We start from the raw sequence: 72,089 nt of genomic DNA on the forward strand, positions 1-72,089 counted from the left end.
CAGTTTACAGAGTCACAGAATATTTGAGATTGGAAGGGACCTCTGAAGATCATCTAGCTCAACAACCTCTGCTCAAGCACAGTCAGCTAGAACAGGCTGCATGGGGCAAAGCTGCTTTCCAGCTAGTTGGCCTCCAGTGTATTCTGGTGCATGAGGTTATTCCTCCCCAAGGGCAGGACTTTGCATTTCCCTTTATTAAATATAATGAGTTTCCTGTCTGCCCATTTATCCAGCATGTTGAGGTGCCTCTGAATAACAGCACATCCACCCAGTGTATCTAGCAACCCTGCAAGTTTTGTATCATCTGCAAAGTTGTTGACAGTGCACTCATCATCCAGATCATTAATTAAAAGGTTAAACAGTGTATGATCCAGTATTGACTCCTGAGGCACACCAATAGTGACTTTGTGCTCCTGATCACAAGGCCTGGCAGTTCAGTCAGTTTTCAATTCACCTTAGTATCTAACTGTACTTCATTGGCTTGTCTATGAGAATGTCACGGGACACAGTGTCAAAAGTGATGGTAAAGTTGAGAAACAATATTCACTGTTCTCCCCTCAACCACCAAGCCAGTCATCTTAAGGTAGAAGGCTGTCAGATTGCTTAAGTGCAATTTCCCCTTTGTAAATCCATGCTGACTGCTCCCAAACACCTTGTCCTTTATCTGTTTCAAAACGGTTTCCAGGATAAGTTGCTCCATTCCTTAGTTTGCCACTCATTGAGATGAGGCTGGCTGGCTTGTAGTTCCCTAGACCTCCTTCTTGCCCTTCTTAAAGGTAGGAGTGACATTTGTTTTCTTCCAGTCCTCAGGTGCCTCCCCTGATCGCTATGGGCCTTCAAAGATAATTGAGAGTGGCCTCACAATGACATCAGCCAGCTGTCAGCACTCGTGGGTGCATCCCATCAGGCCCCAGGTAGTTGTTTATGTTCAGTTTGTTTAGGTGTTCTCTGACCTGATCCTTCTCCAGCTAGGGTAAGTACTCCTTGCTGCAGACTTTTCCTCTGGTCGTAGGGGCCTTGGATTTCTGAAGGCTACCAGCCTTCAGAGGAATGAGGAGAAGGCGGCATTAAGTAACTTGGCCTTGTCCATGTCTTTTGTTATGAAGGCCTCAGTCCCATTCAGCAGTAGGTACATATTTCCCCTGGCCTTCCCTTTGCTGCTGATGGACATTTAAAAGCCTTTCATGTTGCCATGTTGCCCTTCACATCCCACATCAGATTCAACTCTAGATGGGCTTTGAGTTTCCTAACCACATTTACAAGTCCCTGAGAAATTTTCCTAATTAAGGAATTAGAGATTACTGTTATGAAGATGCTTAAAAAAAAAAAATGAAAAAAAACCCATCAAACAAGTTTTTGAGAAATAGGAACTGAAGCAGGACTGTCTTCTTCCTTTTCTCATTTTCCTTGCTTATGCCTGATGGCTTGATGCTATTGCATACCTCACAAAAAGGGAGTCTCTTCTGTTCCTGTTACTTGTTTTTGCTTTTGCTAGTCATCCCTCCTGTACATTCAGCATTATGTCCTGCTTTTTTGCAGTCTCTTATACTTTTCTTGTCCTTTCCCTGTCAATTTGTTGTTACTTGGATGACTTCTATGTGCACCTACACCCATCTATGTTTGCAACTTTGGCGGTCAAGTTACTCACATACTTATGTGAAATACATATATGGTGTGTTTGGCTCTGTCATTAGAGAGTTACAAAATACATATATACTGTTGCTGGTTACAGTGCTTTAATATGCTTATAATTGGGTGTAGTGGGTTGACCCTGGCTGGATGCCAGGTGCCCGCCAAAGCCGCTCTATTACTCCCCCTTCTTAACTGGACAGGGGGAAGAAAATATAACCAAAGGCTCGTGGGTCAAGATAAGGACAGTTTAATAAACTGAAAGCCAAGGTCGCGCGCGAAAGCAAAGAAAAACAAATGATATTATTCTCTACTTCCCATCAGCAGGCGATGTCTAGCCACTTCCTGGGAAGCAGGGCTTCAGTACGCGTAGTGGTTGCTCCTGAAGACAAAAAATGCCCCCCTTCCATCTCCCTTTACTTAGCTTTTATATCTGAGCTGACGTCATATGGTATGGAATATCTGTTTGGTTAGTTTAGGTCAGCTGTCCTGGTTATGTCCCCTCCCAAGATCTCGCCCTGCCCCAGCCTGCCGTTGAGGGGGGGGGCAAAAATGTTGGAGAGACAGCCTTGATGCTGTGCCAGCACTGCTCAGCAGTAGCCAAAACACTGGTGTGTTATCAACACCTTTCTAGCTACTGATGCAGAGCACAGTGCTATGAGGGCTGCTATGGGGAGTATTAACTCCATCTCAGCCAGACCCAATACATTGGGTTTAAGGCAAAATAGTTTTAATCATAACCTAACTAAAACCTATGTAAACTACAGGTGTCACAGGCCTCATAGGCTGCAGAATTCACTCAGTGGTGAGGCAAGGAGAAAAACCCCCGTGAGACACTTCCACTGATAAACTAAGGGGAGGAAGAGAGGCCAGTTTCTGTCCTGTTTGTGAATATTCTGCATGACAACAAATATTTGCAAAATCAGCCTAAGACTCAAAGAAAATTTCTATTTGAAAATGAGGACATTTCATGGAAATGCTTAATAGTTCAGCAGAATCATGTATCATGGTCTGATTAATGTTTATTTGAATGTGATATTAGCTATTTTTCTACTGTAGTTTGACTCTTTTTTTTTTTGAAGTGACCTTGAGTCTTTCTGTCTGAAAACAAATCTTGAACATTTTGCAAACAGAACAGTGGGCATAAGTGTGAGCAGATGGCAAACTCTGCTGGAAAGTTTGAGTGCTGCTTTCTGAAAAGTGACAGATGAAAATGTGGCTTCTATTACAAACTCAAAAGCAAGACAGTCCTCTGAAAGTTCCTCCCTTTTTCCTCAACAGACTGATAACATTTCAGGTGCAAATATATTCAGCATTTCTCTGTCGTGCTGTAGAACTGGATGCTGTCCCGATCCAATGTCGGGGAAGGTTTCGATATGATCCCAAGAGCGAGATTAAGACACATGCGAGGTCAAATGCCGTGTACCCAAAAGAGTTTTTATTATCAAAAGTACCAAAAGTAGAAAATAGTAGCGATAGGATAGAATGGTAGAAAAAGGCAGAAATCAAGCCAGCAGTCAGAATAGAGTTGCAAGAATAGTCACCACCATGGATCCAGTGGCATCCCGTTGGTCCTCAGTCTTCATTTCTTTGATGGTGGGTGAACACCACAGCTTGTCTCCATGGTTTTTTATAGGGCATAGTCCGATGCATGCACATTCACACTGTTCATGCACTGTTCATGCCCTACAGGTTTCATCTATCACATGACCTTCGCGTGTTCAACACCAGAAACCAGTACCTTATCTCAAAGACTACAGTTTCCATGACAATGGTAGTCTCCACATTCCTGCATGCTTTGCCAACTCCCGCCTGTCTCCTCCCCTGGATGCCTCAGTGGCCTGGCAATCGTCCTTATTGGACAGGGGAGTGTCCTGCTTAAACAAGCCAACCCAGAGACAAATGGCTCGAGATAAACAGTTCACATTTCAGTCTCTCACAGCAAACAATACTTCAGACAAATGGCTTGAGATAACAATTCAGTTTCTCACAGATGCTGATGCAATGGTTTTATCTTATTGAGACGCCAAGATATTTTTTTAAAACCTCATTAACCCATACTATAAGGCTCAGATATTAGAACTCAGAGAAATACAATCAGTCACGGTAATAGAATGAAGACCAACCTAAGAATTGTCTGTTGTGAATCAATGGTGTGTGTTGCACTCCGTGAATGATCAAACTAGTTAATATATTTTAAGAATTCATAAAGCAACCTGTTCTGTCAGATTCAATTCTTAACTAAAAATTATCTCTTTAAAAAATGGGAAAATTGTTACACTAACAGGATGTGGCGGGTCATGCAATTATTTTCTTAGCATCTTTGGGAGCTGCAAATTTATCACAACTGGAATCTCAAGTTCTGTCATGTTCTTGCTTGATATAGACTTTCCCATAACACTTGAAAAAATGTGTATTTTGTTGTAAAGCCAAGCCATAGGGAAAAATTCAATATAATACAAATAAATGCCACTACTGCTACTAAGAATAAAGATACTATTAGTACGAAACCAGCCATGTGACAAGCTAGATCTTACCTCTCTAGTGTGTCTTAAAGTTTTGGGTCAGCAGAATGATTGTGGAAAATAACTCTGTATTTAGTTGGGGAGAATTAGATGCTCTCTCTATTTTTTTTTTTTTCAGTGAGAAGTATATAATGTTTCAGCCCTGTTTTGAACTTATTTATGTACTGATTTACTCTTCAGCTGAAATATTTCAAGGACATGAAATATGGCTTGACTCTCAATGTGGCATCAAAAGCAATAATGTCATAGTAAACCCACTATTTTTAGATTTTCATCCTACAAATGTTACTGGACAGGCAGGCAGTTGTAGGGATATAGCAGATCCTTTGCCACATATTGCCTGAACTCTTAAAAGGACTTTTCTTCATAAATTGTTAATTTCATAATTTGTACTTTTAATAGTTTTTGTAAAATATCTCTTATGATTGTACTTTGGTATTGAAAAGAATGCTTGGACGTCACTGTATCAATATATTCAAAACACAAATATAAATAGGACCACATGCAGTTATGCACTGATGTTTAGGTAGATTAATTATCTGTATCTCTTAGGATGTTTGTTGGAACTTGTTCATTATTAAAGGTAAGATGCTGAATTTCTAGCAAAGGGCAGAGGATGGCAGTGAAAGAAAGAAGAAATTTATAGAGTTTTATACAGTCTTTCTTGGAGATTTCATTCGAAAACACTGCTTCACTCTTTTTCATTACTTTTAAACAATTTTAAGAGTTGAAAATATCCAGTGGAAATTCAAGATTATATGTGAAAAGGGTGCCAACTCCCTCCTTTTTTTGGGAATAAAGAAAGGAGAAGTGTTTGGTTTAGGAACACTTCTGTTGCTCAGTAATGAGAAAAGATCAGACCCATCAGTAAATTGTAGAAATGAACTGTATTTATACTGCAGGTCTGAAAGATGTTGAGAGGGAGAACACTGAAAAGAGAAATAAAAAGTTAAGAATACTTTGCATGTCCCAGTGTGAAGTTTTGTCATCAAGAAATGACTAGGAGATGGTCGGGTAAAGGCAAACAAGAGTAACATTAGTGTTGAAAGTGCCAGACTTACCATACATTTGAACCAGTTGACCCTCTTATGGCTTTAGCGAAGTAAATTCCACTGAGTGTCATTTATTTTATTAGAGGCTGCTGAATCCAGAAAGTTAATGGAGGCGAGGCTACTGCAGCTCCATTTATTCCTAATAGGCACATGCAGAAACACAGAAGCACAACACGTATACACATGGCCCACCACACAGAGCAATACACATAGAAAACGCATCATTCTCTCAAACACAAACAGTGCCAACTGCCCCATTATTTCTCTTGTTTGGCTGAGATGTGTGAAGGTCCACTAGTGTATATATATACATATGTACAAGGTGGGTCCCTCCAGCAGCTGGGCTCAGACACTCAGCCTGCCTAGTAGCTGACCCTGGGATCCAGTCTCCCCAGTTGCTGGCCCCTGGACATAGGAGCCCCTGAGGCCTCATTTCTACTCCAGGTGCTGGTACAGACCCCCCTTACACACACATACACTGTGAATCCCTCCAGTAGCTGGCCTTAGACACACAGTCTGTCCAGTTGCTTGTCCTAGATCCTTGCTCTTCTCATTTACTTCCCGCACAAAAGCATAAGTACATGTGCAAATGGATGCAAACTGGGGCACACGGTCCCTCAGACCCTGCAGTCTCTCCAGCAGCTGGTCAGGATCCCATCATCCCTCTGATAACCAATTCCTCCTGTGGTCACACTCACAGAGACATAACCACACACACTTGCCGCTTGTCTAGCTTGATCCTTGATAGTGACCACACGCTCACCCCCCCCCCCATACTGGCTCCAGTCATTGGCACCACAGATGCACGGTCCCCTTTGAACCATGGTCCCACTGCAATTGCTGGACTCAGCCTCCCCACCAAAACACACATGTGCATACTGCACAGGGAGCCTTCACCAGAGAGCCCTTCCCCACGATAGCCAGGAAAGAATTTAATAGGGAGACGGGACAGACAGCAGTGGTGAGGCGCAGGGCACAGCCAAGCAAGCATATCAATGTGCCATGTGCTTACACAAGACCCACCACTTTTACCCCCTTTTCTCTGTTTTCACATGCTCGTTCCTCCCTGAATCACCTTAATTCCCCCCCTTTCTCTACCTTCCACTCCTCCTCTAAATAGCCCATAAAAAGTTCTTGTGCAATCCCAAAATTCTCTTCCCCTACATTCCCTAATGTGTCCCATACTCCTGGGCAGTGATCCCTCTCAGTTTGTGAGGTGATGCAGGGAGCTGCTCCACTGCCTTCCATTCTTATTTCTAGATGATCTATTTTACAACATTGTGTTAGTATCTCAGTACTATCTCTAAAGTCTCCTTAACTCACTGTGACCTAGTTAATTTAAGCTTGCAGTTGGCATAGAAAACCCTGCAGTAAACTAAACAAGGACGTAGTTGAGATACAAACAGGAAAGGTCTGATTTCTGAGCGCTAAGTACAGATATTTCATGGTCTCCTTGGCCTCTAGTCACAAGCAAATATTTCAAGTGTTGCATTAGGCAAATATGACAAGGCAACTACTACTAGAGTAAAAGAAACTCTCTCAATGGAAAAGCAAATGATATACGCACACAATGTGACACTGCTAAATTCAGTTTATTAGGCCACCAGGGTCACCAGCCCACTTGATATCGTGTTACACCTTTCCAGGAGCTTCAGGTATTGCTTTCCCACCAGGTGCTGGTCCACGGCCCATCCCAAGGCTCTCAGTTCCTGGGCACATTGTCCTTTTGGCCATGGATCTGTTTGCATGGAACATTGCTCCTGGACAAAGCTCCCAAATCAGAAAGTTTTTCAGTGCAAAAAAGTATCTAAACCAACACAAAGGAAAAGCCCATTAGAATTACACCATAGCCCTTTTTTAAAAGCAAAGTGGGAATTTTGCAGTCTTCAGAGTTTTCTTGGGGTTTCTGGGTTTTTTTGTGGTTTTTGCTGGAAAGCATTATGAGTGATAAAAATGATAAACACACCAATAATGAAATGAAGGGCCAATAATAGCCAGAGCATCTGCTGCTATATTTTAAATTTAAACAAAACCTTATAGGTTTTTTTTCATATGCCTACAATTAACACAAGTAAGTTTTCCCCTCCTTGGTTACCCTTATCATTTCTTTAAATATAAATTAAAAAAATATATAACATAAAATAATTTTTTGCTTTTTCTGTGAGATGGCAGTTTATTGTTTGTGTCTACATCTCTGTATTCTGAGTCAAAGATGCAACATTAATTTTAGCTTCCATGCAGAGCAATGAATCTTTCCATAAAGGAAAGTACAATCGTTAAAACTGAAACTACTGCTCACAAAAAAAAGAAGATTGGTGGGACTAGAGTTAGACTAATATCATACAAGGTTTCTAACTCAGTATAGTTAAGGACTATTGCAGGAACAGTGTGCTGGCTGAACCTCTGTATCTATAGCTCTGATAGTATGAGGACACTGTATAATGGTATATCACTACATTTACCTTTCATGCTAATCCTCATACATTTTTGTAGCTTTCTACACAAAACACAGCATCCAGTTCCTATAGTAATTTAATAATTTCTGTCAGTGGTGGGATTTTTACATAAATAGCTTAATCAGCACAACTCCTAAACATACAAGTGGTTATTTTGATGAAAGCTATTCATATTTGCTATAGTTCATTTCTGGTACAGAAAGATGTTTAGAACATTGACCACAGGAGTATGCTGTGCAAGTCTAATGACATCATGCCATCTATCTAAGGCAAAAAACCTGATCTTTAGTGAAACTGGACAAAACCAGTTTTTGAGGAAACTTTTAATTTTCTCAAAATAGGGTCATCCCTATTTTATTAGAGTCAATTTTGCTAAGTAATTTTTGCCTTTTGGTTTATAATGGTAATGATAATGTCCTTCATTTTACCACTGAGCACTCACCTGTTATGTGAGATCTTCTAGCTCACTTCTCTCCTTTGCCTGAGAGGACTCAAATTCATTATAACTTCACAGTCATTGCAGTTCCTCTGGGAGACGTGGACCTTGGGTAATGATGTCTATGATAATGAGGGATACAGTTAACACAAAATAGGAGAAAGTCTGGAGGAGAAATCAATATCAACACAAATACAGATACCTCATAGAGTCCAGGGCATTTTCCTAAGACAGATACCGAAACTGAAATCTACTTTCCATTTGATTTGAGAGCAAGGATTTTGACAAAGGCAACCTGCATAACTGACAAACCCCAGATTTCTAGGCTAGTGTATCATTCTTCTTTTCTGTCTCAGGAAAGGATACCACCTTTAGACTCTGAATCTGTGCCTTTGTTTCCAAACAATGTTTGTGTTAATTCTAAAGTAACTTTACCAGTTCTTAATTTTGCTGAAAGAAGTTAAAAAAAAATGTAGTCAAGTCTCATTCTTAATTACACTTAATTAGCCAGACCAGACCAAATAATCATGAATTGATACTTCTCCAGCATAGGCAGCTCCCTAGAATTCATTCCAGTCCAAGAATTCCTGCCTTTCTGACTTTGCCTTGGGACAACTGATGTGAAGAGAGACATCCATGTCTAGACTGAACTGTGTGAATTTTTCTTTTTGATTTTAAGTGTCCATCATGGTAGCAGACTGGACTATCTGGAGTGCATTGATGATAATTTCTGCCTCCAAGTGTTGGAGGACCCAACAAGGAGAGGTGCTCTGTGGGACCTTGTCCTCGCCAACAATGAGGGCCTTGTTGGGCATGTGAAAGTCAAAGGCAGGCTTGGCTGCAGTGCCCACACAATGGTGGAGTTCAGGATCCTGAGGAAGGGGAGGGGGGTAAAAAGCAAGATCACAGGTCTGGACTTCAGGAGAGAAGACTCTGGCCTCTTCAGAGATCTGTTTGGAAGAGTCCTGTGAGCTAAGGCCCTGGAAGGAAGAGGGGCCCAGGAAAGCTGGTTGATATTCAAGAATCACCTCCAAGCTCAAGAGCAGTCCATACCACTGAGCGGGAAATCAGGCAAAAATGTCAGGAGGCCTGCATGGATGAACAAGGAGCTCCTGGCCAGACTCAAACACAAAAATGAAGCATACAGAGGGTGGAAGCAAGGACAGGTAACCTGGGAGGAATACAGAGACATTTTCTCATTGTCTGAGCATGCAGGGATGAGGTTAGGAAGGCCAAAGCCCAAATGGAATTGAATCTGGTCAGGGATTTCAGACAACAGGAAGGCTTCCCTAAGTACATAGGTAAAACAAGGAAGACTAGGGAAAATGTGGGCCCATTGCTGAATGAGTTGGGGGACCTGGTTATACAACACAAGGAAAAGGCTGATGTACTGAGTACCTTCTTTGCCTCAGACTTTAGTAGTGAGACTGGCCTTCAGGAATCCCAGAACCCAGAGACCAGGGGGAAAGTCTGGAGCAAAGATGACATAACCTTCATAGAAGAGGATTGGTCAGGGACTACTTAAGCAAACTGGACATACCCAAGTCCATGCAGTCTGATCCGAGTCACCAAGTGTTGAGGTAGCTGGCTGATGTCATTGTGAGTCCACTCTCGATAATCTTTGATCAATCGTGATGATTGGAAGAAGTGCCCAAAGACTGGAGGAAAGCAAATGTCACTTCTATCTTCAAGAAGGGGAAGAAGGAGGATCCATGGGACTACAGACCAGTCTGCCTCACCTCAGTCCCTAGGAAGGCAATGGAGCAGCTAACCCTGGAAACCATTTCCAGGCACATTTAAGACAAGAAAATCATCAGGATTAGTCAGAATGAATTCACCAAGGAGAAGTCATGCTTGATCAAAACGATAAACTTCTATGTTGTAGTTACTGGCCTTGTAGATGAGAGGAGACCAGTGGACATTGTCTACCTGGACTTCAGCAAGGCTGTTGACGCTGTCTCCCATAAGATCCTTCTAGAGAAGGAAGTCTGAACTGTATGAGCAGACAGTGAGGGGGATTGAATACTGGCTGAATGCCTAGGCCCACAAGTTGGTGATCAGTGGCACAGTCTATTTGGAGGCCAGTAACTAATAGTGCACCCCAGGGGTCAATACTGGGTCCAGTCTCATTTAATATCTTCACTAATGATCTTAATGATGGGGTAGAGTGACAGGAGTAGCTGATATGCCAGAGGGTCATGCTGCCACCCAGAGGGACCTCAACAGGCTGGAGAAATAGGCTGACAGGAACCTCATGAAGTTTAATAAAGGGAAGCCCGAAGTCCTGCACCTGGGGAAGAACAACCCCTGGGACCAATATATGCTGGGTGCTGACCAGCTGGAAAGCAGCTTGGCAGAAAAGGCCCTAGGGGTCCTGGTACACATGAAGTTGAAAATGAGCTAGCAATATGCCCTCACGGCAAAGGTGGCTAACAGTATCTTGGGCTGCATTTGACAAAGTATTGCCAGCAGGTCAAGGGAGGTGATCCTTCTGCTCTACTCAGCACTGGTGAGGCCACACCTGGAGAGCGGTGTCCCATTCTGGGCTCCCCAGTGTTGTCCCAAAAGCTGGGTTCTTTCACCCGCTGTGCAATAAGCCAATCAACACATCAATTTGAGATACTTGTCTTTATTGCTATACTGCAGTATAGGGTGCCAGGTCTCCAAATATCTGCACACCTTTAGAAAGAAAGGTTGAAGTTTGTATACAATTTTGTTACACATACAACAAAAACTGTGATAGGCTTCACAAACTTGTACAATGAAAATATCTTCTAAGCATGTCATGCTCTTGTCCAGTCCATTATACTAAGGTGGTCTCACATTTACATACTCATTATGCACAAGTGGGTGTTGATTTTAGTATTAAAATTAAGCAAAGTAAGGCAAGGACAGGGTCTTTATTTGATTCTCATCCAGCATTGACTAATCTACCGTTATCTATTCCTAATGAATAATATGTTCTCGGTTATACATACTGCACATACTCTAACTCTGCTTATCTTAAGTTTACATGATCACCTATCAGCATCTCCTAGCAGCGTCTCCACGGTATTGTATTTCTTCATACCAACTATTTCAAAATTTGTTAAGTTTTGCCAACCTTGTGAGGTAATTCTGTGAGTTACTGTAACACACCAGTACACGAGAGACATGGACATAGTGGAGAGAATCCAGCAAAGGTCCATGAAGATGATGAAGGGACTGCAACATCTCTCCTATGAGGGAAGGCTGAGAACACTGGGACTGTTCAGCCTTGAGAAGAGAAGGCTCAAGGGAGATCTTGCCAATGTATATAAATACCTGAAGGGAGCGTGCAAAGAGGACAGAGCTAGATCTTTTCAGTGGTGTACAGTGACAGGACAAGAAGCAATGGGCACAAATTGAAACACCTGAGGTTCTCTCTTAACATCAGGAAGCACTTTTTTACTGTGAGGTTGAGTGAGCACAGGTTGCTCGGAGAGCTTGTGGAGTGTTCCACATTGGAGGTATTCAAAAGCCATCTGGACATAGTCCTGGGCAGCCAGCTCTAGGTGGCCCTGCTTGAGCCGGGGAGTTGGACGAGATGACCTCCAGAGGCTACTTCCAACCCTAACCATTCTGTCGTTCTGTGATTCTGTGATCTGTAACTAAAAAATCCCCATACAGCTATTGCCACTGAAAAACAAGCTGCAAAACTTCATAGTGTTTTCAGGAAGATATTGCATCTAGTCATCCAGATAAGCCAATTCTTAAAATGATTATTGTTCATCCTACTTTCCAGATCCTGAAATCAAGGCATACCATGCTACTTCTTAAACATTACCAAATTAAAGAAAAAATAAAAAATTGACTAGCCTAAGAAAAAAAATGGAAAAAAATGAAGCTCGGGAACTTGGAGACAGACAAAGACTACTCAGTTTATATTTATACTTGCTGCATTTTAGTAAATCACAGACCCGAGGAATCTCACTCAAGGTTTTTCTGGGGTTTTGTGTTTTTTCCTTAGGGCTGAAAATACTGATATAAGCCTGAAGTGTACTGCAGTTCATTAAATGTTCTGAAGAGCACTGCTTTCTCTGAGGATTAAAAAGATTTGTTAAATACATAGGATTCTATTCAGCATTAATAATATGATGCAGAGACCTATCTTATATTTTTCATGGTGCCCAAATATAAGCAGAATTATGATGGTTTTCAAAAAAGGTTATTAGCCTCTGTTACGGATGCATGACTAACCAAATCCAACAGGTGTTAAAACTCAGATTTATTCTTCAGCAAAAGTTAGTTAGAAGTCTGGTAACATTTTATAAAACCACAGGCTCAATGACGTAAAGAGAATTATTACTACACGGCCGACTTAAGAATTCCCAAGATTTAAAGTGATGGCTGAAAACGCGCGTATCACTCACCTAAAAGCTGAGGGCTCTCTCCCTCGAGGAGTTACCTCGGGCGGTGCCCCGGCCCGAGGGGGAGTCCCCGACTGCAGACCCGCTGCTCCAAGGAGGACTGCCAACGTGTCCTCTGGCGGGACCCCGTTTCTACCCCTGTCGAATCTGACCTGTGGTCATTTAATTCTATTGGCTAGAAGGGTCACCTTGGTGTACCTGGCGCATCTCGATTGGCTATTTCAAATTTCAACCTGCAGCCTCCAGGGTTTCCTTCCCCTTCTCCCTTCCTGGAGAAGTTTCGTTTCCTGCTGGCAGGATGGGGGGGGTGGGATGTACTGCCACAATCCACCCTGTGACCACAGTCATGATTCAACTGGTTTCTTTGGAGTGGTGGTACAGTCACCTCTTGCCTCCAAAGTTAAAAGGGGGTGCAGTTTGGTGAGTTTGACACTCATTGTGGGTCATCTTTCCCTTCTGGTCTAGAACTAAAGTGGAATATCAAACACAGGAATATCCAGTGTATGGACAGTTTAAAGGAGTATACTTAACTGTTAGTACAGGCTTCACTACCAAGCATTTGATAGAACTTATTGCAATATAGATTACAGTAATCATAACTACAAGCATTATTAAAGATTAGAGAAGGCTGGTCGCCCACCCTGTGAAAGAAAATCTGAACATCTCAAAACTTTTCCTAACCAGTTGGTCCCTGGTGCAGAAGCAATTGCCTCCGAGTCTCTTGTGGTATTCTCTCGTTGATTTAGTCTTGGAGCCACATTGACACATTTGGAGTGAACACAGCAGTTGTCCATTGACATGTTCAAAACTTTACATATACCCTTCTCTTTCTTTGGCATCTAATCCAATACAACCCAATTTTTGATAGTCATTTTACCGATAGGTTATAACCAATTGTTTGAGAGTCCCCAAATTGTTAGATGTAGCGTTGGCTAAGGTTGATAGCTGTAAACTCAGTTCTAGGGTGCTCTATTGATGTTCCTCGAGTACCACACACAGTTGCCCGCATAGAATTTCAGGGCATAGCGTAGTACCATTCCAACTCCACCCCGTGATCCCATGGGTTAGTTGGAGGATATAGTCACATCTGGTGTTTCATACTGAACTAGTATTTACTGCACTTGGTGACCAACTATAAACAACATGAGTATAACCTCCTCCCCCATCCAATCTGAACCTCCAACTATAATTGTTACATTGCTCTCATGCGAGATCAAGGACTCGCGATATATTAATGTCCATCATTTTGCCACGACATTATCATCTAGATCTTCACCATCCACGCCTGTCACCGTCATCACTGTCAGCAAAAGGACTGGAATGACTTTTTCCTTCATGGTCCTGTAAAAAAAAGCACAAACTAGGCCTCGGTCTTAAAACTGGGTCACAGGGTTAGAAGTCCAGGATTGTCCACCGGGCACTGATGTGGTGAGTCTTTCCGCTCCCATGAGATGGTCTCAGAGGACCAATGTAATCAACCTGCCACGTGCTCAAAAGAGCCTTGCCTTGTCTGATATGCTGGGCCAGAGCTTGGTTTGGGTGATTAGCTTTAAGCCTTATTCGGCATTGTGGGCAAGCTGTAAGAATTGCTTCACAGGTTTTCATAGACACTGGCCAACCCTGAGATCGGCATTCATAATAGAGATCTGCTTTCCCTGAGTAGCTTCGTTTGATATGCAACCATTCTGCTAGTCTATTCCAATCTTCCTCCTCACTGGTGACCATCCTGATTTGGGCCAGGTGGTCCACCTGCTGATTCCATTTCACAGCTGGGGTTCCATCCCAAGCATGTCCCTTCACCCATCCCACCTTTAAAGGTCGGGATCTCCCTATTGCCAGGAGACGTTGCCAGTCCTCTGTCCTCCACACTTTCACATGACCTACTTCCCACTTACTAGATTCCCACTGACATATCCACTCTGTAGCACCCTTAAAGGTTGCGTAAGAGTCAGTATAGACGATGGTAGCACCATTCTCTACGGCCAGTAATAAAGCCCATAGTTCTCCTACTTGTGCACCACCTTCACCCTCTTCTTCGACTGTCTTCCCAGTACCAATCTCCAACACCACTGCTTTATATTGCCACTCTGATCCCACTCGACAGGCAGATGCATCTGTGAACCACACTCCCTGCACATCTGAGCCTGCCATGAATTCGGGTGCCTCCTCAATGGGAGAAGGTTTATATGGTTGACCCAGCAAGGCTGGGTCAGGGTTTACAGGTTGCTGTAGTTTGAAAGCTTTAGTCAGACCCTCCTTTAGTGGGAGCAATTGGCTTATCCCTTCTAGGTATACATACCATTTCCTAACTGTGGCCTTTTGGGCTACTCCCTCCAGAGGAGGTGACTCATTGAGGATTGAATTTAAGAGAGGGAAAGGACCCTGTACTATAACATCCTGTGAGGTATGCAGCTTTTCAGCCTCTTTAACTGCTCTAGTGAGGGAGGGGACCCCCTTTTCCCAATCTGAATATCATCGCTCCGTTTCTTTGAATGCAGTGGAGGAGAATAATAATGTTCTAGCTGGTCCCTGTGGCCCCTTTTGAAACACACCACAGTATGAGGCATGTTCAGCAAATCCCCATTCCACCCTTAAAGGATCTCATGGGTGCAATGGACCTAGTCTCTGATAAGCCTTAAGCTCATCTTTCAGAGTGTTAAGGGCTAACGTATGTTGCGAAGTCCAATCCCATTTTCTGTTTTTTCGGAGTAAGTCATAAGGAGGGCGGCCAATCACCGAAAACCCTGGTATATGTTTTCTCCAATAGCCCATTCTTGACTAACAGATTCCAGATGGCCTCAGCCACTTGTCCTACCTGTTCCTTGTTGTCCCCACCAACTAGGATATCATCTATATATTGATACATGTGGACACCTGGGGGTACCTCCACAGCATCAAGGAGCTTGGCTAAAGCATTGTAAGCGACAGTAGGGGAGTGCTTGTATCCCTGGGGAAGTCGATTAAAGGTGTATTGGGTCCCTTCCCAAGTGAAGGTAAACTGGGTTTTGTCCTCTTCCCTTAGGGGAACCATAAAAAACCCATATCTTTGACATCTAAAGCAGCCATCCATGGGTGGGCTGCAGCCTGTATTGCTGTTATCACTGAGGTGATACTTGGGACGGCAGAAATTAATGGTGGGGTATTACTATTCAATCTTCTATAATCAATTGTTAGTCGCCACCTTCCATCTGATTTACGGACTGGCCAAACAGGAGAATTATAAGGAGAATGTGTGCAACTGATGATCTCTCTTTTCTCCAGATCATTAATTACTTCCGAAATGCCCCGTTTGGCCACGGCTGGAAGTGGGTATTAAGGGACACCGGTTACCTTAGATTGCGGTAGAGCAACCTGCAATGTTCTCACATGAATAGCCTCTGCCTCCCTGCCCCCAAAGCTCCACACCCTACCATTGGGTAGGTCCCATTGTCTGCCTGCCAGCACATCAAATCCCAGTATATTTCCCTCATAGGGGCTTAAAGCCACCTCCACAGCTGTCATTCTTTTTCCCCCCCAGTAGCCAAAGTTGGGTTCGAGCTATGGGGCATTTTTCTGTCGCCCCTGTTAGTCCTCTAATGTTTATAGCCTTTCTTGATGGCCTAATTCCCAGCTCACTAGCTTGTTGCTCATTTAAAACACTAATTTGGGCTCCTGTATCAATTAAGAATTCTAAACTTATCTGTTTTGGGCCTACAGGAATGTGTATATAAGGCTCTTTATCGGCAGACCATAGGCAAGTATTTACCATGTGGACTGGGCGGCCTGAATCCCAAACCGCAGCTCCTAGTTTTTAGCCCTTCCAGTTCCTCTCGCAGTGCCACGAAAGGCTCCTGTTTCTCTTCCCGAGCGGGCGGGGTTGCTGGCGCTTCCCTTTGTTCTCTAGCTTTCCCCTCCAGCAATCCCACCCCCGGATGCCGCCGGCGGACTGCCCGTGCAGCACGGCTCGGGCTGCCCCCAGTGCCGGTGCCTTCCGCCAGAGATCGTCCCTTCTGCGATCGTAGTTCCGACTCGATGGTCACGACTTCGAGACCGCTCAGGGCGGAGTTTACAACCGGCTGGGCGGACCCTCCTGCTGCCCTCCGTTAACTCCGACAGTCCCTTTTCCTGGATAGTAACAGATTCTCCTCTCTCCTTGGGGTCCACACCCCCAGCCCAGTAAGCTACTCGGGACGTTATCGACTGATCACTTGCCAGTCCAGCCCTCAGAAACACTCCCGGTCCCCAGTAACCTCTCGCTTCATCATCACTCAACAGTATCCAATCCTCCCCCGTTAGAGAAACTCTCCACAAATACTCAGGTTCGGTTTCGCCCAGATTGCGCGAAAACTTAGCTTGCAACTCGCCGAGTTTGGGTCCCAACCAAGGGGCTGTGCAAACAGCTCTCCGGGGGCTCCCACCGTGCGGACCCGCGTGCCCTTCTGTTTCAATAAGGGGCCGCACGTCCCTTTCCTCCAAGTCCACTTTCAGACAATCTATTTCCCCTTGCCTTTTAGCAGAATCACTCTTTCGGTTCTGTGCTTGAATCAAGCAGGCGCCCAGGAGGGCACACACACTGCCTTTGCCGTCTCGACAAGTTCCGCGGCATTGTTCTACTCTCTCCACGACCGCTGCTGTGTCGGACCACTTCTCCTTCGCCCAGTCCAGACCTGGGGGAGAAGGGCTGCAGCCGTGCCTCCGTAATAATTCTTCTATTAACACCATCCTGCCGACTACGCCAAAATGTTACGGATGCACGACTAACCAAATCCAACAGGTGTTAAAACTCAGATTTATTCTTCAGCAAAAGTTAGTTAGAAGTCCGATAACATTCTATAAAATCACAGGCTCAATGACGTAAAGAGAATTATTACTACACGGCCGACTTAAGAATTCCCAAGATTTAAAGTGATGGCTGAAAACGCGCGTATCACTCACCTAAAAGCTGAGGGCTCTCTCCCTCGAGGAGTTACCTCGGGCGGTGCCCCAGCCCGAGGGGGAGTCCCCGACTGCAGACCCGCTGCTCCAAGGAGGACTGCCAACGTGTCCTCCGGCGGGACCCCGTTTCTACCCCTGTCGAATCTGACCTGTGGTCATTTAATTCTATTGGCTAGAAGGGTCACCTTGGTGTACCTGGCGCATCTCGATTGGCCATTTCAAATTTCAACCTGCAGCCTCCAGGGTTTCCTTCCCCTTCTCCCTTCCTGGAGAAGTTTCGTTTCCTGCTGGCAGGATGGGGGGGGGCGGGATGTACTGCCACAGCCTCATAAAATCAGTTGACTATTTTTTACCCAAAATAAAATCTCAGAATGATTGAGAATGCTTTCACAGTATTTACTCGTATAGAAATCAATGTGTTATATAACGAGATTCTAAGATGGTCTTAGAAATGCTTGTAATCTCCTATGAGAGATTGCAATAAGCATAAATAAGCATACAGAATCACTTTGTCCTTCCGTCTATATTCCTTCCTGAGAAAGTATGGGGCTTCTGCTATCTACCATCAGTTTTATCACCTATGGAAACTATCCGGATTTCCTTTAGATGTGCTGAAATTCCAGCTGTTGGAAGCTATTAGTTGGAAGGTGCAGTGAGCCACTACACACCCTTTATTACTGATTGGGCTGCGATGATGACTGCTTGGCCTTTCAGTGGAGAGAAGTTTGTTACTAATTTATACCATTGCAACTCTTTTCTAGGATGACTTACTACCACAGAAATTTAGACTTCTTAAACCAATTCTATGAAACTCGATACTGTACTAACTGGAGTGCAAGAACGATAGTATCTTCAGTGAAAATAATTTATTAATTTAAAAATATTAGTAAAAAACTGATAAAATAAATTTCCTAGAGTTGTAAACTTGAAATGGAGCGAGGCATAATAATCCTATCATACATAAGGAAACCTCAACAATGCGTGCTACTCAGCCAGTACTAGCTGATTGTTTATTCATTAATCTTCAAAAAAACCTACATTGCCTCAAGATACAGAAGGTAGATGAATATAAAATGCACAAGCAATTTATATAATCAGCTCCACAGGTTTCTACAGTAGATAATAGGTTGTCATGAAGCAAGTTTGAAAGGCTGAAGAATAAATGAAAGGAAATCATTTCGAAATTCGGTGTGGGTCATAACTGAATGAGACAGCGCTTTTTAATTTTATGCAAGTCAAAGTTAAGACAGTGCTTATTAATTTTATGCAAGTTTATGTCACAATTTTATTTAGCATAGATTGATCCTCAGTGAAACATTATTATTCTGGACTAATATTCACCACCGCCCAAAAATGAATGTTCTGGCAACAAGTTCTTTAGCATCTCTTGAAAAAACGCATTCAGACGCAAACTAAAACTTGACTACAGTGAGGCTGATTGTGATGTTTTTGAAATGCAGTTTAGCAAGAGTTATATGTTGTCTCACAGACTCTTTAATATTCATTGTGCAAAATTGATAGCAATTTTTTTAATGGCTCAGCTCTTTTTAGGTGCTTACATTTAAGATAATTATCATCAAATGACAGTTCTCTTCAGGACTCTTAGATCCTAAACTCTCTAAGTAATTTGATACCCCACATTTGAGATTTCTAAGAAATCTGATTACATTGTCTATTGCCTAAATAAAACTTAAATTCTTTTGAAAATCTTGTTCCAGTCATATGTGCTTATTTTGAAAGTCTGTCTATATTCCAATGTGTTGGTCCTTTAAATGTGTTCCAGTTGCTTTTCTGTCTTCTAATCCACAGAAGAATGAGATTACTCATTCTCCTAATCCTTATTTTACATGAAGCTTGGATTTTTCACAGAGGTCCTCTACTGACATGGGAGTTTGAAGAACCTCGCCTTGACTAAGACCTGAGTGCAATGTAAACTGTGATGAGTATAATAAGCCATGGCCAAGAAGATAAGGTCAACAGGATCAGACTATGAGCCATGGTTTGCACCATGGACCAGCATGTCACAGGAGAGCATGAAGTTGTTGGAAAATGCACTAGGATGTCAACATGGGCTGTTCGCACTGGTGTCCTGGGCTGACAACTCTGAAGGCCTTCAGAGGCAGAGATTGGGGGACTGATGGTATGCAGCTTTCAGACCCCACATGGAAGCCAATGCCCAAGATGGTGCTGCTACATTTGGGAGTTGAACCATGACCTATGGGCTGACAGTCTGACCAGAAGAGAGTCACTAGTTCCTCTGGCTCAGCTATGCCATCTCACAGAAGTGGTAACCCAGGCATGTCCTTGTCAGTGGTGTGTCTGTGTGTGTGTGTAAGTGTGCAAATGTGAGTGAAACACTCCCTTTGACACAGCCTATGCCATACTTGGTCTATTAATAAATGGAGCTTAGCAGTGTCACGTTTTTTATGTTCCATTTCCTTCCGTGACCTGAATAGCTTCACATGAGTTGTCTTAGTAACTTTTTAGAAATCTTTTTTGTGGATAATTTTAGTATATTTTCTACCTACTTTTTGAACAAGCTACTTTTTAAGTTTAGTATGTTTTCTCCTTATGTAAGTTGTAAAGAAAGTTCTAAACATAATTCTTGTTTTCCAGTCAGCTACTCAAACATTCCCACCTAATCCTTTTATAAACTTCTCTAACTTGTACCTTTGTTTCTTCTTCAAAACCACCTGCATTTTTCCACTTGGTAGATGAACTAGCTTCCTTTTGCATTCAATTCTATTTGTAACATATGTTCTCCAAAGAGCATTGCATTCTTTGTTTACTTAATGTTTAATCAAATTTTAGGTGTTTCAATCAAAGAGACTATTTTGGAGATGATAAGTATACTTACAGCCTTTTTCCCTCTCCTGGTCTAGTATTGCCTTTGTAGCACAATTGTTCACATTTTCCCAGCACTGGAGACTCACGTTCTTCAAGGCAGATGTCTTGGGTATTGAAATATGATAAAACAGTAGTGATTAAATCTTGTGAATATTTGGGTTTCATATAAGAATTTGCATTGCTGAAATATTAAAGAATGATGTTGACAGCACTAGCGAGAAGAGTTTGCATGCTGCCAATAAACAGCTTTTGGATCAGTTTCCTAACATGGTCATAAAAGGTAAAATGGTGACCAAAATTGTGTCATTTCAGAGATTTTTAGCAACATATAGGTGAAAAATCCCTATTAATTTTTTCCCTAAAAGATAAGGACATTTTTTGTAATTAATATAACAAAAATTTTCATCTCTTCACTAAAGTGCTTCACTAGTGTTACGAGTGTGAGGCTGGGTGAGTGATAAGAAGGCATTAGAAGAAGAAGCATGAATTCTGACCCCTCAAAATAAAAAAAAAGAAAAAAAGAGCTTCCATTCTTCCATGGCAAGGCACTTCCAAAAATCGAAGTATTTCAAAGTCTTTAGTTAAACAAGGAAAATAAACAGCAAGTCAGTAGAAATAATAATAAGTATCAACCTAAATGATCATTGGAAACCATTCAAGAAAAGTGCTGAGAATTATGATGTAAACATCAAACTTCTGAATATAAACATGGGCTGATGTAAACCATCTCCTGTCTGTCCCCAGAGCTTTCAGCTTTGAAAGGTAAAGCCCTGTTTTCAGCTGGATGTGGAAATGAAGAGGCGTTACATTCCATTATTTTGGGTTACAAATTATAATGACATAATTTCAGGAGTAATTGAGTTTTCCACTGCACTAATTAAAACCTGAAATATAGATTAAATGAAAGAAATCAGATTCTTTAGGGACCTGCAAGTTTATTATGTGTAACGTTTATAATCCAGTTCATGTAAGTAGAGTCAATTAAAGTTTCTGAGCAATATGTTTTTGTTTTTAAGCCCTCTCTCTGTAGGACTTTATAACTTGGGAAATATTGGAGCTGGCTCCAATTAAGACACATTTAGCATTGGATTCTTTACAGTTTAGACAATTTATTTGCTAAACCCACAATGTTTGGGGGAGCTTATTAATTGTGCCTTTGTAGAATAAATGCACATTTATTTTAAAGCACAGTAATTCCTGAAGATGTGAAATAAGAGACAAGTTTGTAAACTGAAACCTGATGTGGATGAATAGTTCACAGAGATTAATTTAATGAGCCTTCCATCCTAACTCTCCCTCTATAGCTGGAAACAGGAAGAGAAAAGATAGTGACCTTCCTAAATATAGTTTAAAGGTGTAAGTTCTACTCCCTGTCTGAATCACCCTGGTGAAGTCAGTCTCTCCTGTAGCCAACAGAAGGATTCTATAGAGATTGGCATAATTAAGATGAAGTTATTAGCTATTTTGGACAGTTACTTATCCCAACTTCATTTATCATTCTTACGTATCATTCTTGGCTATTTTTAAATATTTGTATGATCATGCTAGTAATTAAAAGAGAATTTTTAATGGATCATACTGCTATAGTAACATATATACATATGTTATGCTATAGTAACACATATTACAGACATATATATAGAATGCTCAAAATATACATACATTTTAAGGAAAGCAATATTTGTGTATGCCATTGTATAAGAATATATACAGCATAAGAATCTGGACAGCACATCCAGCAGATATGTTTGCATGCACATTGCTTGTTTAAATATTTTCCTGTGATAATCCCCAAAACATTTTAAATATGTACAAAATGTATTAAAAAAACCCCTAAAAGATAATAGGAAATATTTTTATTTTACTCTCCAAACATTTCTTCAATCCTTATGAAAATTATTTTCTGAACCATTTTGATTGTTATCCATGGGTGCCTTCTGCAAATAACTGATAAGTGACAGAGACAACCTAATAGCCTGTTAATAAGCTCTTTCCCAAGTGGAACTTTAAGTCTGATTCAGGAGGGGCACTACGAGGCAAGTGTTGAATTAAGTATGGCAATTAATCCAGCCAAAGGCACCTATTTGTAACGTTTTGAACTTGGAGATTATCAGACAGACTTGAATAAATTGTACTTTGTTCCTAGTTTACAGTGGAATTAACAAAATTAATTACTGTAGGGTAGTAAGATATTTAATTTAGACTATAAGTGAGTTGATATTTTGGTATTTTCAGTAACTCCAAGAAACATTTCTATTGTTCATTTATTAATCAAAGTAAGAAGAAAAGAGTAAGTTCGACATTTTTTTCAGTCTTTCCTGTTTGTAAGGTGACTTTAGCAATAGATCCTAAACAGTTGTTGCTACCTGAAAATATTCAAAATTAAATTTAACATCTGTAGGTATTTGTGTGTTTGTGTGTGCACACATTTTTCAGATCTACCAACATCCCGTGTCTCATGGAAAAAGTATTAATGATTTGCTGGATGCTTAGTACCATTAGATTTTGGTCTAGTTTGTAATTCCCCAAGTGGCTGAAAGCAAGTTTCAGTTTCCTCACACCCTGCCATTGTTCTCCAGGATTTGTAAATCCTGTAAGACCGATGCAAGCATTGAGCATTTGGGCTGTTAAATTTATAGAATTTAGGACATTTGGACAGTTACTAATTTTTAATTTTGGAAGATATATTTTCAATCTAAGAAGAAGTTCTTGAGTGTACTGATGAAGGAAAATCTTCATAGTTACATTCTCTTTTTTGTGACCCCAATTTATTTGGTACATGTTCTAGCAATTAATTAATTAATTTGGACAATTTAATAATTTAAGAGGAGAATGAGCATTAGGGATTTTGAAGAACATACTCCATTAACTGTTGTATAGGCCATTAATTTCCTTGGGGGTCTTATGAAGATTAATGAGTCACTGTGCTTTGAAGATCTAAAGTTGCTATTTAAATGCTGAGTTATAATTATTACTACTTTTCAAGTGGTTATATAAAATCTTATTGACAAATGTATGCTTTCACCTGTATTTTTTGTTTCAGTCAATCTTCCAAGGACAGAAAAAAAACATACAACCTGCAATTCAAATAATCATTCCTTTATATTGTGGATAAAAAAAATTAACTTTAATTTAGAAAACAGGGTGTGAGAGAGATATAATAAATACCTATAAACATCTATTGTAACTATCCATTAATAAATATTGACATAAGATCTCCGTTGGATCTTCTCTTCTCAAGGCTGAACAGTCCCAGGTCTCTCAGCGGTCCCTCACAGGAGAGATGTTGCAGTCCCTTCAACATCTTCATGGACCTTTGTTGGACTCTCTCTACTATGTCCATGTCTCTCGTGTACTGGGGAGCCCAGAACGGGACATAGCTCTCCAGGTGTGGCCTCACCAGTGCTGAGCAGAGCAGAAGGATCACCTCGCTTGACCTGCTGGCAATACTTTGTCAAATGCAGCCCAGGATACTTAGCCAACTTTGCCATGAGGGCATATTGCTAGCTCATTTTCAACTTCATGTGTACCAGGACCTGTGGACACATATTTAGCTAACAGTCGCAAGAGCATTCCAGACGCCTTTAGAAAGCCTTGAACAGAATAAACAAGAAGACAAAAAAAGAAAGATACCAATTAGAAGAACACAGGTGCGCATTCCACGATAAAGGGAACTTGGCACAAAGAACCTCAGTTTGGCAGTTTATCTTCACCAATTAGACTAAGACAAGTTTTGCATGTTTTAGTTAGTATAACCAATTATGTCTTATGTTTATGCGCATGTGCAGTGTTGATATAACCAATCATTAAGTGTAACTAGGCGCGTGGACAACGCGTGAATAATGTGTGTAACCAATAGTAAAATAACTAAATGCATGTACGGATGCAAACAATGTATAAAAATGATGTCTGATGCTCTAGTAAAGGGTCTTCAACTATGATCATATTGATCTGTCGTTGAGTCCATTATTATGCTACCGCAATTGGCGCCCGAACAGGGACCCCCAAATTCTGCGCTACGTTTGGAGAACGAACGCCAGGATAAGAGGAAGACAGGAGGATCCTGACCGAAAGACTGACTGCCCCGGCTGGTGTGCCCATAGAGGCAGATAAGACAGCACTGTTGTTTTTTCGCCCATCGAGGTGAGGACTCGCCCATAAAGGAGGTGAGCAGTCGGGGGAGGAGATGGGGTCTATGCTTTCCAAAGAAGAAGAAGTGGTAGTTAAGCTCCTCCAACATATACTCTCAAAGAGAGGCATAAAATATGATGAAGCTTGTTTAAAGCGGCTTTTACAATGGAGCAAGGACAGAAACCTTTTAATTAGTGTGGGTACAGCTTTTGAGCTTAGTACCTGGGAAGCTATCGGAACCTCCCTATGGGATGAAATTAGTGATGGGTCTAAAGAAGTTAAAGGTCTTGCACCTTTATGGAAAATAATTAAGACAACTCTGCAAGAAATGAAAGCAGATCGTAAAGCAGCTGCGTCTGCTTTTGCTGCTCTCTCTCCAACCGCAAGCAAAGGGGAAACGCATGGAGAAAAACATAATGCAGCGAGAGAGACTTTTGGCTTCCCTGGAGCTCTTCCGCCTGCTCCTGTGCCCTTGACTTCTGCTCCACTCCCTGGGACTGCTGATATTAATCAGCCATCTGACAGTTCCCAAGCCTCCCTAACTGTAAACTTAAAGGAAACCCTACAGAATCAGGAAGTGAGTAAAAATCCTCCTACAAGAAAACAGCCTCCAGATATTGCTGCTCAACATGAACAAATTATACCTAGCATATACCCTCCGTTGCCTCCGTCTATGCCTAGGTCGCCTTAAGAGCATGAAGAGGGGCCGGAGCTCACTTCGCAGTAGTTGCAGTCAGTAATAGAAAAGCTGGCACAGCTGGAGGCTGCTGCGAAGCGAGAAAAACCACCAGCCGTATCCTTTGATGCACCCCCCCCCCCCCCTTTAAACCATTTTTTACCTCTGCCCCCCTCCTTGTCCTGCAGCTATACCTCTGCCTTCTTCACCTCCTAGGGAACTGATCCCCAACTTTCCAGAAACAACGGACCGCTGGAATAAATGACAGGGAATTATTCATGATGCCTTAATTGAGGGAGAAATCATAGCAACTCCCACAGCGTTTCCAGTTATTGCTGGGGCTGGGGGTGGACCTAATCAATGGGTTCCATTTGATTGGAAAATCATAAAAGAAGCAAAAGTGTACCACCAATTGTAAAACATGTACAAGACATGGTAGGAGATTTGTTTGACATTAATAGCAATGTTCAAGTTAGGGTTAAAAATGTTGAGAAAAATGTATGGGAAGGACCATTTCAATTAATAATCTGGGGATGAGGTTATGCTTGTGTTGTTACAGATCACAGAACAAGATGGGTACCAGCAAAGTGGGTAAAACTCTAGACAGTCGTTACATCCTTAGAAAAACGCTGAACCTAAAAGGACTCCTTCTCGCTGCATTCGGCCTGTTATGGGTGACACACATAAATGAAGAATGGATGATCCAACAACCAAAACAGAATGTATGGGTAACTTTGGCGAACATAACGCATCAAGAAGCTATATGTCTTTCTGTCACTACCCCTGAAAACCCTTTTTCTACCTGTTTGGTGGGGTTACCTCTAGACACCTGGCCAGATCCAATGCCTGAATTTTCCCTTTATACTAACCCACAATCCTGTGTCGATAATTGGGACGATGTGTATGCACACCTGCCTCAAGTAATGCAAGAATCTCAAGAGTTAGAGTTGTTAGGATCAGTCATCATGAATGTCTGTGTGATGTTTAATTACACCTATAACACCACTCGAAAGGGTCAGAATGTAAATGCTATTTTGCCTGTATATAGAAATGCTACAGCTTGGTGTAACTATATCTATTCCAGAATATTACGCTCTTTTTTCTATTCCAGCTGCTTTACCTGTGGGGATGTTTTTAATTTGTGGGGATAGAGCGTGGGGGGGAATTCCATTGAAACTTAACAGGAGGCCATGTAGCCTTGGACAACTTACGCTACTAACACCTGATATCAATATGATTCACAGTAAAAGGCTCACGATAATTGACACAGGGTTAGGTGGATGACTAGCAAGTTTGGGAATTACGGGATGGTTGAAAGATTTGCTTATGCATGGCTTAGTTATTTTAATTGTAATATTAGCAGTTGTAATGATTGTACCATGTATCATAAAAATACTTGAACGTATGATTGCAAAATCATTTCATGTAACTTGGCTTGCACAAAAACAAAAAGGGGGGATTGTGGGAGATTTCATGGAAAATGGGGGACATTTCTTTGAGCCTGATTATTTAGAGTTAAGTAGGCCGCAGTTAGCATGACTGGGCCGGAGTACGTGACACCTGCAGTATGAAAGGACTTTGAACCACCAGAAAAACAACGGACATGAGGAACTTGGACAGTGGAGCAATTAATAAACAAGATAACAGAACTGCAAAAGCAAGAAGGAGCTGCAAGAGCTTTAACGCAATTAAGAAAGCTGTCATTTCGACTTAGAGCATTTAGCTGCAGGATGGGGACTTAGGAGTTGGTTTGTATCTGTCAAAAATCGGGGTTTCTTTTATTCTTGTGTATTTTATTAGGTATAATGTTGCTTTTACTGTGTTTAATTAATTGTGTTCATAGATCTTTGCAAAGGGCAATACAGCAGCTGTTAATTGACAAAAAACAAAAAAGGGAGTAGGGAATCTCTCTCCACAAGAAAAGTTAGCTAAAGCCACTTCTGTTTTAAATTTGCTAAATCGTTGGTCTGATGCAGGCGGTCCACCGATATTTAGATACCTTTTATCCACATATAAGGAGCGGCCGGAAATTAGGGATACAGGCCCACGATGGACTCCCGCTCGATTTGTACGACCATTATCATCTGGAACATCCTAGATGGTGCAGCAATATGAATACCACCTCAGCCAAAAACTAACGAGTAGGTCACCTTGGCCAACATAACAGGTCAAGATTCTCTGTGCATTGCAACCGCATCACAAAGCCCATGAACCAATAGACAGGATAGCTATGACTCATGCAGCGTGCTTCGCCAGTGAGCGCATGCGTCATAGGCTCCCCATGTTGCAACCGAGGCGGATTTTGGCACCTGGTGGCCACGTGTGCTGAAATCCGTTCCTCTGCAAATGTATAAATACCGGGATTTTCCGAAGAGCATCGGGCTGGTGTACGGCAAGGCCATCGTTGCCTCTGTGGGGACGCCCACGTAAAGCTGGCACCTACCGATTACTGGGCTGAGTTCGCGGAGCAAGACAACACAAGAATGTACGGATGGTCCACCTTCCTCACAGTCCTCGGATGGACGTAATCATGGATACCGCCGCAAGCCAAAGAAAACATCTGGATGACCCTGGCTGACGTGACCGGACAAGATTACTTATGCCTCCGTACAGCAACACCAAGCAATCCCTTTTTCACAGGTTTAATAGGGGGTTCCACTGGTGTCAACAAAGTTTAAGCACTTGTTGATGGAGACCCCTGTGCAGCAGGTCATGGACTCAATGGATGGGAATGCCTGGTTTCCACAGATTGGGCATTCACCCTCATTGCCACCCCAGGAATCACAAATTCTGGGGTCCCTGAATACAGATTGGTGTAGTATTATCTGATTTACTGTTAGATGTAGATAGTATTAGACACACAACCTTACAAAATAGAGCTGCTCTTAAATCATTAGTTAAGATAGTTTTGATTTATCTCGTAGTGGGGTTTTTTTTTTTTGTATTTTAATTTGTGAGCCTTGTATGTTGCAATGTGTTTAAAAATTAATTGATAGATCAAGTAAGGCTGTGTTAATTGACGGAAAACAAAAAAGGGGGAATTGTGGACACATATTTAGCTAACAGTCGCAAGAGCATTCCAGACGCCTTTAGAAAGCCTTGAACAGAATAAACAAGAAGACAAAAAAAGAAAGATACCAATTAGAAGAACACAGGTGCGCATTCCACGATAAAGGGAACTTGGCACAAAGAACCTCAGTTTGGCAGTTTATCTTCACCAATTAGACTAAGACAAGTTTTGCATGTTTTAGTTAGTATAACCAATTATGTCTTATGTTTATGCGCGTGTACAGTGTTGATATAACCAATCATTAAGTGTAACTAGGCGCGTAGACAACGCGTGAATAATGTGTGTAACCAATAGTAAAATAGCTAAATGCATGTACGGATGCAAACAATGTATAAAAATGATGTCTGATGCTCTAGTAAAGGGTCTTCAACTATGATCATATTGATCTGTCGTTGAGTCCATTATTATGCTCCCACAAGGACCCCTAGGGCCTTTTCTGCCAAGCTGCTTTCCAGCTGGTCAGCACCCAGCATATATTGGTCCCAGGGGTTGTTCTTCCCCAGGTGCAGGACTTCAGGCTTCCCTTTATTAAACTTCATGAGGTTCCTGTCAGCCTATTTCTCCAGCCTGTTGAAGTCCCTCTGGGTGGCAGCATGACCCTCTGTACATTAGTATATAGGGACTTTAGGGAGGCACCCCAGCAATTTGACTTCCTAGAAAGGGTTTTAGGTTTTCTCCATAATGGTGCCTTGTAGGTACTTCCTTACTTACATGTAAACGCTGGAGTTGACCTTGCTTAAGCCCCACTATGTTGATTTTGTGATCCATTCCTGTCATAGAATCATTTAGGTTAGAAAGGACCCATAAGATATGAGTCCAGCTGTGAACATAACGCTGCCAAGTCCACCACTAAACCATGTTCCTAAGCGCCACATCTACATGTCCTTTAAATACCCACAGGGATGGTGACTCAACCACTTCCCTGGGCAGCCTGGCCAGTTATTGACTTATCCTATTAGTGTCCTTCTCCTTGCTCCCTTTCCCCTCACTGACAGGATTGAAGACAACACTGCTTTGGCCCCCACGCCCTTGGCTAATGCCCTCAGAGCTTTGTAGTCACTTTTCATCATGTCCAGGTTTCTCCCAGCAGTATCCTTTGTGCCCACATGGAAGAAAAGTCAGAAGGTTGGATGAGATCCAGAGCCCAGTCTGTGTCAAAGCCTCTACGCTGGCAAGGAGAGCTGCTCCAACACCTGCTGGGGAAACTGCTCTGTACCATGTTACCACGGTATCTGAGACTGTTACTGTGATATAAATTTATCTGAGGCCCTCTTCTGCATACCCTTCTGTGCGAACTTCTGTAGAAACTGCTGCATCTCTCTTGGCTGCCTCTGTTAGCTGCATTGTGGGAGCTAGGCCTCAAAATACATAAAATATAAAGAAATTTAATGGAAAAATGTGCATACACTGAATGAAGTACCAAAACTGGAAGAAAACATCGAGAAAGTACTTTTTCTGGAAGAAGAAATTCAGCCCTTTCTTTGGCTTTACAGTACTTTGTGGGCATTTGTGGTCTCTGATCAATTTCCTTACTGACTGTACAGTGAGTTTGCCCTGAAAAATAAAGCATGTTCTGTTATGGTGTATTTTGATTTTCTTTTCTTTTTCTGTTTTTTCTCTTTCCTTTTTCATTTGCCCCCAAAAAAGCTACCGAGCATCACAATAGGTTTACTTGAATTAAGGAGGGAATGCCAGCATATCTCCTACAAAAATAACCTTCTCTAAGTTATTAATATATAATTACATTACAAAATAAAATTACACTAGTATTTAATTACTATCATTGTTTTATGAATTGGTTTTTTGCCTTTAATTCTAAAAATACCATTTGCTTTCCAGCAAATGTGCTTCTGCAGCAGGTTAACACTTACTTCTCTCTGTGTCGTGAGTTGACCTTCACCAGTTGCTAGATGCCCAACCAGCTGCTCTCTCAGTCCCCCTCTTCAAGAGGATGGGGGAAAAACTAGGGTGAAAAAAAACAGTGGGTTGAGATAAGGACAGGGAGATCACTTGCATCACAGGCAAAACAGACAAGACTTGAGGAGTTAGTTTAATTTATTGCCAATTTAAAAAAAAAAAAAAAAGGTAGTGAGAAACAAAATAAAAAAATTAAACACTATCTTGCTCCCTACTCCTTTCAGGCTCAACTTCACTCCTTCACTCCCCACTCCTCTACCTCCTCCCCTCAACAAGCAGTGCAGGCAGGGGTGGGAAATGGGAGTTGTGATCAGTCGAAAACAGCTCCTCTCTGCAGCTCCTTCCTCCTCACACATTTCCCCTGCTCCAGTGTGGGTCCTTCCACAGGCTCCATTGTGGAAATTTGCTTTGAGCATGATCTCTCCACAGGCTGCAGGGACATCCCTGCTCCTGCACCTGCAGCACTGCCTTCTCCTTTTCTCACCTTTGTGTTGCAGGGCTGTTCCTCACGCTTTTTCTCCTCACCCCTCTGTCTGTTCAGTATTTTGTCATTTCATTTCACAGAGGTGCCACCAGCATTGCTGACGGACTCAGTTGTGGCTTCTGTGGCATCATTATAATACCATCTGGAACAAGATGGAACCAGCTGTGTCTGGCACAGGCAGTTCCTGATCTCTCACAGAGAACCCTGCACTCCCCTGATGCCAACACCTTGCTAAATACACACAATCCATCTTTGCATTTCTTTCAGTATTTAAACCACAGCTAACTATTAAGTACAGTGCACTACCAAATCAATGAACTTGAACTGGCTAGTTCTCCAAAATCTTCTGATTTCGTATTTTGGTGTTATTCTTGTTAGCTTTCCAAATGAAAATGGTTGTCACAGTTCATTTTCAGTATTTTAAGAAAAGAAGTCAAAATATAAATGTGTTTATTCAGAACACATCACTTTACCCATATATATTTTTTCCTGTTTTGCAGTTCCAAAATGTTTTCTAGACTTTGATTTTTTTTTTTTATCCTAGGAAAAATTTTGGCAACTCAAAAAAAAAAAATCTAAGAAGAAACCATCTCTAACTCAGTTTTAGCTATTTCCTCCTTGATTATTCTGAAATAATGGCATAGTTAGTCAGCTACTATGTCTTGAAATACCTAATGATATAGATGATAAAAGTAAATAAAAATATTTTTATATACCCTAAATTGATCTCCCCAAACAGATTTTAACAACTTTCCAGGAGATGTATTCATTTGGCTTATATTCAATCTTTTATTTTAATTAACTTTATTTGCATGACATTTTTAGACAGTCTCCAGATTTGGTCTGGGGTCCATTTTAAGTTTTTTGAACATCTAAGGAAAAATATTCTTGATGTACATACTCGTGAATAAGGTGAAAAATTCATTCCACTTTAAACAAATGCCTGAACAACATTGCCAGATGGCCTTGAAAAGCAGTCAGTTCCCTAATAAGATAAAATACTTGTTGAAATAAATTAGAGGTAGTTGAAAAGCTACTTCTGGGCATATGCAGAGACTAAGTAGCACAATTTAAATGCAGCATAAGGAACTTCCTGTGAAAATTAAAATACTGTGCTTTATGGAATTTACAGATAAACTCACAGATCTTATTTTATGTTTTATGGAGGAGATAATATATTTTCAGTGAATATACAACTGAAAGAGGGTAGATTTAGTTTAGATATAAGGGAGAAATTCTTCACTATGAGGGTAGTGAGGCACTGGAACACATTGCGCAGAGAAGTTGTGGATGCCCCCTCCCTGGCAGTGTTCAAGGCCAGGTTGGATGGGGCTTTGAGCAACCTGGTCTAGTGGAAGGTGTCCCTACCCATTGCAGGGGGGGGTTGGAACTAGATGATCTTTAAGATCCCTTCCAACCGAAATCATTCTATGATTCTATGATATGATAATAATAACTTTTTTATTGCTTTTTTTTGTTTGTTCTGGAAGCATAAGGTATTCAGTATGATGATCTGGAAGCATGAATTGTTCAGAATTATTCAACAGCTCGCAGTTAGACCTGGCTTTTTAATCACAATGTAGAATCAGAAATGCTATCTATCTTTAGTATGACTGAGAATACTTGGACAAGTTACAGAAGGACTGTGAAAAATGGTCACTGAAATGTATTGCTTTAGATTTTGTAGGCTCATTATGATGTTACTTGTGTGGGGTTTTTTTCTTATGAACAGCTTCTTGTTATTCTGTTCTTCTTTAAAAAACTTCTGAATAACATGGAAGTACTTAATAAGTCTGGTGTTTTTGTTTTTCATCAGAAGGGCTTGATTTCCTAACATTCTTATTATCATAACATCTTCAGGCATTATTGATCTAAATGCATTAAGTAACTTAATTTTAATTCTAGTTTAGAAACCTAATTAAGCAACCTAAGTTTTGTTTACTTAAAATTCATTGCAATATAAATATATAACATTTCCGTAAATATTAACAGATAGTAAAGATTATTTGTCTTATTATTAAGGTTATATTTACCTACTACTGTTGGTTTGGTTTTTTTTTTTTCAATTCTGTCCTTAGAATTTGGGTTCTCAGGACCTACAGTTTTTCCATTTTAAAAAAAAATCATTACTGTTTACACGGATTTTAGATGTTGACAGGATTCTTACAAAAAACTTAACAGATTTTTTTAAAATTGGTTTAAGCATAAAAAAGTAATAATCAACTTGATAATGTTTGTCATTTTTTCAATAAGCTTTAATACTTGAAATGTATTTTGCTTTACTAAATCAGGTGTTGACATTCATTTTAACATATGCAACTATTTCTAAGCCCCCTAAAACTACTTGTAAAAAAGAAAAAAGTGGTATTCTAGTTAGATTGTTTTAAATGTGTTTGAACTTACTTTGAAGGTATTCAAAGAACTGTTGCCCTGAATTCTGTGGTTGAAGATGGTCCATAAAACAGAACAGTTTTTCAAACATATGAACATAAGAAGACACAATGTCAATTTGCATCCCATGCAAATCAATTGGCATTTTGTTCCTTTTTCATTCAGATGGGAGTGCTCACTGTGACTACTTCTCAGTCAGAGGACCAGATCTGCCATCTAATACTTACATGTAACTGCTGTTGATGCTAATGGAAATTGTGGACAAGTCTCAGAGGACAGAGTTTGTCACAGAGAGTTAAGTAATGGAAAAGCTCTTTTACATTGTGCATAGAATTCTGAAAGATGATAAGCTTTTATCTTCAGAAAATCTGTATTCATAAGAGAAGGGATGAATAGCGTGAATGAAACAGTTTTGCCATGTGTCATGAATGAGTGGTTTGGGCTGCTTAAAGAATCACCATCAGGGGTATTAGCAAAAGTTATTTAATAGGAGTTTATAAAAGTGCAACTTCACAAAGTTTGATGGTGAGATTCACTCTATTACTTAATACATGGATGAAGTGTACAAAGGAAAATCAAGTTAGAATCAAACTAGAATGATTTATACAGAGACTGAAGATGCAAAAAGGCAAGGGAGACCTGCCCATTGAGTCACGAGTTTCAGAGAAGACACTCTTGCTTTCTAAACTCCTGATGGAGCTTAGGTGTGGCTGGATCTACTCCTAGTCCCAGACTTGGTCAATGGTTTATGTCTTAAGGGATTATATGTGTGTAGCAGCAGTCTAAGGTTTATTCACATTTAAGGTGGATCACAAGATTTAGCAGCACTTAATCATTGACTAATTTAACATTTACAAAGTGATTCAATAGAAATTACTACAATCACAACAGTGACTTAATTATAGATTTGAAATGGCAATATTTATATTATACTTGCTATTGGATACCTAGGTCAATTCACACATGCACACACAGAGACACAAAGTTCTATATATATATAAACAAAGGTATACCTGTTAAAAATTCCCCTTGAGTTCAGTGAAATATTCACTTCAAATGTCTCGGCATTTCTCAGCGGGCAAGGGTTGAGCCTCAAGGAGTGAAGGGTTTCAGCCCAGATCCCCTCCTCAGCTTTCAGCGACCATCCTCCAAACTTTGCAAACTGGAGAGTTCACAAGCTCTGAGAGGTGTCCCACTCAGAAGGGAGATGCTGGCTGCAGCTCACTGCACTCCAGGAGAGCTCAAAGGGCCTCACTTAGTACCGCTGTTTATAGGTTCACAAGATGATTGGTTTTAGTCGTTAGCAAATTACTGGAATTGCAGTAACACTGGTACTGTTCCCCTCAAGCTACTATCCAGGTAATGGATGTTCCAAGGCTGTCAGGGACATGACTAATTATTCCCGCTCTCGTTCCCCACCTCAGCCAGGCAAGAGGTATTCTTGGTACAGTCAGTGCCACTCCCCACCATTGCCATGCAAGAGTTCCTGGTACGGTGAAGGAACGCTTAACCACCCAACTCATTACACAAAGGCCAAGGCCTAACAGGAATTCCTGAGATTGCAGAGCAGCCCAGGAGGTGGGGGGAACGCATCACCACACCATGCTTCTTCTTCAAATTAATTGGCAAAGAGATCATTCCTAGGAATGACAGTGTAACTCACTGTCATCCTCCTGCTGTGCTTTATAGCTCTGGAGTTGATCAGCAACAAATATATTGGAATAAAGCAATAGTTTTATTAGTAGTAACTCCCCCCAAATCCACATAATCATTACCTACCAGCCTGGGACAACAGGTTTCATGGCCTCTACTAGGGACCAAGGCCTGTTAAAGAAATGAGCTTACAGATTTTGAGGTGACATAATTGTTTATTTATTCATAGAGGGAGTAAATGTGAGCCACAGCTCATGTTCAAACACCTTCAATTTTTAGAAATGGATAATCAAGACCCAGGTAACTCACTTGTGCTGTGTGTGAATATGTGCACATGCTCAAATAATGTTCCAAGCACAGTTTTTCATTTCTGAATAGCTTCCATGCGAAAATTTTACTGATAGGTGTCATACATTTTGCTGAACAGACGTGTTGTAATTGAATGTCTTTATGTTGCCTTAGTAATCAAATTTGATTTTAGTAGGGCAATGTAGAACCAGCTGACCTTATATCCCCCCCATTTTATTGTCATATGCCACATGCTCTACCAAAGAGTTTAAATAATAGAGAAGATCAAAACTGCAGATCCATAAATGGTTAATTTTTGCCATTTGATGGGCAATTGTAAAGAACAGTACTAGTTTCATGCAGATTGACTGGAAAAAGTTGAGTGTCATGTGACTTTAAGCAGTGATGAGATTTGACATATCCATGAAATTAGTTAGAACCATAACTAAGAGACAGTGCCACTTATAAGGAATCTTATTTAGAAAGCAAATAGCACATTTACTTGTTTCTACAGAGAGCTGATTGATAGGGTAAGAGAATGAACTGCAGTAACAAAATTTCAGGCATATAGGCATACTGCTACCTTATTGTGTGGCTTACCTACAAGAATAAATAAAAGGCAAGAGTTGAGAAAAGTCAACAAATTTGCTCAGCTTTTTCTTGTTGCTATGAACGTAAAAGTGATGAAGAATTAAATGGATTCCAGAAGCAGATCACTTGCTGAGATAATTATGCTAATGACAATATAGCAAGGCTTTCAATTATAAAATATCGTTTCTATATCTATCCTTATTCTTGGATGAAACCTGGCAGATGTATGCTGCACTTTAAAGGACGTTTTTACATAAAACTAGAATATTTTTCCATAGTCCTTGTATTTAAAGATCTCAGTAAGATAAATTTACCACCCATATATTTTTTCACACTACTATATTATAGTTCAGTAAAGTTTCTTAGCACTAATGTAATGGGATTGAAAATATTTAGCTATTCTCATTCATACTTAGTAATAGCTTGTACCACAAGTTTGCTCAGCAAAGTGAAAAGGCTATTTCTAGTATCTGGATATGTTCAATAGAAGTAATTTTTAACAAGGACACTGCAAGGATTTGAACTGATCTTTATTAAGGGTTGATGAAAAATCAAAGGCACAAAAGTGAAGGAAAAAAGTCTTTTCTTATGTCAGAGCTAGAATTCTGGAAAGACATCAGAATTATAAAATCTGTGGTGAAACTTTCTATGATTTGGATATCTAATATTTACCTAATTTAGATATCTATATTTACCTTGCTACATGTGTTAAAACTACAGCTTCTGTCTTATATTTCTCACTGCTACTAAATTTACCATCATCCGGTTAATCACTGGGAAAAGCATCTTGATCTGATGCTCTAAATAATTTCGAGATTTCTTATTTTTAACAAAGATGAATGGGGTAACTAATTGCAGTTCTAAATCGGTATTTTAGGGCCCTAGAAGGTGCTTTGTGTACCTGTGTATACTCATGTGACAATGACACGCATTGAGAAGAGAGCAGTGGATCTCATTTACTTTGGCTTTAACAAGAACTTGACACAGTCCCTATAGTATCTTTATATCCAAATTATTGAAAGGCAGATTGGATAAGTAGACTATAAAGAAAATTAGAAAATTGGCTGGACTGTTGAGCTCAAAGGGTTGTGATCAGTGGTACAAAGTTCACAAAGTTCAGCTGGCAGCTGATTTCTAGTGAAGGTCCCTTAGTGACCAATACTGGGGCCAATATTATGTGTTATTTTTATTAATGACCTGGATAACGGAATGGAGAGCACTCAGTAAATTCAAGGTCAAACTGGGGCAGCTGTTCAACATGCTGGAGGGAAAAGATACCATTTAGAAAGACGTAATAGGCACAAGTTGCTTTAGGAGTAGTTCTGTCTAGATATAAAGAACAATATTGGAAGAGGTTGCCCAGATATGTGGTGGATTGTCCCTCACTGGAAACAATCCAGACTTGTCTTTACAAGGCACTGGATAACCTAACCTAATGCCCTGCTTCCAACAGTTTGGACCAGATGATCTCCAAAGGTGCCTTCCAGCCTAGACATTTCTGAGATTCCATAATTTCTATTCAGAGGGACCTTTCTCAGAGGTTTACTGAGATAGTACAAAAGGCAACAGACACAAGTGGCAACAAAACAAATACTGGGCTACATATAAGAAAAAACATTTTCACCATGAGAGTGGTCAAAAACTGGAACAGGTTACCAAAAAAGGGATTGTTATCTTTGGCAACATTAAAGTCCTACTGGACCAAACCCTGAGCAAATTAACTAAGCTGACCCTGCCTTAAGTAGGTGGTTGGATAATTTCACATCCAAAGGACCCTTCCAACCTAAATTATTATATAATTCTGTGAGACTTTATAATCAGAAATTGTACCTAAAAATGGACTATGACCTTGCACATAGTCCAGACAGCAGAGAAGTTCCCTGATATGGTGGGTAATGCCGCCTTATAAAAATTAACTGTTTCAGTAATTATAATATCCTCTTCGCTGAAAAAAATATAAAACTGAGTATGAAGATAATCTATGGCAGCAAGTTTTCTATTTTTGTGTTTGAAGCAGGCAAGATTACCTAGTCCATTTAAACTAGAAATTGGTAAACTGTCCAGGCACCAGGTAAACTATGACAAACAGTCCTGAAAATCTGCTGTGTCTTCCACTTAGCACAAAGGTAAGTTTAATTTACCTTTTATATGTCATTCCATAAAGGAATTATAAACTAGATGGTAAAAGTTGATATGAAAGGAAGTGACAGATGTAAAGGTTTTCTAAGCATTTCTGGTATTCCAGAAATAAGACATGAAAAATGAGGAGGGAGGCTTACTTGATAGAAAGTTCTGACTACTAAAAAAATCTGGCTGTTTATTGGTAAACTGCAGTGTTTTATGCAATTGTAGTGGGTTGACCCTGGCTGGATGCCAGGTGCCCACCAAAGCCGCTCTATCACTCCCCCTTCTTAACTGGACAGGGGGAAGAAAATATAACAAAAGGCTCGTGGGTCAAGATAAGGACAGTTTAATAAACTGAAAGCCAAGGTCGCGCGCGAAAGCAAAGAAAAACAAATGATATTATTCTCTACTTCCCATCAGCAGGCGATGTCTAGCCACTTCCTGGGAAGCAGGGCTTCAGAAAGCGTAGTGGTTGCTCCTGAAGACAAAAAATGCCCCACTTCCGTCTCCCTTTACTTAGCTTTTTTATCTGAGCTGATGTCATATGGTATGGAATATCTGTTTGGTTAGTTTAGGTCAGCTGTCCTGGTTATGTCCCCTCCCGAGATCTCGCCCTGCCCCAGCCTGCCGTTGAGGGGGGGGGCAAAAATGTTGGGGAGACAGCCTTGATGCTGTGCCAGCACTGCTCAGCAGTAGCCAAAACACTGGTGTGTTATCAACACCTTTCTAGCTACTGATGCAGAGCACAGTGCTATGAGGGCTGCTATGGGGAGTATTAACTCCATCTCAGCCAGACCCAATACAGCAATCTAGAAATATTAACAAGTTATTTTATGACTGAGATTAGAAATTATACTGCTCTGTAGTAAATTGCTGCTACTTCCATGGTGCCCTAGTGTTAGAGGCCATGTCATTGTAACACCAGTAAATCAGTACTCTCTGCTTTCCTCTTCATCTTGATAAACTGGAGAATTTCCAAACAGAAAAAAAGGTTGGTATGATTCAAAGATTAGTCTACATTTTAGACTGAACTCCTAATATACTGCTTTTCTTTTTTTGTATTTGAAAGAGGCACTTGGGATGACAATGAGATGGTTCTGAAGCAACTGCAAAAAAGGAACTCTTTATTGTCTCTTACAGCATACTTATATGTTACTAACACAGGAAAGCATATGTGGCTCAGCTGGGATGCTTGCCAGTCCTCAGAACAGTTAAAGGTAAAAACATTCCATACACATACTCGTGACTGTCTTCAGCCACATCTTCCCAGGCATACACCAGGCCATCCTGTAAAACTAGTTCTTCAAAGGCTTGGCAAACATGCAGCACAACAAATTCTAACATTCACTCTGGAAAACGAATGCCAGGTGTTCTGAGCTGCTCCCACAGTATTTATGATGTCCCTAACAAACTACCTCACTGATATTCAATCCTAGGTTTCTTGTAAATCAAGGGATAGGATCATGTTGCCAACCTGACTGAGTTCCTGTCATGAATACCTGCTAGACTGTCTGCACTAGTATTTGGATCCCTCCTTCTCTTAAGTTTGGTGGAGTTGGGCAGCATCTAAGCTGTGTTGTCATCTGCGGACTGGCAGTCAATCTAAAAATAATTGCTTTTCTTACTCTAGGAGGTTTCCATTTGAATGGGTTCTTAAATGTAACCTGATGTTCTCTTCCTCCTAGTGAGCATCTGAGGTCTCCCTTGAACTGTTAAGGAACTCCAGTTAGACATGAAGGCTGGCAGAACTTTGTGAAGGTGCAATACATCTCACAGTCAAAATAATAAACCAGTAAATTCAGCTATCAAACTGCATTTTATTGAGATATATATGTATATGCATGTTTCTGTTACAGGGAATGTAGAAACAGCAATATTAAATTGTTATCTCTGTGCACTTAATAAGAAAACATCCTATTTTTCTGACCACAGAAAGGTAAGTAGTGGACAAAAAGCTTCATTTGCACAGGCTTTTTACCTAGGAGTCCTCTGGCAGCACCTATCACATGTGGACCAGTGTTATTCCAAGATGGTGAAAGAGATTTTTTCTGCATATAGTTCTTTCTTCATGGAGATCCAGTTGCAAAATAAGACATAACTTAAATGGTGCCTTAAAGACACAAAGTAGTTAACTGGATTAGGTGACAATACCTCCAGCGTACTCCAGCATACAGATACCTAAGCTTGTTCCAAATCATACTGCTCATTCATTTAAAATCTGCATGGAGTATCATAGATCAGAAAAAAACTAGTGGAATAGGAAGGATATTTTACTCTCAATTCATTCATGTATGATTCCCTGAAATTTGCAATATAGAATACTTATATATCATATTGAAATGCTATTGAGCTCACTATGTGATTGATACTTATACTGGGTCATTTGGAGTTCATAATAACAACATTGTAGTTATTTATTTGGCAAAATGAACCTTAAATATTTTAAATCTGTTGCTATTCAGTATGGTGAGGTTTATGTTTATAAATATAAATGTTAAAGCTGAAGATTGCAAAGATTTTCTTTGCTTTTGATCCACAGAGCCATTGATGATACAGAATAAAAAGAACATAGAATAATGCATTGCTTAACAGCTGAATTGTTGCTTATTAATAAAGGTACTATTTGTGTAATTTGTTTTTTGAGCTACTGGTAATTGCTCTTTCTATGAACTGCACTGAGTAAAGTGAGATTTATGAAGGAGGAAATTTAACAAAGAAATAAATGCTTTCAAATTTTCCAGGGCTTTTATATAATTCCTATTTTTCACAAGCATATAATGATAATGCCAATCCTTTGTGAGGCAAATTTTTACATTTGATAAAGTTTAAGTAGTGACATAATGAATAGATTACTCATAATAGTAATAAAATATTTTATGTTTATTAAGCCACCCTTGGAGGATAATCAGTGGTGGTAAGTTTTTTTTTGTATACATATCTGATGTAAGTACTAGCAATTTATCTGTTTGCTAATAATCACTTGTTGCGACTAGCTGATAATATTTTCTAGAGGGAAACAAAGCAGTGAATGGTAACTCTACTAGCCCTGCTGCTTGCAGGCAATGTACCAATGAAAAAAATTGCAAGAAGATGGCATCTGATAGTTCAGATAAGGTTTTGGCTTTTTGGTTTTGTTTTTTGGGTTTCATATTTTTTGTTTTTGTTGTGTGAGGCTTTTTTATTTGCTTGTTTGAAAAGAAAAAGAAAGCCTGAAAGAGCTTTGGAAGATTACTTTTTTTCAGAGTAACTAATAAGGCTGTATTCATACATTCAGTTGAGCAGATGTCTTTCTGATTCCATATCCAGGTTTTCTTTATGATTAAAAAAATTCCATTATTTATTTCTGCTTCATGTCTGCTCTCCATCTTAGCCTAATCCAGTACTTCTACTGGATGGTCTTATTATGAAAATAGTTTTCAGGCAATGAATGACAAGATCTATTATACCACTAGTTAATATTGTGCTTCTGATTCTAGGTCCAGAAACCTTTGTGCATGTGTCTGCATGGGCTGAGTGTGTACTTAGATTTACATGGTCATGTCAAAATATGGTGGATTGACCTTGGCCGGCTGCCAGACACCCACCCAGCCACTCTCTCACTCTCCCTCCTCAAGAGGACAAGGGAAGAACATAAAATGAAAAAACTCATGGGTTGATACAAAGACAGAGAGATCACTTATGAATAACCATCACTGGCAAAATAGACCTAACTTGGGAAAAGTTTATTTAATTTATTGGCAATTCAAAAGTAAAAAAAGGATGATGAGAAAGAAAAACTGAACTTAAAATACCCTCACCCCTTTTCCACATTCAGCTTTACTCCTTCATTCCCCACTCCTCTACCTCCCCAACACTTAGGAGCGCAGGGGGATTGGGAATAGGAGGGTTGTGGTCTGTACACAGCACTGCTCTCTGCCACTCCTACCTCTTCACACTTTTCCCCTGCTCCAGTGTGGGTCCTTCCACAGGCTGCAGTGTGGATACCTGCTCCACCATGGTCTCTCCACCGGCTGCAGAGATGTATCTGCTCTGGCGCCTGGAGCACTTCTTCCTCCTCCTTCTTCATGACCTAGGTGTTGCAGGACTCTTTCTCACACTTCTTCTCCTCAGCCCTCACTGCTTGTGTGGCATTTTGCCCTTTCTTAAATAGATTTTCACAGAGGTGCCATCAGCGTCACCGACAAGCTCAGCTGTGGCTACAGTGGGGCCATTGTCGAGCTGGCTGGGACTTGCTGGGACCATCATGGTGCAGCCCCTGGTCTTTTCTCACAGACGCCTCCCTGCAGCGCCCCCCCTTCAAACGTTGCCACTGATACCCAATACACCAACTCAGGTACTAGTATTTTCTTTCTAGTTTTCATTTTAACAGGATCCCTTGGATCAGATCTTTTATTGCTCTTGTTGGTAGCAGAAAAATTAGGAATTTTGCAATATTATCGGCCTATGAACTTATTTTTCCTAATCACCTTTGTACAGAATAATTTGAAGGCAATACATTTACAGTTCTAGCCCCCAGCAGTACAGATACTTATAATAACTTGTCTGTACCTGGTTATTGGCCTGAGGCTTTCAGAGCTCAGGTTTTTCCCTATAATAAAAACTATAAAGTAATACTTTATCTACCTAGTGCATGAATTTAGTTTCCTTTCCCCATACTTATTATTACTTATAAAAATCATGGTCACAAGATTGTTAATATCTGAAATATGTAAATAAAGAGTAATATTTGTTAAAGATCTCAGTGGCTCTTTATTTTTACCTCCAGCACCCTCTCATCCTCTCCTTCCCAGCTGATTGTGAACTCAGTTATTATATTGAGCAGCAACAAAAAGCAATAAGCAGACTTCCAGACTTGTAAAATAATTAGATCCAAGCATTTGTTTCAAAATAGTTTCAAAACATGATGCAATCGGGCAATTTAACAGCACATATTAAACAGAAAGCATAGCGAAATCATAGTAGAGATTGTTAGCACACTAAAAACCAGTAAGTCAAATACATAAGTCTCTGTTGTACTATTACCTTGAGAATAATTGGTACTAAATAAAGCAAAGGCATTTCTGTTGCTCCATCACCTTCCTAGGGATGGAGGTGAGGATGACCAGCCTCTAGCAGACTGCATCCTCCTTCCTGAGCTTCCTGAAGATAGAATTGACATTTGCTTTCTTCCATTGAAAGAAATGGACATACAGTGAAGTATTATGCTGAAGATATGAGCAGAAATTCCATCTTGAAGTTTATGGTTTTCTCTTACAAAACAAAGGTGATGATAGGTTTCCACTTGCCCTACTATAGATTTAGAGGAGTGTGATTAATTTAAAAAAAAAAACACTCTTGTTTTATCTGTATGCATGTAAAAGCAGAGTTTGGTGCTAGTGTTTTTGTTGTTGCTGCTGCCGCTGTTGTTTCCTTCATACTATATAGTTTCAAAAGGTGATTACGAATTGCAGTACTACATTTGTGAGCAATTTTTAGCATTTACGGTTAATTAACCAAGCAGTGTGCTCTCCAGACTTTATAGTAACACCCCAACAAACTCTGACTCTAAAAATCCTGTCCCATTGAGAGACAAAAAATGTTACTACTACCTCAGGAAAGAAAGGTCTTCCATTTTTCTGTACTTTCTCCAGTCTCATCCACATTCCACACCAGTAGCAGCAGAGAGGAAATACAATTACAATGTGTCAATACATGCACATATGTTCTGTGTAAACACATAGAGCATTTATAACATAAGAACTTCATAGGTACATTACATGAATGTACTCATATTTTTGGTATAATACACTCTTTTTATTTTAAAGAAATATTAGTGCAACTGCATGCTATGTTCAGTATTATTATTATTATGTTTACTAATCTGTGACATTTAGTTACTATATTTGGTTAGGTCTCAGAATCAGCTAAGTCTCAAAACAATTATCATCCTTGCAAGCATATCCAAACCCTGAGAATTACAAATGACTAATGAAATCCTCAGAAAATTAGAAATATGAAGATTAAAGTGATGCAAATTTCATACAGTAGCACTGAAAACCTACTTAGTATGTAAACAAGAGAAACTCTGGACAGTTTTAGCCTCAAAGTTATTTCACAGTAGAGACATTGTATACTGACAAATTTGTTGTAAAGCGCAAGTATCTCAAAAGAGGTTTTCCAAGGAACACTACATCTGTCAGGTTGTTCTGGTGTTTTTACGTACTGAAACCCAGACATATTTTGCCACCTTGGCCCTATCAACACAAACATGCCTTTTGACTCTCAAATTCATACTCAGTTTTTTTCAAAACAAAATAAACACCAATGTGAATGTTTGTATAACATAAACTATCCACACAGAAACTCTTCCATGCTAGCAACAAATTCTGTGCTTAGTTCATGCCATAGTAGTATATTAAGCCATCCAATCGAAAAAAAAAAATCCACTGTTTTTATAGTCCATTAGTTTTCCCAACCAGCCCAGACAATATGATCTGAGACCATTTTTATGAAAATCATCCTTCCTTCCTCTGATTCCCTGTTACTGGCCTTGGATTCTTATTTGGATTGTGATCTTTACTGATGAACAGATGTGAGAGAACACTCCTTGCCCCAGCTGGTCACTTCAAAAAGTCTAGGAGGGCAAGAAGTTCCCCTCATCAAATCATCTCAAATCAAGTTATATGTCTTGTAATGACAAATTAATCATTAGCAACTGATTATTATCACAGACTTCTTTAAATGATTATTATCACAGAGTTCTTTAAAGACTGAAACATTAAAGGTTCATCTGTAGAAACAAGAAATTCTGAAAACAAAATAACCCTTATATTTTTAGATCTTAACTTAAATAGGTAAGAACAAAATAGATATAAGGAGACTTACTAAAGAAATCAGCAAAATTTTGGAAAAAGAATTCTGGAAAATAAGCTGGTAGTTTAGGTTATGTAACTAACATTAGACTCTCTCCTGGCTCCAACTTCCTTGTTAACATAGCATAATTTAGATTTTTCTGTTGAAAACTGGATCCCAACTATCTTTATATCCACTAAACAGGAGAAGCAGTTTCAGGATTCTAGTTTCAAGGCAGAGTCAAAGTGACGGGACACAATTTTTAAACAAGTTAAAGGTGCAAAATATGTTGAGGCAAATATATGTGTTAAATGTTCTGTAAAGACCTGGTTGACATCTACTTCAACTTTTTGGCTTGAGTTTGATGAAAGTCTTTGGCATTGGAATTGCACGCAATATTTGCAGGACTGAGTCCTGATTATCCAGAAGTAAAGCACCTAAGTAAACATGGAAGGTTTTCAAGACCAGTCTACCAATCCTTGTGGAAACTGGTCTGACCTCATTGCTGACACTGCTTTGAGCCAGAGTTTGGACTAGATAACTCCTGAGGTCCCATCCAACATGAATTATGCTATGATCCTGCAATTATTATTCATATCAGTTTATGTTAGACTGCTTTGCTCATGTTCTCTGACTTAAAAGGTTACAAAGACCTGTTTCCTGCAGTCCTATTATGTGTCATCCATAAATCAATAAATTGCTTGAAATTTGATTTGGTTAAACTCCGAGAACTGAATAATTTTTCCTTGCCACAGACTGTAACTTGAAAATACTTAATAAAATTATTGATAATTTTCTAGTATGACTCACATTCGGATCACTTGGCCAGTATCCATATTATAAACCATGGCATCCTTGTTAGGGCTCTGCCAAGTTCCCCTGTCTTGTGTGAGCTGAGCTGTATGTAATGACTAACTGGAGCATCCACTTGCTGGTGAGGTGATAAAAAAAGCATGGAGAAAGACAAGAAAACTCTTGATATATGTTGAATATTGGAATTGACACTTCACAAGAAGTTAGGGTTTAGTTATCTGATTGGATGTCTTTCTGAAATTTTAAATGCCTTTTGCCATCTGATCTATGGATTCGTAACTTCCAAACTTTCTAGATTTACTCTTGCTGCCTGCCTCTCCCTAAACCCAGAATATTTTATGTATTGTTACAGAAGATGTAAGTTCTACTTCAGTTCTGTAAACCTAAGAAAATAAAGGCTCTTGTGTATGATATTTCATGTTGACTTCTCCCATTTTGTTTTGAAAGAGAATAAACAAAGAGGAAGAAACACCATCTGCTGAGTAGAGGAATGGAAACAATCTTGACTGAATAAAACATGTAACTCCCAAACGTAACATGAAAGTGGGAAATGCTTACTCTGTTAATTAGCAAGGTCTATTTAATCTCATACTTCCATTAGTATGCCAGAATAAGACTCTGATATTACACTTCGGTGAGTATGTTATTTTAAGTCACATATCTTGATAGGGCTTACCATATATATTCGACATGAAATTTCCTTTTACATAAATAGGAATGTCTCTCTTTTTCTCTCTCATATTCTAGAAATAGAGGATATATGAGAAACTACAAATTATAAATTTTAAAGAAGTAATTTTCCCCATATTTTCAAAACTTGAAGTAATTTCTTCAAGTAAGAATTGTATGAATTTGTCTTATCATCATAATTTGAAATTAAATTTTAATGTGATCTCTAAGGATGAGAAGAAACATAAGGTGATTTATTACATACATTCTAAACTAACTTTTCTGAGATTTTTATTGACATATTCATTAATCATGACTTCAGGATGACACTGCAGTAAATTTGAATAACTCAAATAAATACAAAATACATTAAAATTCACTACCTTTGGTGTTTAATACTCTCAGCTCTAGTTGTCTTGCATTCAGCTTTTATTTTTTGAAACAATATCAAAACATTGTTGTGCTATGCTATCTTAAATGATTCATCTGTGAAGACTGAATCACGGACTCAGCACTAAATATCTGCTTAAGTAAGTACCCCATTTCAAAGATATTTAGATAGATCATAAATAATAATAAGGGAAGAGAAAAATATTTAGAAAAATATCTAAACATCATAACTGTAAAAAATCTCTTGACAGCACACATTCTGAAAACATTTTTGACAATTCCATTTTTAGACGCAGAATTTTAAAAAAAAAATATTATTGTACATGTCTTTCCTTGGAAGTGGAACTGAAGGGGAGAAAAATTAATCTACTATTTTTTTCAGAATATTAAGAAAAGTTAGTATTCAGTTTCCATATGGGAAAAGACTGACAGCTATTTTATTCTTAGAGGCAACATTTTAGTCAGACTTTCACCTGGAGTAGACCAACATATGTTGATGCCAATGAAGTTACATAAATTCTTTTCCAGTATCTAAATACTTAAAAAGACAAAGAAATCTGCACGTTTTTATTCAGGGTTTCTGAATATGATAAAATATAAACATAGTGCAGAGGGCATTCTGAGTAATACTTTGCAGACTAAATGTATGTGCATATCACAAAAAAATATTAGGCTGAGCTTCAATATTCTAATGAGTTGATGGGTTTTTTTTCTTCAGTTTTCACATCAGTGACTTTCTGCATAATTGAGATATTGAAATGCATTTAGGAAAGGCACAAAGAGTCATGATAATTTTATTCTGTCAAGGCTAAAGAAATCCTGACTGAGCTCTTCTGAATGAATTGGAAAACAGCTCACTGAAACACTACTTCTGTGCTTGAGTGCTTCCTGTAAGAGCGGAAGGCTATGCATGAGTATATGGGCAGGCAGAAAAGAGTAAGGCAGATGGCCTTGCAATGTGATAGCTGGTTACGTTACTCTTCTCAGCTCATTTGCAATGTTCACTAGGGGAAGTAGACAAAATGATGCATCTTTAATGGGTACATAATCTACAAAACTGCATCATATGTCTTTTAAGTGTTTTAACTATCCACAGTTTGTTACATATAGAAAAAGAATGTAGTTTCATGAATAATACTCTTTTTTTGTGTGTATGTATTTTTTTCCCTTAAAATGACATGATGAGTACAGAATGGATTCTTATATTAAGAAAGGAAAGTCAGAAGGAATGAGATAAACCCACTATTACTTATTTCAAAAAAATTATGTATTTTTCTGTCTCCAAGGAGAATGTTCTTGAGTGTCCTTCACCTGGACAATAGTTGGCACTGCTGAAGCACAAATATATCCATCTACTATCTGTTTATCAAAAAAGTGTACACATATGATATGCATAAAACATTCTTTGTCTGTTATGCTGGTACAGGAAATAGAGCCTATCCTGAAAAGTTTTGCTCACTCACTTGTAAGTCAATTGTAATAATTATGCTGTGCTCCTAGGCCAAGAGATTTTATTATAATACATCAAACTTTTCCGTTCTTTTTCTTTGTCTACTGCTGAAGCTTTCTGGCTTCCATTTCCTTTCATATGTGCAGACAATATATTGCTAAGTTGAGATTTCAAGATACCATATGGTGAAAAGAAGTATGAAAAGACATGTATATAAAAAGACCTTTCATAAAGCCTACTTTTCGTTCTCTACTATGATGTAATTGTCGTGAGATCTAGAAATGGTATAGGGACTTAAGATCAGGAATACTTATTTATGATGGGATAATTCTGTTTTTGAAAGAGAATATTTCATTTACATACCTTACATTTTATTTTACCATTTTGGATCCTAGGGATGTTAGTTGGGTACTCTGTTATTACCTGTTATCTGACATTCTAGTGCAACCACAACCCATACTGAATTACTCTACCAAAAAAAAACTCATCCCAAATTTTTAACTAGAGGTGAACTCACCTTTGAGGTGAGTTCCTACTGTTTGATTGCATCAGAGCAATCAAATCAGCTAGGATAAATAGCAGTTCATTTGGCATATTGACAAGCAGAGGATGAATCTGTTGATATCTTTGGACAACATTAAATACCTGCCTCCCTGAGAGGAGGGCTGACTTAAGTCCAGTGAAAAAGATTCTGTGAATAGGAGAGGAAGACCATTCCACAAAGATACTAACTGATAATTTTCCTGAGCTTTTTACCTGTTGGCTGCCTTTTTTTGTTGTAGGAAGGAGGGGTGAAGCTTTATTGTTTTCAGCCTTCTTATTCAATTCCTGTGAATTGGGAATGTTTGTTCATTAAGGCAATTTTGAAAAAAATAATTTTGGTTGCATGGATTTATGGATGAAAGTTCCAGAAATATTATTTATTTTTAGGTTGTTTCAGCTAACCAAGTATTTCAATTGCAGAAGCACTCAACAGAATTATGTAATTCTAATGTAAGTTAAGCATAACTGTTAATTGTGACAACTGTGAAGAATAATTAGTACTTACTATACTTTAGCCTGTCAAAACTTTTCATTAACTCTAAAAAAGTTAATTTAACCATAATAGACTATTTACACTTCTTTGTCTTCTCTTATAGACCAAAACCAAGACAGACTCCAGTTGAACAAAAGAAAGGTACCATTATTTATTAGCAAGATATGCAATGGTTAAGCAGTTTGCAAACATTAGAGAAAAGTCATCATACAGAAATGAATATACATTGGTAGCAATTCTTAATCCACATTTGCAAATATAAAATAAAAACTAGCTTTGTATGATAATGAACAGAACTATGAAATTAACTTCTTGAAAGCAAAGGCATATGTATCTTGTCACAATCCTTCCCATTTTTCACAGAGATACTGTAACATGTGCACTGCAGCTAATGACAAAAAATTTAAAGAAGGGACAAACTGAGACTAAAAAACAGCAGCAAAATTATTTTTATTTATTCTGAACATATAATGTATTCTGTGCTGCAGGTGGCAATGAAATTAATGACAGAAATCTACTGACAACTTCCTATAATGAGTATCTCATTTTCCTGAATGAATTTTGAAATATTGCTTGGTTACCTAAATTCTTCAGCCTGTCTTCTGAAATTGAAGCATAAGGTGTGGAAGGTTGAGATAGAGATCACCCAACTGGAAATCCCTACATAAAATATAGGACTTCTCAAAACAATTTAATAATATTCTACTGTATAAACAGTAGAAATTTCTCAGGGATGCATCGCTTTTGTGTTTGGTAGAGAAAGCATACTGTAAATTGTGTGGCTTAGAGAAAAATTACATTAATTTCCAAAGGAAGAAATCAAGCCTGCAAATACATTTTCTCCAGCTTGTATTTTTCAGCTGTTATGTTTTAATATGGGTACAGTATTTGCATCCTGGTACTGAAGCAACATCTTTGCAGATTAGTTACAATGAAATTTAAAAAAGCAAGGGAAGTAGAAGTAAAATTCTGTAGTGCTATAATTGCTTTAGTTGTACCCTTTTTATAAAGCCTCTCTGACCTAAATGTTTTATTTTAAGACAATTTATCTAGAAGAAAATGATAATCACTTTAAAGTCATGAACTCTGATTTTAATCTGTAACTAGACAAAATGTCCAGACTAAATTGACTCAATGCATTCTAATCTTCAAGATAGCCTGAGGTTCTACCAAGTGAAACACTTGGAGACCATGCTAATCCATGCATGAGACTGTAAGAACAAAACTGCAATAAAACAAAACGTGTCTTTAAAAATAAGCAGGCAGAGATAGAAGCAGTTCTTATGCTAATCTTGGTGTTTATTATTAGTGTGCCTTAGAATAATAGAAAAATTCAGGTTGGAGAGGACTTTTGGAGGTCATGTAGCCCAGATGCCTGCTCAAAGCAGAACTAACTCCATAGACTGTGAAGCATTGCTCCACAAAAATGATATATGGCACTTCTGTAGCAGTTACATTTCAACGTGAAAAGTTGCTAAGCTGTATAAAACCTTTAAATTCAGTTGTATTTCAAACGTCTATGGTTTAAAAATACCATAGGTCACATCCTTTGCCTCTATATTATTCTATATCAAATATGCTCATTTTGCCAGTGTGATGCTATGCTCCCAAATTCACCTTCAGTTCCTAAAAATATTTTTCCTTTTTTATGCAATATTATGAATAACAAAGATCCTACAGGGAAAAACATGAATTCAGTTATACTACCTCAACACAAGTACATTGTTACTGAGTACCAAGTAAATGTATGCCAGAAAATATTAAGATGTGTTCTCTAGGGAAATAAAATATAGCAGACCAAATCTTAATACCTACCAGATTTTTTTTTAAATCTGTGTAGGATATGACTTTCACTGTTTTAGCCACATGCCCAAAGGATACTGGATTAGAGCAAGTGAAATAATTGCAGGTTATGATCTATGCCTATTTTAGCATAAAAAGGAAAGAAAACAGGGAACAGTAAGCTCTCATGTCATCCAGAAAAAAAACCCAGAAAAATGGATTTTCTTCCTTGGAAGTGATTCAACCTTCTCTGTCCCCATCTGATAAGATCTTTATATATGTTTTTGATAACTAATAGTGAGTTCTACATTGGACAGGAAAAATGTTTAATTGTAGATAAAGAAGTCCCATTTCAGCTGCTGTGGCTATATTTACAAACGGGTAAAGGTAAAAATATTATGAATGCAAATACTTAGGTATCTAAAAGAAGGCATGCAGGCTTTGAAACAACAAACCAAATATTTATTAGTTTTTCTATTCTAATCAAGGAAGCCTTTATAGGCTTTTAATAGATATGATTTTAGGCAATTCGGGTAAATTGAATTGTACAGCTTTGAGGATTGCAAAAAAGTAACTCTGAGGTAGGATACGTTTGTGATGCCCAATCTTTTTGCTCTTCTTGAAGGCAGACACTGAAAGGAACCCTTACTTTTACCAGGACAGAATGATGTTCCTCAGTCCCTCTCTTAAGCTTTCTTCTCCTTTCTGTCCCGATCCAATGTCGGGGAAGGTTTCAATATGATCCCAAGAGCGAGATTAAGACACAAACGAGGTCAAATGCCATATACCCAAAAGAGTTTTTATTATCAAAAGTATCAAAAGTAGAAAATAGTAGCAATAGGATAGAATGGACGAAAAGGCAGAAATCAAGCAAGCAGTCAGAATAGAGTTGCAAGGATAGTCACCACCATGGATCCAGCGGCATCCCGTTGGTCCTCAGTCTTCAATTCTTCGGTGGTGGGTGCACACCACGGCTTGTCTCCACAGTTTTTTTATAGGGCATATTTCGATGAGGCATGCACGTATGTATTGTTCATGCACTGTTCACACGCTGCAGGTTTCGTCTATCACATGACCTTTACGTGACCAAATCTTATCAAAAAGACTACAGTTTCCGTGAGAATGGTAGCCTCCACATCCTTACATCCTTGTCTGCTTCAGCCTGTTTCCTCTCCTGAATGCCTCAGTGGCCTAGTAATTGTCCTTATGGACAGAGGAATGTCCTGCTTAGACAGGCCATCTTAGAGCCAAAGGGCTGGAGGTAAGCAGTCCACAATTCTTGAGATGAATGGCTTGAGAAGTCTCTCACACCTGACAATCTTTGAGACAAACAGCTCAAGATAACAATTCAGTCTCTCACACCATCCCGTGGCTCAAAGATTGCTTCAGGACCCATGGTCGTTTTGAGAAAAGATAGTTATATAGAAAAGCCAGAAAAGAGCATTTCATACAATCTGTACTACCGACGGTGTGCTTTGACGTACAGCATGAATTTGTTTAATACCGTCAGGTGAAACAGTAGTTACAAATTGCATATTAGTTACAACACGTTGAATCAATTGTATAAAATATGAAATGATACATGATAAGAACAACAACACGGCAAAACCACATAACAAGTAAAATAGGATTCGCTTAACCCATGGACCACCAGGGAGCCAGGAAAACATATCAATGTCCCAGCCTTTCTATGTCTGGACAGGAACATGGGCCAGCTTTCGTATTCCTGCGGTAATTTGTTTAACAATTTTCCTGCTGTCATCAATTTTTAAACAACAGTTAGAATCATTTAGTTTACCACAAACACCTCCTTCCTTGGCTAACAGGTAGTCAAGAACCATGCGATGTTGTAATATTGCTGTTCACATTTGTGTACCTTGATCCGCCAATAGATCAAGGGTACGGGCTGTCTCATTAGTAATGATCTCTAGGATGGCTTGTAACCGGATGATGCGATTTAGATTATAGATAGGTTCTCGAGCACTGCTAACCCACTCGTTGGCGTTCCAGGTGGCAGGTCCATAATGTTGTACAATATGTTGAGGGGTCCACTTGTCTTTGCCCCCTCCCACCTGCTATAGAGGTATCAATGAATCGCCAGTATTGACTGAGATCATCATATACCTTAACACCCAGTCCATCCCTTCATCCTCCGGGAGCAGAAAAAACAAGGGGCAAATTACCCCCACATAACACCCTCCAGTCCAATTTGCTCGTAGCAGTTTGTAGGCACGTTGGCCACACACCCAATAGTGACCCTTTAAGGCTCGTGCATCATTTTCAAACAAAGCGGTAGGTGTCCGTGGTGATTGGAAATATGTTGAATTACCTACTCCTAGAGGATGATCTGACAGACTGTTCATCAACAACCTGTCCACAGTTTTTCCCACCTCCTTTGTGGTGTCCCAACAGATAGGAAGTCCATCCAGAGGTATGCTCAAATGTCCCTGACAGTGGTCTTTATTATCACTTGACCACCAAATTTGAGTCCCATCAGGGAGACGAGAATATGTTTTGTCAGTGAGTCTGCATTTCCAGGCACCAGAACCATGGTGTCAAAAGCAGGTAACATGAAGACGGTTATTAGACTGATTAGTGGAAGACCAAAAATGGGAAAACTGTTTCCTGTGCCCTGTTTGATTCACCCAGGCCCATCCAGACCAGTGAGGCACAAAATTTGGAGAACTGGAACTCAAGAGGCGACAATATGTCTGGTTGTCCCCTTCTGGCAGTGACATAGCTGCCCTATGGTTTGAACAATCAATTGGTCTACAACCTTCAGTGAGGCAATGGTTGTCTAGTATAGGTCCAGCTGCACTTGCTATTTCCCACAGGAATACCATCTTTCTGTGTTCGGTTCAGACAATATTCGCCTTGGACTGGGTATTGTATTGTCCAGGGCTGTGTGTCTTCACCCCAATAAGAATCATTTTTGACCTCACTGTAATTACTCACATTCAGCGAAATAGGGACAGCAGTCCATGGCCAGCTTTCTAAACCTGAGGGTCCACCACATACCCAACAATTAGTCATATTAAAAGTGTTGGCCACTTGCTGGCCTAGAGCCATAAATTCATTTTGCCACCCTGAGATGAGGAAGGGGATACAGGAGTTTCCCCAGATATTAAAGGTGGTGACAACAGTCGACCAAAACAACATCTGTGGTAATATGCCAAACATCCTATAAATATTAACAAAGCAATCACTGATAAAACTACACAGACAATCAGCAGCTTCATGTATTCCTTCAGGCAGGCTCCACAGTCTTCTCCTGAAAGAGAAATGGAAAACAGACTCGGTTCGTTCTAAGGAACCGGAAGAAAATTGTTATTAGAAGGATGGAATAATCCACCTGGTATTGATTTTATGTTCTTTTCCATGAGCATCTTTTGCTTTCCAAGCATATTTATTCATGGGGGTTTCCAGTACCAGAGGTATGGCTCCCACCATGGGGAGTTCAACTAAGACTGGTTGGCCTGGAAAATACAATGGATTTCTGGGATGATCTGGGCCATCTGAGGCTGGCATAATGGTTGGGGCCTTCGGGCAAAATGCTGTAATTTTCAGGCACCCATTCACTCCCCAACGACTGTTAACACTAGTCACTGCACCCCGTAGCTGTTCGGCCCATCCAGGCTTATGTGGTTTGAGGAAGTGTTTCAGTAGGCCGTTTGTTCTTTCCACAATTCCGTTTGCCTGTGGATAATATGGAGTATGGTGTACCCACGAGATTCCTTCTTGGGTCGCCCAGTCTTGGACTATGTTAGCAGTAAAATGGGAACCATTATCCGACTGAATCGACTGAGGTTTGGGGAAAGTGCCAAGCCACTCTTTCAAAGCTTTCACTGTGTTTTCCCCAGTAGCTCTGGCAAAGGCTTCAGCTTGGACTAACCCTGACACTATCTCTACTCCAACTAACACATAATGCTTTCCTTCTGATTTTCAGAAGGGGCCAATGTAGTCCACTTGCCAAGCCTCCCACAACCCTTTCCCCTCCCTTCGGTGTAGGGGGTCACCTTCCAGGGGGTGTCTTTCCAAGTGGGTGCGACATTGCTCACAGGTAGACACACAAGTTTTACATTCTTCCCTAGTAACTGGCCAACCTTGAGCTTGGGCCTCACAATAGACATCTTTGATCCCCAAATGTTTCCTCTTTACATGTAGCCATTCTAACAATCGCTCCCAGTCTTCTGCTATTGGGGTATTCTGGAGGGGAGCTAATCGGGCTAATTCATCAGCTTTGCCATTCCACTGGCTAACAGGGGCGTTATCCTGTTGATGGGAAGCCACCCAGGCTACTGCAAATTCTCCTTGTCTAGCAATGGTTAGAATATCTTGCCACTTTTCTTTCTGCCATACAGGTATCCTATTGACCTCCCACCCATTTTGTTCCCAGAACAGAAGCCATTCAGTACAGCCTTTAAATACGTCATAGGAATCAGTATAGATATAGACAGGAGAGGTAGATTGAGCTTCATGCTGGAAAACACTCCATACTGCAACTAATTCCCCTACTTGAGCATTACCTTCTCCTTTGGTGATTATTTGTTTGTCCGCCTCTAGTGGAGTGCTACAGCTTGATATTTCCAAGTTTTTCCTTCTCGTTTAGAGGAAGCATCAGTAAACCAAACATTCTGCAATTGTTTGGAAAATGGGGGGGCCACTTGTATTACAGGAGGAAGTTCAGGTGCTTCTCTATCTGGGCTTGTTTCCTCTTGAATGTTTAACATCTTTGCTGCCCCCTCAGACACTGTAAAAATGTCACAGTAATGCTCTATTTGGGCATACCATTTCCGCACAGAGGCTCTCTTATCAACCCCGTCAGGGGGTAGAGTTACTGCTAAAACTGTTTTGGTTACTTTAAACGGGCCTCTAAGCACTATAGGCTGTTGCCGAATAGTCCGTTCAGCCTCTCTCAAGGCTAAATTGACTATAAACAAACCTTTCTCCCAAACAGTATATCTTTTTTCTGCATCCTTAAAACTACGGGAATAGAACCCAATAGGTCGAGCGGGTCCTTTGGGGCCCTTTTGCCATAAATGTACTGATAGCTTGCTTTTGGCAAATTCCCATTCAATATGGACAGGGTCTGTGGGGTGAATAGGACTGAGAGCTTGAAGAGCAGTTGCTTCAAAAACTAGTGACGTGCGGAAGCAGACTCCACAAGAAGTGAGATTGTAAAGTAGGTATGTTTATTCAGCGCTGGGCAGCACGGGGGGTAGTCCCAGCAAAGTCGTGTGTGCCTGACTCGGCAGTTCATTTCAAATTTATACAGTCAAGTGTTACATATGCATGGTGTTTCGCAATACACCTATACATAGGCATGATCTATCCCCGCTTCATATTAAAATTAGTTCCAAAAGTCACAAGGTCAGTCTTGGCTGGTTTTGGGGGTCGACTGCTGCTTCTTATCAGGGACTATCTCCTGCCCCAGCCAGCCTCAACAATGCAAACATTAAGCATCACTTCTCATCCCCTTGGGCCAACAATGCAAATGTTAAGCACCACTTCTCATCCCCTTGGGCCATGTCTACCTCTATTGAAATTTCTTTAACTTTATTATAAGCTAGATAATTATTAAACAGTTCTTATCTACATCCATATATCTACTATATCTACTAAGGTTCCTTTGGCTCCCCATTTCAGTCCCCCCTTTTCTAGAAAATAGTAAATTCTTTTACTATATCCAACTCTAGTACTTCTAATGCATTGTTTCCCTATCTAGCATTCTCTCAAAATATTTATTGGACTTGAGTTTTCGTCACAACTGATTCTTTTTCCATTCGCTGTAGGAATCTCCTGTGCTTTGGAAACACCATAAGCTGCATCAAATTGTTGTACAAAGGATTATGAGCAGAAAAATGATTACTATTGCTGTCACAATCAGTTGTTTTGGCCATGTTAAATTTGGCAACCAGGAAGTTAGTTTTTCCCATATCTCAGAAAATCCCATGATGTGTCATCCATAGTGATAAGATTTAACTCCTTAGAAATTTCCCAAATCTTTCCAATATCTGTCTCTACTTGCTGTCTTTCATTTAAATAAGCACAACAGCTTTGATTTATAAGTATGCACACACCCCCTTCCTTTGCGGTTAACATATCTAATGCAAGGCGATTTTGTATCGTTATCTTTGCCAAGGAATCAGTTTCGGCTTGTAATTTTCCTAGAGCGTCAGCAGTAGTATTGGCTAAAGTCTCGACCACCGCTGATACATTGACTATTGCTTTTTCCAATTCAGATACTCCAAGCATTGGGAAAAGCCATCGTACCACACTGTGGAACATGGTGCCTCATTCTATAAGAGGGTTAGAGGTTCTTTTAGTCCTCGTGTGGTGCCATGGGGATCGGAATATTCCCTGTAATTTTCCTAAGACAGGGAGTGTTTGTGGGATTATTATTCCCTCTGTGCATTCTCCCCACCAATCGATAGGTAAACTCTTACATACCTTCCCATTTGCACAAAGGTACCAACGCCTGTCAGGGAGATTACAATTGGACGGCTCCCGAGGAGGAAGAAGATAACAACTCCCTGTTAGATTTCCCTATCCTGTATTAGCTATCCCTGTAGAGTGTGATTCATTACATCGAAAGCAAGTTCCATTCAGTGTCCCAAGAAAACTAGAAGTGTTGGCATAATGGGGGCGCATCATTACGGGGTCTCCCCCTCTGCCTCTTTCCATGTCTTTTAATCTCCAAGACCAATTGTATCCATCATTATCATGTGGGTGTCTGCTATCCAGATCAAGTTTATACTTCACTATAGTTCTGGAACCATTTCCATATAAACAAGTATAGTTGGCAGTTCTATTCAATAGTGTTTTAGTGCTGTTTGTTCTGAGGGGGACAGCAATAAACGGGAAGGTTTCTCCTTGTCTGGGTATTAGGGTACACATCCAACAGCTTGATACATTAATATCCTTTGTTAGCTCCTGGTTATATCTGACAAACAGGTTTTCATCCCACGCCTTACACAGAGTCCCCACAACTCCCCATATTACCACGTAAAAACTAAGTGTCCATCGGGTTTTGTGGTGACTTTCCAGGAATTTTGGGTGTCTTTTTCACTCTGGTGTGATGAATCCAAACGTCCTGTTCCTTGATTCTGATTGCAGTAAAGGAGGTGAGTAGTACTTGGAATGGTCCTTCCCACTGTGACTCCAGGGTTTTTTTCTGTAAGAGACTTTACATATACATAATCCCCAGGTTGTATATTATGTACAGGTCCATCCAAACCTCTCCCTCGAGTCCCAGCCACATGCTTCCTGATTTTATTGAGCTGCTTACTCAATGCTACCATGTAAGAGGTCACAATTTCGTCCCCAGCTTGCACAGACACCCCTTTCTGTATTTCATACAACATTTCAAAGGGGCTCAGTCCTTCACTCGCCCTTGGTCTTGTTCATATACGCAAAAGGGCTAAAGGAAGAGACTGCGGCCATGTCAGATTTGCTTCTTGTCCCAATTTCACAATTTGCTGTTTGATTAAGTGGTTCATTTTTTCCACTTGACCACTTGACTGGGGGTGATATGGAGTGTGAAGCTGCCAATCTATACCCAAATGGCAGCTAATTTGTTGTACTATTTTTGAGACAAAATGTGGTCCTCTGTCAGAGGACATGGTTGCTGGAACCCCAAAACATGGTATTATCTCTTGCACCAGTATTTTAATTACCTCCCGAGCTTTAGCTGTTCTTGTTGGGAATGCTTCTGGCCAACCTGAGAAGGTATCAGTTAATACCAATAAATATCGATACCCCCCTTTTCTTGGAAGTTCTGTAAAATCAATTTGCCATTGTTGTCCAGGCCCATTGCCTTTTCCAATCTGGCCCATTTCTAGTTTGAGGGTATTCTTAGGATTAGTCTGAAGGCAAAGATCGCATTATTGAGTCACCTGTCTCACCGTGGTATATAAATTTCTAGGCACAATTTCTCTTATCAAATGTTTATACAAAGCCTCTGTCCCCCAATGTCTTTTCCTATGCTCCTCCCATATCAAATGCCACAGTAAGCAAAAGGGAATGATTAGTTTTCCCTGTGGGGTATGAGCCCACCCTTCTTCATTATATGACCCTTATAAATCTATAATAAGCTTTTGATCTTCCCTGGTATATTCTGGCTTACCTTTTAGGGAGATTTGTCTATCAGGAATTAAAGCTCCTTCTATTTTTACCTTTATTTTGGCCACTTGTTTTGCCTCTCTGTCCACCAGTTCATTCTCTTTTTTCAAATCTGAGCTCACTTTCTGGTGTATCTTAATATGCATAATTGCCACTTTCTTAGGGAGTTGGACAGCTTCCAGTACCTTCAGAATTTCTTCTGCGTGTTTGATGGTTTTCCCCTGGGAATTCAATAGTCCTCTCTCCTTCCAGATTGCTCCATGTGTGTGTACAACTCCAAAGGCATATTTTGAGTCTGTATAAGTGTTCACAACTTTGCCCTGGGCCAATTCCAGGGTGCGGGTTAGAGCAATTATTTCTGCCTTCTATGTGGAGGTGTTCGTGGGCAAAGCCCCTGATTCTATTACCTCTTGGCTGGTGGTGATGGCATATCCCGCATGTTGATTACCATTTAGGACGTAACTGCTTCCGTCTGTGAACCAAGTTTCCCTGTTTTCCATGGGGTTGTCTTTCAGGTTTGGGCGACTGGTGTATGTTGCTTCGATGGTTTCCAAACAGTCATGATGTACCGATTCTCCTGTGTTTCCGCTGAGAAAAGAAGCTGGGTTGACAATGTTAGTGACTACAATCTCCACATCATCCTGCTCTACCAATATAGCTTGATATCTCAGGAATCTTTGTGGAGAGAGTCAATGTCCACCCTTTGCTTCCAGTACTGCTGATACTGTATGAGACACTAAAACAGTCATTTTCTGGCCCAGAGTAAACTTTTAGGCTTCCTGTATGTTCAGTATTACAGCTGTAACCATCCGCAGGCATCCAGGCCAACCTTTTGCAGTTCTGTCTAAAAGTGCTTAGAGAGGTAGGCAACTGCCCGTCGATATAGACCCAGGTTTTGTGCTAATATTCCCAGGGCAATGCTCTGCTTCTCATAGGAGTAAAGAAGAAATGGCTTACTCATATCTGGGAGTCCTAAGGCCGGGGCTGACATCAAAGCCTTTTTCAGTAGCTCAAAGGCTCGTTCGGTCTCCTTGTTCCATTCAAGGTGTTTCTGCTCAGTGGCTGTCAGCGCATACAGTGGTTTAACAAGCAATCCATAATTATAGATCCACAATCGGCACCACCCTGTCATTCCCAGAAAGGTTCGTAGCTCCTTTACTGTCTGAGGTCTCTGGGTTTGGCATATCGCCTCTTTACGGGCTTGTCCCAAAGTTCTTTGTCCTGCACTAATTTCATAGCCCAAATAATTCACTTTACGTTGTATTACTTGTGCCTTCTTCTTGGATACTTGGTACCCCTGGAGTCCCAGAAAGTTCAACAGACTCACCGTCCATGTTATACAATCTTTCTCTGTCTTGGTGGTGATCAGGATATCATCCACATACTGCAACAATTTTCTCTCCTCAGGTGGGGTTTCCCAGGATTCCAAGTCCTTCGCAAGCTGATTGCCAAAAATGGTGGGACTATTCTTAAAGCCTTGTGGCAACACCGTCCAAGTGAGCTGAGTCTTTCGACCACTCTTGGGGTTTTCCCATTCAAATGCAAATAATTTTTGGCTGGTCTCATGGAGAGGGAGGCAAAAGAAAGCATCCTTCAAATCTAAAACAGTAAACCAAGTCAATTCAGGTGTTAATACAGTCAACAGGGTATATGGGTTCACCACTACCAGGTAAAGGTCTTCAGTTATCTTATTCACCGCCCGTAAGTCTTGGACCACCCGATATGACCCATCGGGCTTCCGAACAGGTAATACAGGGGTATTGAATTCAGACTCATACTCTTTTAATAGTCCCAGCTGCAAAAATTTTTCTATCACAGACCGGATTCCTTCTCTGTCTTCCTTCTTTAGGAGATACTGTTTGATTCTTACCGGCTTTCGGCCTTCCTTGATCCTAACTAACTTCAACAGGTGGAGGACTTTTTGCTCTTCCAGGTGTATCGGTAGCCCATACCCCTGGGTACACTTGGTTTAAGATGTCCTCGTTAATGCTTCCTTCTAGGGGGAGACTGGTTAAGGTTAGGCTCAATATTCAGATATACTGCTGATCTTTTACCTCCACAGTAATTTCTCCCTTTTCAAATAAAATTTTTGCTCCCAATTGTTCCAACAAGTCTCTTCCCAAAAGTACCTTTGGGGAATTAGGCATATAAAAATTTGTGAATGCCCCATTGTTTTCCTAATTTATATGCTAAAGGTTTACAAAAATATGCCTTTTCACTTTGGCCAGTTGCTTCTTTCACCATGACATAATCATCTCCCAGGGGCATCAAAGCTTGGTTCAGACCTGAGTATGTTGCCCCCTTATCTACAAAAATTCTACCTCTTGTTGTGTTTTCCCTAGCTTAATTATAACCAGTGGATCCGCTAGGGTAGATTCCCCAGGTTCCCGTCAATCTACCTTCACATGGGCTACCGTTCTTCCTGTTTGAGCCCTCTGATCCTCCTTCTTGTTCTTTGGGCATTCCTTTTTCCAATGACCAAATTTCTCACACAAAGCACATTGATCCTTGTCCAGTCGGGGCAAGTCTCATCTAGGCCCTCTTCCTCTTTCTTCCTGGATAACAGCCATTAATTTTCTTTGCCCCTGCCTATATCCTTCTTCTCTGTTACTAAATACTCTCTATGCTTCATCCAATAATATTTCTAAATTCCTACCCTCTGTAGGGTGTAATTTCTGAAGTTTGCGCCTTATATCCCCTGTAGATTGACCCAAAAACAGGAAGACCAATTGCTGTACTCCTACCTCTGACCCAGGGTCCAGCGGTGTGCTACGGCGCATCACATCCCTCAGTCAATCCAGGAATTCAGATGGAGACTCGGAAGGACTCTGTTTGACTGCATATAAAGCTGACCAAATATAGTTTTGGGGATTGCCCTCTCCATTCCTTTTGTAATCCAATCCTGATACCCCTGCAATCTTTCCATATGTGCAGATCTATTAACATCCCACTTTGGGTCTTGGAGAGGGAAATATTCTTTAACGTCCCCTCCTGTGATCTTATAATGATCTTCAGCTAGGTTCCCTGCTGTTTTTAAAATCAGCTGTTTCTCTGACTCAGTCATGTATTCCAATAATAGCTGTATATCCTTCCAATCAGGATTATGCTGTTTTAGAATAAATTGGAAATGCTTAGTTACACTTACCGGATCACTCCTATAATCTTTTGCAACCTTTTTCCTTTCCCCTAGGTCAGCAGTAGAAGAGGGTACTTTGATTAACATTGTCCCACCATCCGGCCTCACCGCCTCTCAGAGAGGTGCTTGTAAAGCTGTTGAGGTAGTTTTCTTCCTAGTACGGGAAGATACAGGGCTGTCCGGGGGGGTTGGAGTTCTATCCAAGTCTGCATCCTGTTCCTGTGGTTGAGGGGGAGGCTTAAACAAATCAGTTAGATCTTGTTCTAGTGCCTGATGAATTTTATTGGTCTTTGTACATCTTTGTCCAATACTACATGCCGAACAGTACCGCCTCAGTTTACCTCTAAGCTCCTTGCCATTCTCTTGCTCAAGTGCAAGCACCGTGGGGGTATCATTCCACAGTCCCTTTGCCACTCCGGGTGGTTTCAGAGGGTGAAAAACATGTCTGCGTACGAAACCTCATCCCATTTTCCTTCTCTCCTTAAAAACAGCATTAGTTGTAATAGAGTATTATAATCTATTGACCCATTAAGTGGCCACTTAGCATCACCTTCTAGCTTATACAACGGCCACCACTGATTGCAATGTTTAATAAGAGTCTTTTTATTCTCTGTGCCCCCCGTTCCAACAATATCCTTCCAGTGTGCAAGCACACAGCCCAGAGGACTCTTCCTCAATATTCCCCCTTGATTGTTTCCCATTTTATAACTTCTCCTTTTAATAAGCTTCCATGCAAATCGTTTCTTACACCTCTTTATAGTCTTCTCCCAGTTGTCCTCCCACAAGTCCCGAATTTCCGGGATTAAATTTTCCTTTCCACACACCAATTTCACTATTTCGGCTACCTTTCCAACCACAATCAATCTCAACTGTGTACGTAGCCCGTCCCCTCTTATCCCAGGGAGTCCAAACCCAACACTCAGGGCATTCAATATCCCCTCCACAATCTATTTGCAACCTCTGTTTACACCACACACATTCCAGGACATATGAGGGCATACACTCATTTCCTGGATGTAAAAGACACCATTCTAATACCCACGTTTATGCGATGCACCATACATGGACTTTCTTATACCAACACCACAAAATGATTAAGATAATCAAACTCAAACTTACAATTACAACTTTAACATATAAATTCAAGTTCCAAATCATCAGGGAGTCACACGTCGTTCGTCTCCGGCCGTACCCCTTGTGGAGTTACGAAACTGTGGATCAGAACTCCACACGCTCTGCAGCTGAGCTGCGTCTCTTTTACTCAAACATTCAATTCACAGTTTTAGACATTTACACATTAACAAGCATATATACACATATAAATCTCAACATAATATTTCCACATACTCACACAAAATCTTTAACATTAAATTTCCAAACATTCACATCATACAATCATTGCTCCAGCTGACAACCTTTCAGCAGCTGCAAAAATGTACCAAGCGCAATTGCGAGGGGGTCCACTTACCCCAAAAATGCACGAAGCGCAATTGCAAGGGGTGCGCTTACCCTTCTCCTGCCTCTTATATACCAGTCATCGACAGGTCCGTCCTGTCTCCCGATACCAGGATGCAGCGGTCACCCCGGATTTGCTCGATCTACCCCCAAGATCGCTGGTGGCCGCTCTATCGGTCAGCAAATCCCCCCCTTGTTACCATACAGGGTACCCTCCTCCCATACGGGGACTACGCTGCATGCCAGACGTCTCTGCAAGATTTACCAGCTGCCCCGGCCTGTACTTTTACAGGCTCCCTTTGTGAAACATACCGTTTGGTCTGCGGCTTCAGGAGGTTGTTGTCTGCTCCCACGGTGAGTGGCTGGCAGCGGAGGCTCCTCTGAGGAAAGTGCTCAGGGCACGCCTAGAGGCGTCCGCTCTGAAGTCAGTCCTGCAGCCGAGCAGAGAGTCTCCTGCCTGGCTCGCCAAACTGACATGCGGAAATAGACTCCACAATCAGTTGAGGTGGGGGGGCTAGAAATTTTAGGAGAAATATATCAGCATGGTTACTTTTTTTAGATCTAGGTAAGGTTTTAATGATTATGGTAAAGAATGGATTTGGGTAGGAGCTGTTTAATGATTATCTAACTTGTAAGAGAGTTTTAATGGCAATAGACATAGTTCAAAGGGATGAGGGACAATGATTAATGTATATGTTGTTGTAACCAACTGAAGCAAGGGATAGTTCCTGATGAGAAGCAGGAGTCGACCCCAAGAACCAGCCAAGATTGGCCACGCGATTTGAACAAAAGCCAAAGGGCGACTGAGCCTGCGCAGGAGCAAGAGGTAAAGAGTTCATCGCGAGGAAGATATACAGCCTTCATCTTTACGACCACCACAAGGAGGCATTGCGCAGACTCAATTAGGAGGGACTTAGGGAAATGACTTCTTGGAACTAATTTTAATATGAAGCAGGGATAGGTCGTGCATATGTATAGGCGTATTAGAAAATCTTATGTATATGTAACACTTGACTGTTTAAATTTGAAGTAAGTTGCCGTGTCAGGCGCACATGACTTTGGTGGGACTACCCCCCGTGCTGCCTAGCGCTGAATGAACATACCTACTTTACAATCTCACTGATTGTAGAGTCTGTTTCCGCACGTCAACTGAACAAGATTTTGGAGGGATTCAATAATTTGAGATTCTGCAGTGAGGTGGCAATCCCTATCCTCCACTGCTGCGGCCAGACTGGCACCAAGAACGGCACAGACGATTGCTCTTCCTTTCCCTGACCACACTCTAGCGTCTTCCTGTAAAGCAACCATCTGATCATCAATGCTCTGCAGATTATACCAATTTCCCTGAGCCCAGTCTACCCCAGGCACAGAGGGTTGCGCTTTATGTTTTTCTAAAAAATCAAACAAAACTTCTTTCCCCAATGGGGCAATTTTACTATTGCTCATCTTATACAAAGCGGGGAAGCAGTTGCCTCAGGAAGGCAGCACGTAAAGTTTCAAACACACAACAACACAAGCCTGTTCCCCTTACGTTCCTGAGAGGTCTCATGTATTTGAGAAACAGTACGTCACTCTCATCTCAAGGGATCCTGTCCATGACGCCAATTTAAATGTCCCAATCCAATGTCGGGGAAGGTTTCAATATGATCCCAAGAGCGAGATTAAGACACAAACGAGGTCAAATGCCATATACCCAAAAGAGTTTTTATTATCAAAAGTATCAAAAGTAGAAAATAGTAGCAATAGGATAGAATGGACGAAAAGGCAGAAATCAAGCAAGCAGTCAGAATAGAGTTGCAAGGATAGTCACCACCATGGATCCAGCGGCATCCCGTTGGTCCTCAGTCTTCAATTCTTCGGTGGTGGGTGCACAGCACAGCTTGTCTCCACAGTTTTTTTATAGGGCATATTTCGATGAGGCATGCACGTATGTATTGTTCATGCACTGTTCACACGCTGCAGGTTTCGTCTATCACATGACCTTTACGTGACCAAATCTTATCAAAAAGACTACAGTTTCCGTGAGAATGGTAGCCTCCACATCCTTACATCCTTGTCTGCTTCAGCCTGTTTCCTCTCCTGAATGCCTCAGTGGCCTAGTAATTGTCCTTATGGACAGAGGAATGTCCTGCTTAGACAGGCCATCTTAGAGACAAAGGGCTGGAGGTAAGCAGTCCACAATTCTTGAGATGAATGGCTTGAGAAGTCTCTCACACCTGACAATCTTTGAGACAAACAGCTCAAGATAACAATTCAGTCTCTCACACTTTCAGTAGAACCATGTTGGTGGCCAGCCCAACCATAAAATTCTGAAGCTCTCTCTGTCGTCCTATTTCTGCTTCAAAGGGAGAAAACTGTGGAGAGTTGCTCTGTTTGTTGAATCCCTTGCTGATTTCTGCTCTCCTCCTGTGCTTTGTGTGAAGCTGAAGGTACTGAGTGGGATTTGCTGTATGGGAACATGGCAGAATATCTGACCTTTAATGGGGCTTATTTCCTCCTCCTAGCTGTCTGCTCCTTTGGGCAATTGCCTCATCTGCATGTTAGTAACCCTGGCTTTGCTAATGTGTGTTGGGAGCCTTGCAGGCAGAAGACATCATTGTACTTGAGGTGTTAGTGACATTGAACAAGCCATGTCTGCTTAAGTACAAGCCACATCATGCCTTGTACTTAGGGCCTGAGAAACCTGTATGTATATAATCTGTAATATATAACTTTGGGAGAGATAAAATATGCGGATCAAGGGGGAGGACTGTATTGATCCTGACTGACAGACTGTTGCACATTTAGGAGTTAGTGATACAGAAAACACTCAGCCTGAGCAGTTGCAGGCCTGTGCCATGCTGCATGGCCAGCACGGCCTTCAGGCTGTGCTGTGCTTCACAAATTCCTTGGCAGCAGGATGAATTCAGTAGCTCATTACAAGAGAAGAGCTGCAGGCAGTTCTCACTCAGTACTGGTGAATATGTCATCTCTGTGGCTGTGCATTTATTAACAGTGTAGCTAGAAGTTCTTCTATGAACATCCCTTAGGAATAGAGGTTTTTTTTCTTGTACGAAAAATATATGATAGCTTGAATGACCAAAAAGGAGGAGGTTCCCTCTCTCCATGGATGGGATCTGCACAGACTGCCATGGGAAAATCCCTCTGGAGTCCATCTAATGTTGCACGAATGCAGGATATTCAGCATCTGAAGGGATGTAAGATTTACTCACTATCTATATTCCTCTTCTTATTCTGTCGTATTAAAACAGCTATTTTACTGAGCCATTTGATGTTGGGCCTTTTTTATTGAGACCCAGAAAGAACCCTGCACCATCTCTTTCTCTCTCACCTCAAATCAGCCCTTGCCCTGACACCCCCCCCCCCCTCTCAAAACAGCTTGTTAACTGGGCTTGAAATAAGAAGTGCAGGCTAAATAATTTCAGATTTTAACAGGAAATAGTGTTTAAGCAACAACAGCATTTGTGTTTTCCATAAAGATCATCACAGGAAAAAATTAGATGCAATTCTTTGACAGTGTTTTGGAAACCTTTTTTTGTGTAGAAGTTCTTGTGATATTGTGATGTTGCAGAGTCAATGCTGTATTCAAAGTTTTGTTCTAAATGCTGTGAAGTGGCTCCATTTTGCTTTCTGGCTTCATTATTTTTTTTTACATAGAAGAATGAGTCTAACAGACTGAGACAAGATGGGATTGTTGAGACAGAAATGTCAGAGAAGTTGAAAGAAGGTAGTGCAAATGCTTCTCCCTTAACTGAGAGAGATTTATAGTCTTCAGGTAGGTTTTCCTGGAGGTTCCAGACATGCATCTAAGAACATACTGTAGTTCACTTGTCACCAGATGTCACCGTTTCATTAGGTCATACCCTTCATGGACAGTTCTAGTAAAGTCAGCACAGTGTAAGTATTCATTTCAATAGGCACACAATGAAAGGTCAAACTTTGCTTCTGTGTAGGAAACTTTCAAAACATCTTTAAGATTCTGAGCTTTAACTTTTTCTGTTTATTGTTTGAGATACTCTTTTTTTTCCATTACATGTTAAAAAGCATGGACGTTTTAACAGAGGTCTTTTTTTTTTTCCCATTAATCAGTCAACTTCAAAATACTTTTCTATAAAAGCAACTATAATTATTATTAGAATGACTAGTAATTTAAATGATGCTTAAGAAAAGGATTGATACTTCTTTTTAACAGAATGATGATTGCTGCCCCTCTGAGTGGGGGATTCGTTGAAACACTGACAAATATCTAATCAATTGAGCAACTAATACTTAAATAGCTTCTTATTGTAGCAGTCAGTAATAATGGTAAGGATCTCAGTATATTTTTTCAATAAACATTGTACTGTTTATGTAGTTAAGGCTTCAGGGAGTTATTACATGAGGCTTGCACTGAAATAAAAAAAATTGCAAAATAACATCTCAGAGAAGCTTATCGCACTTCAGAACATTTGAGGACTAAACAAAGGTTTGATACATAACATTACCTAACTCTAGGTATTTTTATTAATGTCAGGTAATGATTTTGCTTCAGTATATGTTCTAAGAATAAAGTAGAATAACTCCAGCAGGTTTATTTGTGATTCATGCTAGAATAGCAAACATAAAGCACTACAGATACTCCTTTGGAAAACTGCCCAAGTCAAGCAATGTTTACTTGAAAAGAAATATTCTGTATTTCAGGAAGGTGCATGACTTGGCAGGCTGTTGTACTAGGACATAATTATGGGACATCTACTCACTGCAAAAGTATCTGGCAACATTTGCCTGGAGAGCTACCTTTCAAAAAACTACTTTTAGCCCTCTTGTGCATTATTGCAAATGTCACAAGTTTTAGAAATGGCCATTAGACAATTTGACTCTGCCATGGGAATATTCCCATTTTGAGAAACAAAACTATCCTCCTGATTTGATTAAAAAAAATTAATATAATTAAAAAATAATAACAGGAAAGACAGCTAACACTGAGGAATTTCCACATGTTCTGTTTTCAGAATTTGCACTCATGAGAAGTGTTTTAGTGATTAAAATGCAAAAACAAAAGGAAGAAAAAAGCAAACCCTCAGCAGCATGTTTACTTAAAAGTGAGCTTATTAAATTATTTATTTAAATGCAGTAAATGAGAAATATGTACTGCTTTTGGCACTAAATGAACATTTGTTAGGAAGTTCATATTCCAGAGAACTTTTTTGTGCTTTTCTAGCTCTCAGTTGCTTTCCACCCTCTACTATTCAATCTTTCACTTTCCATTTGTTGTTTTCTGTTGTTATTCTTTCCTATGTCTTTCTTTCTCCAAGCTTCTGTCCCTGCAGACTTCTCCCCATATGCTTTGGTACATTCGGATCTGTTCCTTCTGGAGTGATTTTTTTCTTTTAATTACTTGCTATTTAGTAGCAACAAACTGGACAACAGGAAATACCTCAAAATAAATTCTAAAAATTGTCATGAATATTAATGACCTAAAGAAGGTCTCACATCTTGGAATATTATAAATACAACAGTGTTTTAGGAGAAGGCACATTCATATTTCATAGCTCCTCTCATTTTTATTACTTTCTCTTCCTTTTCTGTTCTATTTATCTTTCACATCTTTTCACTCTTCTTTTTTGTTGATCTTTCTACTTCTTTTTCTGTTTATGTCACCTTCAGGTTCTTTAACTTTTTTATTCTGCAATTCTTCTGCTACTTCTCTCCTCTGCTAATTTCTTTCCTTTGAATTTTTCATTTTCCCTGTTTCTTTTAAATATGCATTTTTTTTCTAGTTTCACCCCCATATTTTCTAACAGTCCTGTCCATAATTTTCTACTGCCTTCTTTTTTTCCTCATTAGAGTATTTTGTGCTTGAAATATGTAAAAATTTGTAGTTGTATTATAGTTCATTGGAGTTACTTTGGGCCTCATCATTTCCAAAGATGCATTGGGACATGTGTCCAGGTGCTGTAATCAAAGGAGCAATGTCTTTATACCTCCTCTTAGCTCTGCTACTTAGTACTTCACTGCAGCATGTCTTCTGTAGTATCCTGCAGCTTCTGCACATTTTGGTATAATTTGCCATGTAATGATGGTAATCTTTCTCAAAGGCAAGATAGGGGTTATTAGACCAAGTCAGCTTGAATCAAGTCTTCTCTTGGACTGAACATTCACTGAGCTCTTCCTCACCTTTCTAGCAGTGCCATCCTCTGCTGTGCCTAAATTTCTTTCTTTGTGGTTTTGATGTTTGCATGAAACTACAGGAAACAACAGAACTTTACGAGACAGATAAACAAGGAAAGCTCACGTGTAATCAGGCTACATTAGGGTTTAATAGTGGAAAATTTAGGCACACATCCTTTAAAGAATATCCCTGTTGTCTTCAAATGGAACAACATAACATCACAAAAAAGACTCTTAAGAGTCCCTGAATTTTTATGCAGCCACTTCCGGGAAAGCATATGATATAGTCCCAATTGAACCAATTGAGAGCAAATGCAAAGTAAACATAAGGTAAAGATGCATTACTTCATCAAACACTACATCTGGAAAATAAGTCAACCTTAGTTGTACAATGGTAGGTATATATATGTTGTACACATGTAATAAAACAAAAGCTATTAGAATTTTAAACATAAAAAAATATATAAAAATAACAATTGAGTAAAAAGTAATAAAGAACATTAGTTAGCACAATAAAATTGCATAGAAATTACTGGTTTTGCATATTTTATTTATTGATGTTTATATGATACACTGGACAGACAGAAATAATACCTATGAAAATAAATAATGTTAGATATAAGCATTATTAGCGTCCTTGAAACTATTTGTTAGTTTTCACAGCCTAAGAATCTAGCCTTTATCTACCATTTCCATGGTTTGTTGTTGTTTAGTACATCTAATGCCACGGATGTATATTTTTAATACTTTCTCTAGGTTTAGTTTGACTTTTCATTGCACTATAAAGAAATTCTGATTCCTTCCCTTTTCACGATGCACATGTGAACATACAAGTCAGGAAAAGTTTTTGAACTTCCATACTTTACACTAATTTAAAACTATTAAAAGCGGGAAGAGAACCAGCATCCAATTACACGCTATCAGTCCATGTTTTAGCATGCTGTCCCAGATTCGTGACAGCTGCCTCTTGACTGGCCACCACAGCATATTCTGTCATACCCTGTAGACTCAAGTCCACTGTTGGAAATTAGAAATAGTAACTCATGTCTGTCTGTGAGGATCCCATTTTTTATGTCTCCTTATGAAGCTGTTATTGAATCAGATTAAGAATAAATTCAGTGTTATCTATGCTGTTTTATCAATAACAGGATTGTGTAGGTTAGGAATCGATAGTTAGGAACAGTGTATTGGAATTCTTAAACTATGTAGGAGCTAGTGTACACACTGAAGTCTCATTTCCTTCATTTTCCAGGAATACTTTACTCTGATTTGTTTCTTTATATGACTTTATTCTCTAAGTCAAGTAGTTACATAATGGAACAGGGTGTATATGTCTTAAAAAAGACATGAAATTCTGGAATGTTTAATTTGTTAGTAAACATCTTAAAAGCTGGCAGTAACCTATTGTACATTCAATTCAAGGCTGTGGATTACATTATTTTGTATCAGTACTCAGTGACACAGCATTGTATGCTCAGAGTCTGTCAAAATGATATGACAAGATGACTAAAATCAGGAAACTACATTAAATGATTTTTTAGCTCAAATGCTTAATTTCAGTAGATAAGATTACCCAGATGCACCATTATATTGCAATCCTTTACCATATACCTTCTTTAAAAGAGGTATAGGTTTATAAAAGAACTGTTGGTTCAATTTAATATTAAAGTCTGGAGACTACTGCTACTCTGGGGAATTGTTCTGAGTGGTTTGTAAACTAAAAAAAGTAGATATGCCACATAATTTAAATTTACTTTAATGCACTTATTAACTTTGCTCCTTAAAAAGTGTGTATATAGTATTTTAATTTATATGAAAATTTTATCTGATACTCTTAGTATTGGTTTTCTATCAATGCTTGGAGGTCTTCATTTAAAACAGTATTTCTAGCTTGCCAATGATGGTGATAACACACTGTGATTCCTTCTCTGATGCCATAAGTTTACTATAAAGAACAAAGCAAGCAAGCCACCTGGCACAGAACACAACCTGGAGAGCTAACTCAGGAAGAGTATTTACAATTCTTCAAAGCTACAGGCACCCATCCTCTCGAGGATCAAAAAGCTGTACTTTAAAATGTCTACTGGACATATTTGTCTTCTCCATAGGTTCAATACTTATTCAATTAGCACTTCTTTCTCAGGATCCTTGTGGAAATCTCATTGAAGAGAACATGGAGCTTGCAATAACTTCCATAGAAGACAGATCACTGTAGATATGGATTTGAAATCGGTTTGCTTTTTCAGCCTGCTTCATCATTATTTCAGATGAAAAGGAAAAGGAGAAGGCTTTCCCCAAATCCTCAAATATAGAAGCCCCATTGGTTTCTCTATGGGGAGGGGTGTTCCAAATGTAATCTCGCATTTTATTCTTAGGAAATGCTAGCTTTGGAAGATTGGAACCAGTGTTAAGCATTTTTTCTCCTTGGAATTGAATGTTTGACCTGTAAGTTCTGTGAGTGGCAGGAAAAATTATTTAAAATGGGCATGGCAGCATTAAACACTGAAAGCTCTAAGAATAAATGCTGTATTTGTTTAATAAACTTTTTAACCTTTTGTCCTGTCCCACTTGGTGGTCTCGGGGGAAGTGATCTTTTAGATAGTCCATTGCCGCACACAGGAGTCACAACAATGACTAAGGAAGGACAGGGAAAATTTCAACATCCTGTTTTGCTCAGTGAATCC

The 72,089-nt window shown here is 40.0% G+C and overlaps 1 long non-coding RNA gene across 1 annotated transcript; it reads right to left on the reverse strand.

Moving 5' to 3' along the window:
• Positions 1-20,039: 20,039 nt before the first annotated feature.
• Positions 20,040-33,129, reverse strand: LOC128148541 (uncharacterized). Its single transcript, XR_008237312.1, has 3 exons — positions 32,929-33,129; positions 29,996-30,087; positions 20,040-20,351 (listed from the first exon to the last, which is right to left on the reverse strand). It is a non-coding gene; the product is annotated as an uncharacterized LOC128148541 (long non-coding RNA).
• Between the last annotated feature and the right edge of the window lie 38,960 nt (positions 33,130-72,089).

This window comes from Harpia harpyja, chromosome 11, assembly GCF_026419915.1.
Source record: "Harpia harpyja isolate bHarHar1 chromosome 11, bHarHar1 primary haplotype, whole genome shotgun sequence".
Classification (NCBI taxonomy): domain Eukaryota; kingdom Metazoa; phylum Chordata; class Aves; order Accipitriformes; family Accipitridae; genus Harpia; species Harpia harpyja.